The sequence below is a fragment of the Trichosurus vulpecula genome, chromosome 4, assembly GCF_011100635.1.
Source record: "Trichosurus vulpecula isolate mTriVul1 chromosome 4, mTriVul1.pri, whole genome shotgun sequence".
NCBI lineage: Eukaryota > Metazoa > Chordata > Mammalia > Diprotodontia > Phalangeridae > Trichosurus > Trichosurus vulpecula.
Genome location: NC_050576.1, coordinates 237,283,561 through 237,355,649, shown reverse-complemented (window position 1 = coordinate 237,355,649; position 72,089 = coordinate 237,283,561). Strand labels below are relative to the sequence as shown.

Below are 72,089 nucleotides of genomic sequence, written 5' to 3'. Positions count from 1 at the left end.
ATTTTGTCTGTCTGTCGATGTTTGTAATTTGTTTGTATTTGCTCTGAAGTTCAGGGTGCTGGCTTTTCCCCCTGAACTAAGTGAATTGTATTTGTACGCTGAATTAAAGTAAGCCTGTTAACCCCTTAACGTTGTTTTCCTTAGTAAAGCAGATCAAAAGAACCTGGGCTTTTGCAGCGTTCTGTGAGCTGGTTGTTGTTGATTTTACACCCCCCACAGCAGCTGCTAACCAGATTGTTGAAACAGTAGATCATCAGGTGGAACTTTGAACTGAGGTTCACTGAATGCAAATAGGGTCAAGGCTATTTTAGGTAACACAGTAATGTTTTCGAAAGCATGGAAGTGAGAAAATATGAAGCATGTACAAGGAACAGTGCATAGTCCAATGAGGCTATTGTATAGAGCCACCAACACAGTTGGGTGTCAAAAAACAAGGAGTCAAGATTGGGCCCAGATTATTGAAATTTTTTGTGCTAGAATAAGGAAACTACTTATAAAATCTGATCATATAATCAAATATCTGGTGCAGGGAGGAACCTCTGAGCTCACATAGTCTAACCTTTTGCTTTGAGAGATAAAGCAAATGAAACCCAGAAAGTTGGGGGAAAAAAACAACTTGCCCATGGTTTCATAGGTAGTAATTCTCAAAACAGAATCTGAACCTTGGTCTTCTGATTTCAAATATGGCACTGTTTACATGTCAGAGTAAAAATTGGCACTAGATTCTTCTAGCATGAAAACTCAATGACTGGTTATAAAGTTGTGTTGAGATGATTCCAAGAATACAGTTCAGGGAGTCAGAAAATCAAGAAGTTTTGGCTACTGCCCATGAACCAACTTTTTGCTGTTTTTGAGATTATTGATTCAGGCAGGGGTGACAAGATAATGTATATATGACCTATGAAGACCACTGCCTTTCTTGACACCGGTTTTCTAATCTATAAACCAAGTTTGGAATGCTGGAATAATGATCTCTATGTCTCTCCCAACTCTGAAGTTTCATCATTCTCTAAGTACCATTTAGTTTAGTCTAGCGAAGTTAACACAGACTGAATGGAATTCCAGTGTCCTGAAAGAGTGACTGCCACCTTTCAGATTTATTGCCTGGGTGGAGATTATATCCCAGAAGGATCTGGTTCCATGAGTAGAAATTGATGATCGAGCGACAAAGATTCAGCATTTCCAATCTGTTTTCTCAGAGGCAGATTAAATGGTTTGATAAAAGCAATATGGAGACGAAGAAGAGTTTAGGAAATATTTTAAAGCAACTCTTTCACTCATTGCCAAGAATTTTTTTTTCTTTTAAGTTTCCACACTGCTAAAAAAAAAGTTTATACACTATAGTACAAAACATTGGGTATGCATATGTTTTTGTGTAGGGGGGAGGTTGACATATTCCTAGATAAGGGGGAAACATTTACCAAATTTTTTGTAGAAACTTCATTTGGTGGTGTGTATTGTACTTTCCAACATTTAGATCTGTTTGTTCTCATTCATTTTTCACTACATTCAACATTTTTGTCAAAGCCTAAAGTCTAAAGGAATGTTTAATCCAGGTCATGGAAGGGAGTCTTGCCTTTATTTAGAGATTGTTTTATTTTCATGCATGGAGAAGAGACAGATGGTGTGATTAAACTCTAGATGTTAAGAGGCAGGTTGGCAGAATGGAAAGAGCACTAGACATGAAGCCAAGAAGATCTGGGTTCAAATCCAGCTTCTGACTACCTGATTTATCCTTAGCCAAGTCAATTGATGTCTCAGTACTCCAGGCATTTCTATAAGACTCAACGTTGAAGAACAGGAACAGTTTGCCTTGGCAGAGGAAGGACCCTCATCAGACACTCCCTGTTAAACATGTTGCATAAAATGAAAAAAAAAAGATATAAAATCACTTCTTGTTTTTGTTTATGTGTGTATGTATATATATATACGTGTGTGTGTGTGTGTGTGTGTGTGTGTGTGTGTGTGTGTGTGTGAGACACATTTCTGACTAAGTTATAAATGATGGCTCTCAGGGACTCAGTTTCCTGATCCATATAGGAAAAGGGTTGAATTTGATTACCTCTAAGGTTACTTCTGGCTCCAAATCTATGGTGCTATGATCCTCTTCTCTAAAAGTCATCAGCATGTCTTGGGAATTTAAAATCATTACAGGTAATAGGGGACAATGATCTTTCCAGAACATGAAGTTGAGATTGTGTCATCTATGAAATCATAAAGTGGCTAAAGAATTTTCCAATGCATTGTTTTGGTGGTAGTCATTGTGTTGCTATTGCAACGTTGCTTTTGGCCAACTAGGTGGGGCAGTGGATAGAGCACCAGGCCTGAAGTCAAGAAGATCTGAGTTCAAATCCCGTCTCAGATACTTATTAGCTATGTGATGGTGGAGAAATAATTTATTCTCTCTTGGCTCAGTTTTCTATCTTTAAAACGAGTCAGAAAAGGAATTTGAAAACCACTCCAGTATCTTTGCCAAGAAAAGCCCAAATGGCATCATTAAAAGTCAAAAACAACTGAAAAATGACTGAACAACAAATTGGTGCTCTTGTTGTCATTGCGGTTGTTGTTTCATTTGATTTGCTAAGAGACTAAGTTAGGACCCTGCCCAAGTAAAGCAGGACTTGGAAATTCAATCTTATCAATCATAGCAAATCTACAGAATGAGCTGGATAGGGAAGATGAAGTAAAAAATGGGGAATGGAGGTGGGGAAGGTGGTATATGGAGGCTGTCATTAAGAAAAGTGTGATTTGCAAGATGGATAGAGCATTCATCTTAAATTTAGAAAGATTTGAGTCTGAGTCTTGAGTCAGAGGCTTACTACCTATGTGACCCTAGTGACAAGGACTGAGACTTCATTGCGTCATTGGTAAAATCAGAATAGCTTTGTTGCTGTTGTTCAGTCATTTGCAATTTTCTTGGTAAAGATACCAGAGTTGTTTGCCATTTCCTTTCTAGCCTATTTTATAGAAGAGGCAACTGAGGCAGACATGGTTAAGGGAGTTGCTCAGGGTCACACAACTAGTAAGAGTCTGAGGCCAGATTTGAAATCAGGAAGGTAAGTCTTCTTGACTCCAGGTACAGCACTCTGTCTCCTATGCCACCTAACTTCCCCAAAATAAGGAAAATAAAGCAGTGTGTGTGTGTGTGTGTAGATTAGACACAATATATTGTTTAAAGTACATTGCAAATTCAAAAGAAAAATAAAAAGTGCATAGAACTGCCCAGGTATCTGAGGTTGAATTTAAACTCAAGTCTTCCTGACCAAAGTCCTAATCCTCAACACACTATAGCATGCTGCCTCCCAGATGAAAGCTTTCACATCCCTTCCTGCCCTGCTGGCTTTAAAATAAGCGCACAACCTTTCCTTAGGTTTTCTAACAGTTTTATTTCCAATAACTGTAGAGACTTATTATAATAAACCAAAGGGGAAAGGTGCAATAAACTTGAAACTAACTCTGGTTTCAAATAAAAAAAATGAGTTTAGTACTCTTACTTGATTCTATTGTTTTTTACAATTTTTAAAAGATTTTCTTCCCCAAAACAGCTCATTTTAATTCTTTTATGTTTGAATGGCTCCCAACCTGAAGTAAATTTGGTATATCAAAGTCAATGGGGCTATTATTATTGATGGTAGAGGCAATATCATGCAGGAAAGAAAACCAGCTTTACAGAGGATGAGTTCAAATGCTACTTTTGTTGTTAGTTACCTATAAGATCTTAGAAAAATAACTTTTCCTCTCTGGGCTTCTGTCTTCTGATGTAAAATGAGGGGATTTAACCAGATGATCTCTGCAATGCCTTCTTGCTTTAGAAACATCCTAAGAATATAGCTCCTGCAGAATGTGTGTGTCCATATGCATATATGTGTGTGTACACACATACACACACTACAGTCTTTTCTCCCTAACAATTCTGAAATGTAGATAATCGCATTTTCTCAGACTCATAATTTCCTTCCTTGTCTTCACTCTAGGCGACTAGTGGTCTAGTGGGTAGCTAGATTGCATAGTAGATAGAGACCTGAGGTCAGGAAAATCTGAGTTCAAATCTAGGCTCAGATACTCACTAGCTTTGGGAAAGTCACTTAAACTTGTTCAGCCTGTTTCCTCATCGTAAAACTGAGATAACAGCACCTACCCTGTTGTGAAAATAAAAGGAGATAATATTTTTAAAGTGCTTTGCAAGCCTTAAAGGCCTCTAGAAATGCTGGCTATTACTGTTATAATTACAAAATCTCAGATCTAGATGAGTACTCTGAGGTTATCATTTAGTCCAACTTATTACTGAACATTTCCCTTAACACCACCCAAAAGTCCTGATGAGTTTTCACTCAGGCTTTGCCCAGAGACCTTTAGTAAGTTTATGACACTACCACTCCCAAGGCAGCCCCTTTCCTTCAGGAAACCTATGGGATAAACTGCATGCCCCATGACTCTGGCTATAGAGAACTCAGTACCTGTATATTCACAAATGTTGAGGCATGGTATTTTTAATGCAGCTCTGGAATTTCTGAGTACTGCTATACTGATAGCTTCTTCAGCAGGACAACCTCTGGATTGGGTAAAGTGTAGCTAGAGGCCAATATAGCCAGTCCCAGAAGGCCACACTGAAGCTATCAAGTGGAAGTGAATGACTAGAATGAAGAAGAAGGAAAGTTGACCTTGACTGGTTAAGAAGCTTCCTGTTGTCCAGGACTCTGCTCGAGATCTCTGAGGTGATTACCTTCCCTGCATGTTGGAATTTCCATGAGACCAGAGTGTTCAAGTCAGGGAAGGTCAGGAAGAAGATTTTCAAGATCCTTTTCTACCACATCAATGATGACTGCAAAGCTATAATCCATTTCATGAATGAAGTCTAGCAAATCCCAGTTAGTCATCATCATCTTTTTAACAAAGTATCATGAATAAGTGGGATCATCCTCTATTCTGCAACATCAGGAGATCAGAGAATTCTGATAAAACAGTCAATTTCAGCATTCTTCTCCTGTGAGTAGACAGATGAAACTTTTCCCAAAGGACATGAGGATTAAGTTTTCCAGTGTCACCTCCCCCTCCCCATGACGACTTCCTGATATGAATATTAACATGCTTTTTGTGCCTTGCTTTCACTGTCTTAAGATATTAAGGTGATTTGTTAAAAGTAGGTGGATCTAAGCCAAAGGAAGAGATTTCAAATACATGGAGGATGGAGACTACGAACTTAATCAATCTATCAACAAGCATGTATTGAGCACTTACTACGTGCCAGATACTGCATTAAGCATTGTGGATACAAAGAAAAGTCTTTAAATGCTATTTAAATGTGAACTATTCCTGTCACCCTTTAAAGTCAGAATAGGTAAATAAAAGGAGATTATTTCTGCCTTCCTGTGGTCCCACAGTGGACATCCTATTAGTGTTAACCCTTGGGGACAATCTTCATTCTGAACTACTGCTTTATTCTCCCCAAAATGTACAACAGCTTTGTTTCTCTGATACCTATGGTTAGACACACACACCATTTCCCTCACATCCCCACACTCACCACTACTGGTGGAATTAGAAATTTAAAAATTTTGAAATTAGGGATTGCATTCTTTGTATTTGTATCCTCAAAGGCTATTACAATGTTTGGCACATAGTAAGTCCTTAATAAATGTACTGGTTGGTAGATTCCTGAGTGTCTTTGCTATAAACTCTATTCCATGCTATAATCTTATCATATAATCATTTTTCAATAGCCTGATATGTTACCATGATCACTGTACAGGCCTTTCTCCAGGTCCTGTTACAGCCACTTTAAGAAGCACTTGTAGCCAGAGATGTGTACACAGGAAGGCTGAGGTTTGTAGATTGCTTGAGATCCAGGGTTCTAAGCTCCAGGTGGGATTCGTTCTAAGTCAAGTAACACTGCTGGATGAGGAAGAGTAGAAATCAGGTTTCCTAAGGAAGAATGGACTGTCCCAAATTGGAAATGGAGTAGGTCAAAGTTTCTATGCTGATCACTATTAGGATCTGGCCAGTAAGTAGCAATTGTATTTCCCACCTGCTTGAGGAGAGATGCAGTCTTAAAAAAGTGGTAGGTCTAAAATGGTAAAATGTCTCAAGTGTAACAGGTATAATAAAATTTTAACAAGATGTAGGAAAAATTAGGGATGAAGGGAGAAAAAAAATCAGAAAAGATGATAAAATAGGACAGGGGAGGAAGACATGGAGACCAAGAAGAGTATACCCTTTTTGGACAATTCTTCTAGAGTCAACAGGATTAATATAGCATCTACATTTGGGAAGGAGGATAAAAAATGCAGGATGGAATTAGTTGCTCTTCTGACATAGTCAGACTCTTACTTAGCCAAGGATAGTGGGACCTTAAAGGAGTACCACTGGGAGGAACAGAGAGTAGACTGAAGATTCTATCTGCTAATTACAACTGCATTTGGCTCTGATTTTGTATCAGGAACCATTGATTTCCATATCCTTTTATGCCCCTCATAATGATAAAATCATCATTGCTGTATTTTGCCCTAGTATTCATTCTAAACTATATCAGGAGTCTGTCCTCTTATGGCCAATTCAAACACTAATAATGCAGAACACTATACTGACATAGAATACATGCTGTACATTGAAGCTTTCACAAATGGTTCACCAAAAAAAGTGTTTTCTATAATAGGAATTTGGGGTCATGTAATAAATATCTACTAGATTTCATTCTCCATGAGTACAGAGCCAACATTTTATTTAAATATTGTATCTCTCCTCAGTATCAATCACAATGGTTTGCACACAGTAGTCACACACACACACACACACACACACACACAAAGATGTGGATGCATTGAACTTAATATATGATTCGCTGCAAATTGAGTTACATCATTATTATAGGATTAGTGCAAAATGGAAGTTAGAGAAGACATCCTGAAGTATGGTGGGTCTCAAATGGGCTTTGAAGAATGAATAGGATTTCAAAAGTAGGAAAGAAGGGAAAGAATAACCAAGCATAAAAGCACAAAATAAGCAATGGCATTGGGGATGAGTTTGAGTCTTGCATGGTTGTGAGATAAAAATGTAGCTGTCATTTAATTTTATTTAAATAATAGCATTATTTATTTATTATGGAATTTCTATTAAAAATTGAGTTTGGAATTCTCACCCTCCTTGTTGTCCTTCCCTCCCCCATTGTGAAGGTAAGCAATGACATATCAATTATTCATGCTAAATAATGCAAAATTTCCATATTAGCTATTTTGCAAAATAAAAATCAAACAAAAACAACAAAAAATAAAGTAAAAAATGTTTTTTTTTTTTAATTTTCTTTCAGACTTCATCAGTTCTCTCTTGGGAGGTGCATAACATCTTTCATCATGAGTCCATTAGAAATGTCTTGAGTTGTTGTCTTTATAAAAGTAGCTAAGTCTTTCATAGTTGATCAATGTTAAAATATTGCTGTTACTGTGTATGATGTTTTTTTTCTGGTACTGCTCACTTCACTTTACATCAGTTCATATAGTTCTTTTAAGATTTTTCTGAAAACATCCCCGTCATCATTTTCATAGCACATATAAAATACCATAGCTTGTCTCCCTTCAGTTTCTAATTATTTTATGTGACTATCATTGTAAATGACTATCTCCTCTTGTTTTCTTTTTCTGACCTCTGTCATCACCAATCTCTCATGTAGACAACTTTTCTGATATTCTATATGAGAAAAAATAATTAATCAATTCATTTAAATGCCAAATTAGTGGCAAATATTTTATCCTACTATTGATATTTAATGTTGCATGATGAGATAATATGAGATCCATGTTTTAATTTGACTTGCCACAAATTTTCCATAGTAAGTACCTCATGTCTGGTTACCTCACCCTCACCATTCTTCTGATAAGGAAACTGAGTCACTGGTAATTTTAGATATTTTCTCAGCTGCTAAGTATCAGAGTTTTGGTTTTCATACAGAATTCTCTGACCCCAAATCCATTGTCTCTTCCATCTCATGATCTCTTTCTGTAGTCTGTTTTCAAAGTCATTCATCTCATTTTTTCAAGGAGCAAGTGAATTATGCATAGAATTTTTGCATTAAATAAAAAGTTATTAATTAAAGTAAAAAAGGAGATTTCAATATGTTACAGACTTGTGACTTTTTAATGTGAAACCCCACATGTCCATAAAATAATGCAGATCATGGTTTAGTGTATATAGTGTTTGAGTTGGTGCAAGAACACGTGGGCTCAAATTCCTGAGGCAACTACTAGCTATGTGACCATAGGAAAGCCATTGAACCTCATTGAGCCTCAATATCTTCATCTAAGAAATGTGGGTTATGACAACACCTACCTCACGGGAACGTTAGGAATGTTAGAAGACATAATGAAAGTAAAAGCACATTTCAAAATTTAAAGCAATACATTAATATGAGCTATTATCATAATGTACTGTCTTCTAATAGTACCTAAAGTACAAGGCTGTGCAAGGTTCTTGTAAGTTATAGATGTTTTCATATAATTGAACTTTTAAATGAATTCATCCTATTTTATAATTATCTATATTTTTTTTTCCTTTTCTTTTTTTTTTTTAAATGCAATTTATTTCTTTAACATATTTGGTTTTCAGCATTGATTTTCACAACAGTTTGAATTACAAATTTTCTCCCCATTTCCACCCTCCCCCCCCACTCCAAGATGGCGTATATTCTGGTTGCCCTGTTCCCCAGTCAGCCCTCCCCTCTATCACCCCCCTCCCCTCTCATCCCCTTTTCCCTTCCTTTCTTGTAGGGCAAGATAAATTTCTACGCCCCATTGCCTGTGTATCTTATTTTTTAGTTGCATACAAAAACTTTTTTTGTTTTTGAACATCTGATTTTAAAACTTTGAGTTCCAAATTCCCTTCCCTCTTCCCTTCCCACCCACCCTCCCTAAGAAGTTGAGCAATTCAACCTAGGCCACACATGTATTATTATGTATAACCCTTCCACAATACTCATGTTGTGAAAGGCTAACTACATTTTGCTCCTTCCCAACCCATCCCGCTTTATTGAATTTTCTCCCTTGACCCTGTCCCCTTTCCAAAGTGTTTGTTTTGATTACCTCCACCCCCATCTGTCCTCCACTCCATCATCCCCCCACCTTTTATTTTTTTTTTATCTTCCTCCCTCTTCTTTCCTGTGGGGTAAGATACCCAACTGAGTATGTATGGTATTCCCCCTCAGGCCAAATCTGATGAGAGCAAGGTTCACTCATTCCCCCCTCACCTGCCCTCTCCCCTCCTCCCATAGAACTGCTTCCTCTTGCCACCTTTATGCGAGATAATCCACCCCATTCTATCTCTCCCTATCTCCCTCTCTCAGTATGTTACTCTCTCATCCCTTAATTTCATTTTATTTCTTTTAGATATCTTCCCTTCATCCTCAACTCACCCTGTGTCTGCTCTCTCTCTTTTACATATATATATATATACACATACATACACATACATACATATACACATAGATACATACATACATACACATTCACTTATATATATACTTAAACATATATATATATATATGCATATATATATATATGCATATTCCCTTCAACTACCCTAATACTGAGGTCTCATGAATCATACTCATCATCTTTCCATGTAGGAATGTAAACAAAACAGTTCAACTTTAGTAAGTCCCTTGCAATTTCCGTTTCTTGATTACCTTTTCATGCTTCTCTTGATTCTTGTGTTTGAAAGTCAAATTTTCTATTCAGTTCTGGTCTTTTCACTGAGAAAGCTTGAAAGTCCTCTATTTTATTGAAAATCCATATTTTGCCTTGGAACATGATACTCAGTTTTGCTGGGTAGGTGATTCTAGGTTTTAATCCTAGCTCCATTGACCTCCGGAATATCGCATTCCAAGTCCTTCGATCTCTTAATGTAGAAGCTGCCAGATCTTAGGTTATTCTGATTGGGTTTCCACAATACTCAAATTGTTTCTTTCTGGCTGCTTGCAGTATTTTCTCCTTGATCTGGGAGCTCTGGAATTTGGCAACAATATTCCTAGGAGATTTCTTTTTGGGATCTATTTGCAGAGGCGATCGATGGATTCTTTCAATTTCTATTTTGCCCTGTGGCTCTAGAATATCAGGGCAGTTCTCCTTGATAATTTCCTGTAAGATGGTATCTAGGCTCTTTTTTTGATCATGGCTTTCAGGTAGTCCAATAATCTTTAAATTATCTCTCCTGGATCTATTTTCCAGGTCAGTGGTTTTTCCAAGGAGATATTTCACATTGTCTTCCATTTTTTCATTCCTCTGGTTCTGTTTTATAATATCCTGATTTCTCATAAAGTCACTAGCTTCCACTTGCTCCAATCTAATTTTTAAAGTAGTATTTTCTTCAGTGGTCTTTTGGACCTCCTTTTCCATTTGGCTAATTCTGCCTTTCAAGGAATTCTTCTCCTCATTGGCTTTTTGGAGCTCTTTTGCCATTTGAGTTAGTCTATTTTTTAAGGTGTTGTTTTCTTCAGTGTATTTTTCAGTATTTTTTTGGGTCTCCTTTAGCAAGTCATTGACTTGTTTTTCATGGTTTTCTCGCATCCTTCTTATTTCTCTTCCCAATTTTTCCTCTACTTCTCTAACTTGCTTTTCCAAATCCTTTTTGAGTTCTTCTATGGTCTGGGGCCAGTTCATGTTTTTCTTGGAGGCTTTGGTTGTAGGCTCTATGACTTTGTTGTCTTCTTTAGGCTGTATGTTTTGGTCTTCTTTGTCACCAAAGAAAGAATCCAAAGTCTGAGACTGAATCTGGGCGCGTTTTCGCGTCCTGGCCATATTCCCAACTAACTAACTTGACCCTTGAGTTTTTCAGTGGGTTATGACTGCTTGTAGATTACAGAGTTCTATGTTCTACGTTTGGGGGGGAGGTGCCAGCTCTGTCAGAGCCGCACTCCTCCTTCCCCAAGGACCCCCAGTCCAGACTGGGCTCAGATCTTCGGCAGGCTGTGCACCCCTGCTGCGATCCGCCCCTTAATTCCTCCCACCAGGTGGGCCTGGAGCCGGAAGTAACAACAGCTGTAGCTGCCCCACCTCCGCTGCCCCCGGGGCTGGAAGCCGAACCGAGAACTCCTTCCACTCCCGCAGCTTTTCCCACTAACCTTCTCCGCAGTCTTTGGTGTTTGTGGGTCGAGGGGTCTGGTAACTGCCGCAGCTCACATATTCAGGGCGCTAGGGCCCCCTCCGCCCGGCTTCTGGTCTGGATCCTCCACGCTGCTCAGGCTGGGCTCTGCTCCACTCCGTTCCCAGCTCCCAGCTCCGTGTGGAATAGAGCTCACCCAGAGACCATCCGGGCTGTCCTGGGCTGGAGCCCTGCTTCCCTCTGCTGTTCTGTGGGTTCTGCCGTTCTAGAATTGGTTCAGAGCCATTTTTATAGGTTTTTGGAGGGACTTGGGTATGGAGCTCACTCTAGTCCGTGCTTACCAGCCGCCATCTTGGCTCCACCCCCCTAATTATCTATATTTACAATACTACCAATCTACTTTTATAGAATGAATTTCCTATGCTTACTGAGCTATTCATTGTCTGAGTTATAATTTGAATCTAGGTTTTCTGGATTCCAATTTACTTTAGTAGAAAAAGTACTGACCTTGAGATCATAGGGCCTAAGTTCAAATTATTTTTGGTTTGGCTACTTATTGCTTATGTGAATTAAGACAATGCACTTAATGTCTCCAGCCTCAGTTTCATCATCTATAAAATGAAATGGGACTAGATGAATTATGGAGTCCCTTTCTGCTCTATGATCCTTTAGGAGATAAATGAATACCTTCCAGGACAATGGACATACCTCCTTGTGCTCTCTCAATTTTCATCCTTTTCCCACAAAGTTTACCAAACAGCTAAAAACAATGTTTTTGATATATACCACTCAAGTGTGAAAGTAACCTTTTGCTTTTATGCTTGATTCAAGATTTATCCTGGTGTTTTTAATTAGCTAATGCCTTTCTGAAATCTGTGGTTCCCTCAAAGAACATAATAGTTCCATAAAATGGCTCTGTTTTAATTTCTTCGATTTTAATGTAGCTCACGGTATCTACTTCTACATCCCAACTGTAATTAGTGAGGATAATTAGGGGAGTTGTATGGATGGCAGTTGCAGCTGCCAGGATGGGCATATTTAGTAAAGTCTTGAATACATTTCCAATATTACCCCTGAAAAATATATCACCAAAAGACAGCAATGAGATTTGAGTATCACAATAAGCTTACAATAAAAAGTCATTGAATTTCATTTCTACTTATTTCTGAAAAAAACCATTGGTATTTATAAATAGAATAATTAGTACAATATTGTTGTAACAATGACCACAACTTCTACTTTTCTTTCTAGCACAAATAGTATGCTTTAATGTTTGTTAAAGATTTTACAAATAATATATCATTTAATATATCTACTCTGGGCCCATAACTTCCCCTTCCCAATGTTATGCCTTGAATAGCTATATCCCCCAGAATTAAAACAGTAATAGCAAAATCTTTATTCTTTAGGTCCCTTGGGGGAAAACTAACTGATAAAAAATGACCACAGTCAAAGCCACTTTATTTAGAGTTTAAATAGAAAAAAAAATTCCCATTATTTCCTTTAAAAACAAAATACATATAAGAAAAATAAATTGATTTTATAAATTCAATTATATAAAATATTTAGGTTTCAGAAAACATTGTATGGCCTTGCAAACTATTTCCCCAATTACTCAAGAGAGATTGGTTTGTCTAAATAGGAAGCAATTAAGTGAATGAGACCAATAGATATGGTATTCTCTGTCAACTATAATCTATTCATTACCTACAAATGCTAGGCACTATGTTAAGGGCTGATATGTAAGTTTATATCTCTTGGACACACACCATAAAATGATAACAAAGTGTCCTCAATGAAGATAAGTTGGCGGTCCTTTGGTAAATTTCAAAGTGTCTTTTATGACCTGCAAGTTTCTTGAAACAAAGGCCCTTTTTGTTAATACTAACATCCTTCTTGTGAGGCTCTCTGACCATCAATAATGGAACACTCCATGCCCTGAATAACTGAAGGTTATAATTCAAAGGGGAGTAGAAAGTCATGTGATGGAAAAGAGTAGAAGCTACATATCAGAATTTAAAAAAAACTACATAGGGGATGATATAAGTCATGTGATCAAAGAAATGCGCAATTAAATATAATAAGGTGGACAAAAGCCAAGAATAACAAAAAACAATGGAAACCCATGTGCTTCTTCCAACTCTGAGAATTTCAGTAAGGCATGATGGGTAAAATATCAATGATAAACCAATGAGAGGATATGCAAAAAGATCATGTAAGATATGCAGACTTGGATTGGTGGCCATCTGCGTAACTGGAGGTTGTACCCACTTTGAGGAGATAACAGATCCTTGGAAGCTTTGAAATATTAGGAAAAGAGTATGTATAAGGAAGTAGAGAATATGAATAGAGTGAATGTCCCATACAGTAAGAAATAATAGTATAGAACGTCAGTGTATCACTAAGTTCATTTTTTTGAGATCATAAGCAGCTGAGTTGTAGATAATATGCAAGTTATCAGCTAACATCTCTTCCCTTTTAAAGCTGTTCACTGTTCTACATGAAAAAATAATATCTTATTATTTTTATTTTGTGTTAAGGAGCATCCTTTCTAACATCATTTCCAAATATTTTCAGAATAGGTGGTATGATAGAGTACTAGATCTGGATTCAGAAAAAAAAATCTGAGCTCAGACACTAGCTCCATCCTCCTTCCTTCCTTCCTTCCTTCCTTCCTTCCTTTGCCAGTTGCAGATATGTCTCATACGATAAATCACAATTTGAAGAGTTTCTGGTTTGTAAGGGAAAGAAAGAAATTTCCTCTATAGACTATAAAAAGTAACTTTTTACTTCTTGTGATTCATAGGGTCAAAGATCTGATGATGGAAAGGATATCAGAGACCCTTCATCATAGTGCCCCTGTTTTGGAAATGAGAAAATTGAGCCCAAGGAAAATAAAATATTTTCTCAAGGTCACTCGGATATTGAATATCACTCTGAAATGTTTCTTTAATCTGTAATTCTGTGGAAAGTAGCATACAAAACAAAATGATTATCTTTCTGATTCAGGAGAATGATATTTGAAAGGTGCAGAGGGGGCCTGTGAGTCAACTTGGGAAATCAGCTTAATTCTCCAAGTTGTTTTAGTTGTATCTGCATACACAAATACTTTATAATTGTAAACTGATAAGTAAAATGTTGCTTTGAACTATACCTAGTCTCATACTTTAATGACAATTGCAACAAAAGCATCACTGAATATCAGTGGAAGTCCAACCTCATTCGACTTCTAATAATAGCCATATTGTACTCCCATTAGTGTGGGGTGGATTGTGTGTAATGTCTACAACATACAAGCTGTGTGATCACTTGATCTTAATTTATACATAGGTAAGGGGGTAGCCTACTGCTTGACAGGTGGGGCCATCTCCAGTCATCCTGATCTATATCTTGCCCCTAGACCCAGATTAATCTGGAGGAGAGAGTGAGGCTGGTGACTGCAGAGCCCTCCCTCCCTTAAATTCAATTCACTTGCATGTCAAGACATCACTTTCCTGATGTCATTGGTCCTATTCAGAATGAAATACAAACAAAATGAATAGCATTGCCTGACAAATAACCCCTTTCAGTTCTGAGGTAATTCCATTTGATGGAATTTTGTTGTTCTTTGGTTGTTTGGGTGTGTGTGTGTGTGTGTGTGTGTGTGTGTGTGTGTGTGTGTGTGTGTTTCACTACCAGGTTTAAATTTGCATCCTTTCTATTTTCTCCAAGTGTTCCTTATTCAGTCATTTGGGGTCAACTAATTCAATTTATTTTGTATATGACACCCTTCAAATGGTGGAACACAGCTATAGCTCTCATCCTAAAACCTTTGTTGAACCCCAACAAGTCTATCAAATCTGTTCTTCTCTAGGCTAAACTTCACTAATTTCTGCAAAACATTTTCTCTTTTCATGGACTTCAATATCCTGATCACTCTTCTCTGGAAAGTTCCCAGCTTATCAATATTCTTTCCAAAACGTGGCTTCCAAAATTGAATACACTTTCAGAGATGTGATTAGGCAGGACAGAGTAAAGCAGGACAATGGCCTTCCTTGTTCTGCATGCTAGGCTGCTTTAATGCCATCTATCTTCTTTTAAATGGGAACATTCTTTCCAAACTCACATCAAAACATAGACATGCACAGTTGGCAATTTTCAGTATTTTTCTCCGTCACATCTGCTTGAATTTATCATTCTGAATGATTATATGATTTGCATTACTGTTGACACATTTTTGCTCTATATGCAGTTTCAAAAACTAATGACTTTGCGTCATTGTTTTACAAAAGAAATAATAAGTGAAGTAGATGTTGAACATATTGGTTCAGGAGATATATATATTAAAAGACTGAAAAAAGTTGATTAAATTAACCAATCAGGTTTAATTTTTTCTCACATATTCACTCCTGAAAACTAAAATCAAAGATGATACAAACATTAACCAAATTGTGTATCTCATACTCTCAGCAATACATTCACCATATCTGCATATATGTGTATATATAGATGCATATATATATATATATAAATATACATATACATGTATACTTTCATTTGACTACTAAAATATTATATATATACTATATATGATGGATTGATATATATTTTATATATACAGATAAAATTTATGTAATTGCAAAATATACTTGCTATTTTATGTCATTAAAATGAACACAGGCTAATAGAATACCTCTGACTCTGATAACTACCCCCTATTAACCAATCAAGTCAACAATGATTTTATGAAGTATTTAATCTGTGTCAGGCATTGCGGTGAGCACTAGGTGGGGAAAGGCAAAGCATGATCTCTACCCTTCAATATTCTAATCAGGGAAGCACTATGTCAATAATTTTGTGCATAAAAGATACAAAATATATAGCGATCTAAAAGATATAGAAAATGTTAATGTAATGTGACTGTGTGAATGGGTAACTAGGTAGTGAAGTACATAGAGCACCAGGCTTGGAGTCAAGAAGACCTGAGTACAAATCTGGCCTCAGACACTTACTAGCTGTGTGACCTTGGGAAATCACTTAACCCTGATTGCCTCAGTTTTACCATACAGAAAATGATCTGGAGAAGAAAATGGCATCTTTGTCAAGAAAACCCTAAATGGAGTCATGAAGAGTTAGACATGACTGAAACAACTGAACAACAATAACAAATTTAATATTACCTCAGTGGGGAAAACCCTAAGACTCAGGAAAATTAGGTAAGGCCACTTTCAGAAGGTGAGATTTGAGCTATCTAAGATCACTAGGTTTCAGACTAGGAGATAGAGTTGAGGCAAGAAAGCATGCTAGTCAGAGACAACAGACAGGACGAAGTGACAGAGATGAGAGATGAGGTATCAGGTGTGAGGAACCGAAAGAAGGTCACCGTGATTGGAGGACTAAGAGGAAGTCTGAAGCAGTAGGGGAAGGTATAAGATTGTCAAAGCCTTTGAAGGTTAATGAGAAGAATTCATGTCTTCTCCTCTAAGTAACAGAGGGCCACTGGTTTTGAGGGGTGTGTGTGTGTGTGTGTGTTTGAGAGACAGAGAGACAGAGAGAAATACAGAGAGAGACAGAGACAGACAGAGACAGAGAGACAGACACAGAGACAGAAATACAGAGAGAGTATGGAGACTATTGAAATAATCGAGGTAAGAAGTGATATGGACAGGGCAGCTAGATGGCTCCGTGAGTAGAGCACTGGACCTGGAGTCAGGAGGACCTGAGTTCAAATCTGGCCTCAGACCAGAGAGAGATTTGAACCAGAGTTCAAATCTGGCCTCAGACACTTGACACATTTACTAGCTGTGTGGCCTTGGGCAAGTCATTTAACCCCAATTGCCCTGGCTTCCCCTCTCCAAAAAAAAAAAAAAAAAGAAAAGAAATTGGAAGAAAAAAAGAAGTGTTATGCTTATATAGTAGGGTTGTGGTTGTGTAACTATAGAGAAGAGGAATTACATGAGAGTGTTGTGATGGTAGAAATTAAAAGATTACCAACAGAGTGCGTATGTAGGGGTAAATTTCATTTTCTTGTGTTTACATTTTAATGAAGAATCTTATTTTGACTGTATACCCATTTCAGCATGTGTCCTCACTTAACTCTTATTTAATATTCCCTTGTAAAAAAAAGAAATGTTTGTAAACCTAAACAGCAAACATAGCTATAGCATCCAACAATATGTCATATTGTCTTCTTTGAGAACAAAGAACAAACAACAATGACAAAATACTTAATTAAAATAAGGGAGACACGTTTGATCAACAGTTCACCAGGGCTGACACTGGTCATTATGAATAATTGACAGAAGGGAAAAAAAAGAAGACCGATAAGCAGGGCAATTTTAAAATCTATAGGTTAATCTAAATATAGATTAAATTTAAAAAAAAGAACAAAGAAAAACAAGCTGTGCGCAACAGAGGCATTCAGATTCTTGTGCAATCTTTTTTATTCTGTGTCTGTGTGTCCATTTTATTAAGTATGTAATGTTTAGAATTCTTTTAAAGTAATCAAATCAACTTCATTTTAATGTTTCTATGCACATTGTTGTAGTCATTACAAATACTGCTCTCTTCTTTCTCTTTATTTAACTTTGAAACATTTCATATAAATATTATGTCCCTGAATGTATGTATGCATATATTTGTTATTTTTATGGCAAAATATTCAACTAATAGAAATATATCACATTTTTGCAATTATCTAATTGATGAGTATCCACTTTGTTTCCAGTTCTTTATATCATAGGAAGTACTGATATGAATAATATGGTAAATATAGGCTTCCTTGGGGAACATGACCAATAGTTGGCTCCCAAGGTAGAAAAGAAAAGATATGGAAATTTAGTGACTTTCTTTAAATAATTCCAATTTGTTTTCAAAATTGTTAGAAAAATTCATAGTTCCCATCGGAGTTTATTGATGAACCTAACATTTTACAGTTATTCTAATACTGAGGATTTTAATATTACATCATCTTTGTCTTGTGGTTATAAAACCAATCATTTTCCCACTGTGCCATCATGATGCTGTCTCATAAAAATCATAATGGGATATAGATGAAGAGAGAGAGAGAGAGGCAGCGAGGGAGGGAGGGAGAGAGAGAGAGAGAGAGAGAGAGAGAGAGAGAGAGAGAGAGAGAGAGAGAGAGAGAATGTAAAACCCAATCCTTCTATGCCCACTTATTTTTGCAAAAAAAAGTTTAAATAAATGCCTCTTCTATCAAATTGAATTGATTTAAATTTATGCATTGGGCATGTTGGTGGTGTTCATATCTACGTGGATTTTTTGAAGATTAAACTATTTTATTAAGCAAAATAGTAATATAGTAACAAACAGTACAAACTTAAAAGTTTTAACATCTTTTTCACATATATATTTTTTTTCTTTTCTCATTTATTCATTCAACAAACATCTAATAACAATGTCCCATACCGACTGGTTGTGATAAGTGGTGAAGGTAAAAATGATTACAGAAAAACACATGCACAAAATCTCTGAATTTAAGGAGCTTTCATTATAGTTGGACAAACATGAAATTCACAGAGAAAAGTATAATATAAAGCAGAGGGTCATGTAGGCACAGGAAAAACTTATTTAAAAAGGTATTCTGGGACCATTTGAGGAAAAGAACATTTTTAACAGAGGAGGATCAGTGAAGAAAGAAGAGATTAGTTCCAAGCTAACTCTTGAAGACAGAGAAAGATGCAGAAAATGAAAATTGGGGGAGTGCTTTCAAGTGATGGGTTAGGCCTGAATGATTGCATAGAATTTATCATGGCATTTGCAGTTCTAAGAAAATCTAATAGTTGAATGATTCTTCTAATTATATGGTATTGATTTGTTATAATAACAATATTGGTTGTGTATTAAAACAGTGAGATTTCTGGTAAAAAATAATATATCTGAGTCATACTGAGTTATCCACCTGGAGACAACTCCAGGCAGTAAATTACAAAGAGCTGGGTCAGACACAGTGATGCTACATTCCCTTAGTTTTCTTTTAATGAAGTTTATTGATCACTTTTACAGTTCAGGAATATACAGAGTTAATTGTCATCTCTACATTTAAATAAAGTCCAATGTGGGTTGTGAAGGGGAATTGGGTTGCTAGAGGAATTAAAGAATGTTTCACCATTTATCAGTGGAGAAACAGGGAATAGTGGAGCTACTTGGTACAATAGATAGAGCATTGGGCCTAGACTCGAGACTCATCTTCTTGTCACAGACACATCCTAATTGTGGGACCCTGGGCAAGTCACTTATCTCTGTTTGTCTCAATTCCTCATCTGCAAAATGAGCTGGAGAAGGAAATGGCAAACCTTACAGGATCTTTGCCAAGAAAACTCCAAATGGGGTCATGGGGATTTGGACATGAGTGGAAAACAATAAAAAAGGGAAAGAGTTGCCCCCAGAAAAATCATAGAATAGAGAAGTAAAGACAGAGTAGATCACAGGTTGACTGAAATTAGAAAGAAGAAAGAATTAGGTCACTTTCATTGAATAGAGATAATTGAAAGACCATGACCCTTAATAAGAAGTGAAAATATTGTGCATACAATATTTAAATAGTTGGACCTTAAAAGATTATAATATGAGAAGGCCCTGAAGATAAAAATAATAAAAGGGTAAAAAAATTTCTTCATTAGTAGAGTTTTAAGTATAAAAGTTAGAAAAGTAGATATTTTATTTCATTTGGACTTATATTTCAGGTTTCTTTGTTTTGTTTTCTAAGGAATCACAGTACATGAAAGTTAGAAAGGAATTCCAAGGCCATGTAGTAGTACAACTTAAGACTAAACAAACATATGGACCCAAAATCTATTGGAAGCTTCCCAATAATGAAGACATCACATAGTCTAGAGGCAACCTAGTCAACTTTTTAATAGCTCTATTGTTAAGAATTTTTCATGACATCAAACTAAAATGTACCTCCATTTATTTCATCAATTTTCCTTAGTTCTTTCTTAAAAGGCCAAGCAGAATAAGTGTTTTATGCCTTATCCCATTTGCTAATCCTTGAGGAACTTAAATGTAGCTATCAGACTTTCCCAAAGTCTTTTTTCCCTGAAAGATTAAACATTCTAAGTTTCTACACCTGATGCTCATATGACGTTACCTTGAGTGCCTTTAACACACTGTCTGCCTTTTTAGGAATAAGTTTTTCAATGTTCTTTTTGAAATTTGGAAACCAGAATTTAAAAGGTATTTAATTATCTCTGTGTGCATTCACACCCATATCTTCAGATGGCCATTTTCTTCCATAATTGAAATCATGTATTTCTGTCATGAAAATTTTATTCTTGAAAATCTTGTGTAGGTGGTCCACAGTCCAATGATAAAATATTTTCTCCTTTTTCTTACATTATACTTATATAAATGCTTCCACTATACTTATCTCCACCATTTGCACCTTCATTTTTTAATTTCTTGAAGTGAGAATAATTCATTTTGCTACATTATGTAGTTTGAATTTTTTTTAAATTAAGATATTTTATTTCATAGCCACATTTCCTTTCTGAGTAACACACATCAAAGTCTCCATGGTAAATATAAGATGTGATTTAAATCCTTGCATTAATTAACCTTGTACACGACCCACATTCTGCATATTTTTGCATGTATACATATATGCTTGATATACATGCATGTATAGATATATTTTTCTATGTGTGGACACATGCATATACATACATATGTGAATGCATATATACACATACTATGTATGTGTACATACATGCCCCTATATATACATGCATATATACACATACATACATACATACATACATACATATATGTATACATGATGGATGCATCATCTTGGCATGTGTTTTATTGCTGCCTGTATTAGTAGATTTTTTTTTCTAAAAAAATCCTCATCTATCACAATGATATTCTTTTGTTTCCTCTGTTACTTTCCATAGTATGTGAGCTATTATAAACAAATTATTATCATTTTAATATAAACACTTATTAGTATGGAAAGGAATAACTTTGGGAATCTTTTAAATACTTTTATCCCCATTAAGGTTTTTCATGCCTATTTCTATGTTCCAAAGGGAACCAATAATGCCTGGTAACAACCAGAGGTATAACAAACCAACCAAACAAAAAAAAACTAACAAAAACAAAACAAAAGAAAACAAACAAATGAAAATCTAAGGCCCAGGAATAAATAAAGAAATAGCTTTCTTAGGCCAATTCTAAAATCCAAACAAAACAAGCAATAAAATATCCTTCAACTAATGGTTTGAAATTCATTGAAACCATACAACACGGATATGGTTCTTCCTAACTTAATGTGACATCAGAAGAAAATGGGTTTCTAAAAGTACTTCTGAGGGAACTGGCCCTTACTGGCCTTAAGGAAAATAAAAACAAATAAATGAATTTCTGTTTCTTAATCAGACTATTTCCTTGGGAGGTTGTTTAATTTTGATTATGTTGGCAAGGATAAAAAAATATATTTCTACAAGTCATCTTAGAAAATACCAAACAATAAATGGTTTTTGAAAAAGAGTACTGAGTTTAGAGTCCTAGAACTTTGTTTCCAGTACTTACTTTCCCCCCTCAATACTTGTGTGATCTTATTCATGACACGGAGCCTTGGTTTTTCTGCTCTGTAAAAAGAGAATGTTAGCTTTTCTAGATGGACAAGTGACCTCCAAGATTCCTTTCAATTCTAAATTAGTGATCCTATGATCACTTCAAATTTTCTCATTTACAAATTGCTTAAAGCAGTGAATACCCACAGACATCTCTCAAGAAAGCTCATGGATATAGAACCAACATACGTGATGGTTTCCAGACTGGTATGGACTGAAATCATATGAAACAGAAAAAAGGATCCTTGGAGTCCCTTCAAGAATAAGATAAAATGAATAACCAAATAGGACCAGATGTGACTCTTTTATAAGTCCTAATTTGCTCTTCCTACCTATTTGAAAAAAAAGGAAATTTCTGTATGTAACTATACAATGCAAAAGAATTTCATTATAAAGTGTTTTGCATAATGATACATGTGTGGCCTATGTTGAATTGCTTTCCTTCTCAAGGAGTGTGGGTGGGAAGGGAAGAAGAGAGAGAATTTGGAATTCAAAGTTCTAAAAAGAAATGTTTAAAAAAAGTTGTTTTTACATGCAACTGGGAAATAAGATATACAGGCAATGGGGTATAGAAATCTATCTTGCCCTACAAGAAAGTAAGGGAAAAGGGGATGGGGGGGGAGTGGGGTGATAGAAGGGAAGGTAGACTGGGGAATGGGGTAATCAGAATTTATGCCATCTTGGGGTGGGGGAGAGTAGAGATGGGGAGAAAATGTGTAACTCAAAATCTTGTGGAAATCAAAGTTGAAAACGAAAAATAAATAAATAAACGAAGTCCAAATGGGGTGGAATCACAGAATCACAAAATCACTGGACCTCACAGTTGAAAGAGAGAACAGCTAGTTTGACTCCACCTTGAAGAATGAGTTTCCTCCATAACATCCTCAATAAGTTGTCCTTCCCTGAAAAGAACTGGAAGACTATGGGCAAGAAATGAGGCATATATTGTCAGGCATGGCCAATGTATTGCTTTGTTCTGCTTTGTTACAAAAGAGAGCAACATCTGAAAGTGATAGGTGTTTCAGAGAAAAAAAAAAAACATCAAGAAAAGTTTTTCAAGGTGTCAAAACTAAATGCTTGAGAATTGGGAAAAAAATTAATTTAAAAAATAAGGAAGGAACTAAGTCCAGCGAGATGAAAGTTTAATGTTACACATACTGTCAGAGATAGCACTTGAACCCAAGTCTTCTGATGCCAGAGTCAGTGCTCTTTAAACTGTGATATAGTGCCCTAACAAGGGAGGAGGGAAACAAGAAAGTGGCTTGAGTCACTGGACCAGAGAGGACATAAAGGGAAGTAAGAAGAGTGAAAAGGCAGAAAATAGCCAGGTTATAAAAAAGCTTTAAAAGCCAAAGAGAGAATTTTATATTTGACCCTGGAGGTAAAGGGAGACACTGGAGTTTACTGAATGGAGGTGACAAGAGGTAATATGGTTAGACCCATGCTTTAGGAAGATCAAATTTACAGCTGAATGGAGGATAGATTGGAGTGAAGAGAGACTTAAGTCAGGGAGCCCAATAAGCAAGTTATTGCAATAGTCCAGATGACGAAGGCCTGAACCAGAGGGATGGCAATGTCAAAGAAGAGAAGGGTTCATATACAAGAGATGTCAGGAAAGTAGAAGTGGTAGGATTTGTCAAATGATTGGCCATTGCAGGAGTGGGGGAGAAGAGGGAAAGTGAGGAGTCCAGGTTGTGAGCCTTGGGTGACTGGAAAGATAATGGTAGTTTTGATAGTAATAGGGTAATTAAGAAGAGGGGAAGGTTGGGGTGAGGAGAAGTAATGAGTTCTGTCTTGGACATGTTGAATTTAAGTTTGAGTTGTCCAATAGGCAGTTCCCAATGGGAGAGTGGGCATGAAACGGATGACGATCCAGCAAAAAAGACAGAAAAAAAAAGAATTTTATGATAACACAATCCTTTGAGACAATCCAAGAGAATGACTTAGTCAATGGAATGTTCAAAATGACATTGTAAAGAAATTTAAATATGTTTTAAACATATTTGCTTTTATACTATGTTCAGAAAACAAACAAAAACACCCCTTTAAAGGAAAATAAAAAGAAAAAAATGTAACCTCAGTAGGGGACAGGTTGTAAAATGCAGAAACCGTGGAAGTCAACAAAAAAATTCTATGTTAATAGTTTTACTTTGGGACTTCCTATGAAATGGTTGCCAAGGAAACCTCTTTCAGATTGGGGAGGAGGGGACAGCCAAATGAAACAAACCCATGCTTTGTGTGTTTTTCTTCATTCCACCATAATCTGGATCTTTTCTGGTCTTTGTAATATATGTTTCCCTTTGTCCAAACACCTTCAAAGGAAGCAGAGACAGGAAAGCATTATTGTCCCAAAACAGCAGGTTATTGTCTCGTGATTTGGACACATAAGACAACTTTGGCATGAATCTCCTATATTATCACAAATGTATATTTCTTAGGAGAGTCCACATAAGTAAACAGACTTTTAATTCTCAATTTATTTCATGTGTATATACACACATTATACATATATGTTATATACATGCATGCATGCATTGGCATATATGTTCCATATATACTTCTGAAAACTGGGCTTAGAAATATAGTTAAAACTATACATTAAAGCAGACTATTATATATGTGTGTGTGTGTGTGAGTGTGTGTACATGCATATGTATGTATATGGGTGTATAACACATATGGATATATAAATGTATGCATGTATATATATATATATATATATATAAATATGTATATGTATGTGTGTATTTATGTTTGTCTCTTCCAAATCAATTCTACTGTGTTGTAAACTTACTGAAAAGTGGATTTCTCTACTATAAAGGATTGTAAACTGACTTAGAAACAATTACAAGCAACATATCAAGAAATGTAAAGCAATAATTGCTATACTGAGGGTAGAAATACTGAAGACATTTTTAAATATTAGATTGTGTAGTGGAAAGCTAATGCAATTCAACTCAATTCTTTTTTTTTTTGATGAGGCAATCCAGGTTAAGTGACTTGTCTAGGGTCACACAGCTAGTGTCAAGTGTCTGAGACCAAATTTGAACTCAGGTCCTCCTGAATCCAGGACTGGTACTCTATTCACTGCACCACCTAGCTCTCTCCCCGCCCCCACCCCAATTAATTCAATAAGCATTTGTCTAGCTTGATGTTCAAGGCAAAGTGACAGTATTATAGTCTAGTAAGAGTAATGACAAATTCTGGTCCCAGATGGAGCCCTGTTCCCAGACAAATAGCACCCAAGGGATTAAGGCCCTGCCATACGCTGAAGATGTTAGCACCCACGATAAGGCTAGAGGCATCTATTCTCTTCTTCTCTAAATGTACTCTATGCTTTCTAGGATCATACAATTCTCATTCCTATGATCCTATGATCAATGCCTTTTTGTCTGACAAAGACTGGAAAGCTCTGAGATGAATATTTTCTGAGCTCCACATGAAAAATCAACCATCATATTTTTTAGCACTTCAAGATGGAATATTTTTCTTTAATATCACTATTTCAGGTGAATCTCTTAATATATATTACTATATCCATTTTAGAGATAGAGAAAGTGATGAGCAGAGAAGCACAGTGAATTGTCCAGGATAAAATAGCGATTAAGTGCACGGGAGGGAATTCAGACACAGATCTTTCTGAGGCCAAGGCCCCTATTCTATCTACCTAATGACACTATCAATATAAATTAGTGAGCTTGCTGATCAACAGGATACTGACAATGTGGTATGGTAGAAAGGGCACTGTCTTGAGGTAAATGTTTGTGTTCAATTTCATCCCTACCACTTTCTACCTGTATGACATTGGGTACTTTTTCTTTCTGTTCCTCAGTTTCCTCATGTGTAAAATGTTAAGGTTAATCCAGATGACTTTCAGGATCCAGGACAGCTCAGGATGAATGATCCAAAGTCCTCCAAAGCAGACAATAGACCATGGCCAGGTGAATAAACTGCAGTTTGATCTTACCCAACCTCAGTACAAATTCCTTCCTTAGACCGGTCCAGAATAGGATATCTATGTGAAAATTTTCCTAAGCCAATTAGGGGGCTGCCCTAGGCCTGATTCTGCCTGTTTAGAACTTTACCTTTTGATTCTGGACACCTCTAACATGAGGAACCATCTCCAACCCAATCCAGGTCTGACGTTTTCCTGACTCTGCTGTTCACTGAACATGGCTATGGCCAGGCCTAGTTGTAAATAATACATAATTCTGATCAGTGGCCTGGGAAGTAAGGTTGAAACTACATATTTAAAAAGTATGGATCTAAGGTAGGTGAATTCTGAGGAGCAGCTGGGAGACTGTTAGGAGCAGAACTATATCTACCTATTTATCCGTGAGGGAAGCAGAGCAAATTCACTTCACAGAAGCTGTAATATTGAATGTGGAATTTTTATTTTCCCTGCCTCTGGCTTCCCATTCTTTGGCTTTTAACAAAGAGAGAATTGTGGAAAATATCTAAGGTAAGAAGAAAATAAGCATTTTTCCTGATTTGTTTTGAAAAAATTCACATAATCTAACATCATTTCCAACATGAAGAAGGTTTCTTCATTTCCTCATGAAGAAAGCAACACTACTCCATCTATATTTTATGTATCACTTAAATAGAAGGCAATCTATTTTTTTAGCAGGAGCTGCAGTACACTTCTCCATTCTCATTATATTAAGGAGGTTTTGAATGATTCACCTCTCATCATTTAGATAGTATACTAGGATATAAGCAGCATCTGTGGTAATGCTTTCTAGGCTGAAGATGAAAAAGATGTGTAAAGCTGATGATGGATTACAGTCATAACTCTTATGTTAACACTCACTACTGTAGATGTCACTGTTTCCTTTGCTCATTTCCACACAAAAATATTTTTTTCTTGAAATGTGTATCTGTATTTAGTTTGCAGAAAGAAACAAAAGACACCAAAAATCTTCAAACTTTTTATTTTCTGAAACATCTTTGTAAAAGACACCAACATCTATTCTCACCGACAATGCCATTTTCATTTGATCTTGGAATAAGGACAAAGGAATTTAACAATTATGTCTTTTCCCCTTTCTACAAACACATTAGCTGAAAACCTACTTAAAAAATTCTCCCAAGATTGCCTCACATTTGCTTCCTAACTTCCTAACATACATACATATGTGTGTATATATGCATATATGTATATGTATGTGTATGTGTATACGCATATGTATATGCATATGTATATGCATCTATGTATATGTATATGTAAATGTATGTATGTTTGTGTGTGTATTTCAGGGGATAAAGAGGTATTTCTGGTAAATGATGAAATTTAAATGTTTTTTCATAGTAATCATATGGGGTAAGCCCAGAAATGAAGTCCCATTCGGTATTTCTTTCTTCATCCCTCCAGGTCAGCTAAGGCATTGTATTTTCTTTTATGAATAGCCATCCTTTATTTATCTATCTCTGTTTAAAAGCAGTGAAATCACCTTTTATTTAGAGAAATTGATACCTATGCTTTAAAATAATATTGTTGTGCTTTAGAAGATATGTGTGTAGCTATACACACATATATGTGTGTGTGTAAATATACATGTGTATGTATACACACACACACTCATATATTCTGAAATGCCTTATGAGTGAAGATTGGAGTCCTTCAAGTCTTATTTTCCCCATCTGTAAAAAAAGAAACAAAAACTAACAAAGATTTAGGTAAGAAAGCATAGGGAAAAATGATGAATTACAAAACTAACTTTTAAATGAGCGTAACTATGTATAATTTTCAGATTTTGCATTACCTTTTGTGGCTGCAGTTTTATGACAGGTGTTTGTATCATCTTCTTCCAAATATCAATGCTTCAATAATCCAATGATGACATCTTTTGTATTCTCAGTGTCTTCCAGCCATGGCCTTATTTCTATCTTTTTTTTTTAACTTCAGCCTCATCATTACTTAGCCTGCTTAAATGATAATGACCTTTGTATCCACTATCCTTGCTGCAATTTACAATCATGGCCATACTTTGGATATATCATTATGAAGATGTGATCCTTATTTAAGATCTCAGCCTTGAGCTTCTATTTTTTTAAATATAATATTATAGAAACATAGAATCTTTGATTTTGAAGCATTTACAATTACCTAACCCCTTCCTAAATCATAAATCCATTCTAAAATGTCCTTGACAAGTCATCCTACAGCCTCTGAAAATTATGTATTGCTCCAATAGCAAAGAACATTGTAAGGTGGCTTGGTACTATCTTTGGAAGTCCTAATTACTACGAAGTTCTTTCTCTAGATAGAAAAAAAGAAAAGCATAGCTACAGAGCCTATGTATGTGATAACCTTGGTATGAATTACTCCTGGTTAAAGAAACTGCCTCTACCAAATGAGATTGGTGCCTTTTATGCAACTTACAACATTAGAGAGTTTTCTTTAGCACTGAGAGTTTACATGACTTGCTTATATATGTCACATGGTCAATATGCGAACAATTTAGGACAGGAATTTAATTTGGCAACTTTCTCCCCACTACACCATGCTTCCCTTCTTGTAAAGAGATGCAATAATAATCTTTTGACAGAGATGTGAATTGTTCCAGCAAACCTGGAAAGCAAGGTGAAGTTATGCTAAGAAAGTGATTTTGATATCTATGATCTTTGATCCAAAGATCCCACTCCTAATCTTATATGCTTAGATTTAAAAGAGAAAGATCCAATTTATACCAACATATTTATCATAGTTCTTTTTATAATATCAAATAAGTGAGTATAGCATCAAATATTTGGATATCAAATAACCACTTAACATAGTCGTTGATTGGGGAATAGCTAAAGTAATTTTAGCACACCAATGTAATGGCCTATTTTTTAAAAGAAAAAAAACAATGGATTTGAAGAATTCAAAGCTGCATGGAAAGGCATATTACCTGTTGTAGGGTGAGGGGAATGAGAAATAGAATACACTATACACATGATTTATGGCAAGGTAAATTGAAAGAAGTATATAAATGAAACCAAACATTTTGTAATTATGTTGCCAAAGTTTTAGCTCCAGTGGGGAGATGAGTAAACATATCTCTCTCCATTTCTTGCTATAGTTGAGAAATTTCATATCCTGTCAGTTTTAAGTATTGCATGAGTTTTGGTAAACTTTTTTTCTTTGTTGTTCTCTATACTAATAGATAGATATATTTGTAAGGGAGGAATTTTGAAACAAAAATGGTGTAAAAAATTAAATATACCAATCCATGTCTGTTGGTTTTTTGTTGTTTTTTGAAAATATATCTCAAAACAAAATTTGAAGAATGCATGGATAGACTGAAAATATTGTTTGGAAAGGGGATTGAGGGATATACTCCAACTCCAATGTAAATCAACCATGATATAGCAGCCAAGAAAATAATTTTAATATCAGGCTGCAGTTAGAGAGACCCTGATTACAGCAATAAGGAATTAATGATTCTGTTGTTCTCTGTTCTAGTTGAACTATATCTGGGGTATTGTGCTTCTTTCTTGAAACGCAGAGCATTAATAGAACTTGGAGGGAAAATGACATCTCAGAAGGTTGAATGGTCTTCAGTCCATCCCATATAACAATCTGCTGAAGAATTAAAGATACTTGCTTTTATTTGTCTTTTTTTCTGAAAAAGAACAAGATGCTTAAGAAATGATAGCTGTGTATTATCACATTGAAATTGGCTTAGACTTGGTCAGTTTGGGAACAGAGAGTAGAAAAGAATAAAATGGGAAAAAGAGACATTTCAGAGACAACTTTATCTTTCATATAAGAGAAAAGTATATACTTGATACACATAAGTAGCTAAGGATTTAATATTAGAGAAATTATCTGTTATCAAAGTAGACCAATGACATCATAAATGATGTCTTGACACATGTGAATTGTATTTAAGTGAGGCAGAGTTCTGTGGAGTCAGCCTCATTCTTTCAGAGTCATCTTTGACCCAGGAACATCACTACTTGGTCTGTATCACAAAGAAATTTAAAAATTGCTGGGAAGGAACCTATGTATAAAAACTATAGCAGCTCTTTTTGTGGTGGCAGAGAATTTGAAGCTGAGGAGATAATGATCAACTGGGGAAAGGCTGAACAAGTTATGGCATATAATTGTGATGGAAAACTACTGTGCTACAAGAAGTAGCAAAGGGTATGATTTTGGGAAAAAAACCTGGGAAGTCTAATATGAACTCATGCAAAGTGAAGTGAGTAAAATCATGAGAATAATGTATATACTCACAGAAATAATGTAAAAATACTTAGCTGTGGATAACTTAACAACTTAGATCACTACAATGATCTATGAAATTTTCTAAGGATTTATAAATAAAAATGCTATCTAGCTCCAAATAGACAACTGATGGATTCTGAATGCAAATCAAAGCATCTTTTTCCTCTTTATTTTCTTGCTTTTTTCTGTAAGATGGTAAAGGTGAAAATATATCTTAAATGACTTCACATATATAATGTTTAAAATACTTCTCAATGGTGGTGGTGGGGGGGGGGATGAAGGAAGGTAGAAAATGTAGACCTAAAAATAAAAAGAAAGAAAGAAAATGGAAAAGAGTGTTTGGCAGTCCAGAAAGATGCAGAGCATCAAAAAGAATGAAAACTGAATATAGGCTTTTAGATTTGGGTATTAATAGGTCATTGGCAAATTTTGAGATAGTAGTCTCATTTAAACAATGAGGAAAGAATCCATATTGCAGAGAGGTGTAAAAAAAGATGAGAGGAGAGGAAGTAGAGATAGCAATAGAAAGGTGCAAATATGTGAGGTTATGGAGAAATGTAAAGGGAAATATGGAGGATGAGAGGGGGAAAAAGACCAAAGACTGATTTACTGTAGTCTTTTATATTTATATCATGAATATCTTATTTACACAAAATTAGTAAATTTGCTAGTACAGGGTAGTTATCTAATAAAAGTTTATTGAATTGGCTTAAATTTCCAAATGACAGAGATAGATAGTTAGAGAAAGAGAGTAAGAGACAATGAGAGAGAGAGACAGACAGACAGACAGACAGAGACAGAATGAAACAGACATACAGAAAGAGAAAAAGAGACTGAGGAATGCACTGGATATGGAGATCATCAAATATTGAAAAAAAAATGAAATTTATTACCATTTAGCAGACTTGAAAATACTACTTATATACATTAAAACATTTTTTGAGTCAGATGGCTCTGCAGTTAAAATTGTGACTGCAGTTAAAACAACAAATAATTAGATCCTAGTTCAGCAATATTTTTTAAAATGGTAAAAAAAAATAAACAATATTTCTCTATTTCCCTGGAAACATCTTTACTTTTGTAAAGAGAGTTTTGTAGATATAGTTATAGAATGTGTGCCCTGGTAGGTAAAAACCCAAGAATATTATCAATTCTAGCCATTTTTTTGCCTGGCAGACAGACACATTTGTTTCCTTGGCCCCATATCCACCCCCAATCCAGTTCTGAGAAAAGAGTCTCATCTCTCCTCTTAGAGCTAGACTTCCCTCCTCCCCTTCCCAGACACCTAGGCTCCCATCATCCCAAGCCCTGGCTCAGCTAAAACCACTTCAGAGCCGGGGACCCTTGGCCTCCTTGGGATCCTCAGGTGCTACTCCCAGCTGGGGAATCACCCCCAGACTTCACTGAATTCTGCCCAGGGTAAATCCAAACTAGGGGATTGCTCTGGGTCTTCTTGGGATTGGGGGATGGGGTGGAGAATGATCAGACAAGCTAGTTTGTTTCTCTCACCTGGAGGATCAATCTTGGTCTTCTGCAGGCCCAACCCCAGACAGGTTCATGTCAGCTTGTTCTAGGCAGGGAACCTGTGGAGGGAGGTCTGGGCCAGGACCATCATTCTGGTTTTTCTTCCAGATCTTCTGGGGCTGGCCAGGCAGCATCTGAATTCAGGGATTGCTCAGGTTCCTCCTCCAGGTCTCCAGGAGTAGTGTCCAGGCTGGGGGACTACTCTATATCTTCCTCAGTACCCACTTGGGGTGGATCTGGGCTGGGGGACAGCTCTGGGAGCATTGTCTCCAGCCAGGGTGGGTCCATGCCTGGGCCTTCGAGGGAACTGGGAGAATCTGGGGGTGGTGGGTGCTTGCTACAGGCATGTCGCCATAGGGTGTTGCCCTCAGTGAAGCTAAGCCTACAGATGGGGCAATGATAGGGACGATCGCCTCAGGGCACACGGCCATGATGGGCCAGCTCCCTGGCTTCACTGAAATGCTGTGGGCACAGAGTTTAGTGGAAGGGCCTCAGGCTGGCTTGCATGTTCTGGTGCCGCCTTAGGTGGCTAGCCAGCCTGAATGCCTTGCCCCAGTCTGGGCAGGTGTGTGCCATTCCATGTCTGAGAGGTAGGGAAAGGCACGAAGGCAGACAGGGCAGAAATGTGGGGCCTGCCAGGCCAGGATCCCCTACCTCCTCACCTGCCTGGGGCATGATGTATGAGACCCCCTAGGCATTGATCAACAGGAAGCCACCTCCCTCCTCAGCTTCCACCCCTACAGTTCAGAGGCCTCCAGGGGTTGCCCAGACATAGAGTCTAGGCACCCATCACCTGGTTTGTGGGTGGCTGGAGAGAAGTCTGCCTCAAGGAGGAGTCAGCAGAGTAGCCAGCCTTCCCTGAAGCGGGGAAGAGGGGTCAGAGTTGCACTCCAGGTGGAGCAAGTGTCAGGCCAGAGGGCTCTGCCTCCTTGGCTGCTGGCTCTGGGTTGGAAGGGTCCATCCGGTATTGATGATGTGGGGCTAGTCCACAGGACCTAGGCTCAATGATCATTTCCTTTTTCAAAAGGTAGGAGAGGCAAGGAAAAAAGAAAAGAGTTGCCTGAAGAGACGGATGTGGATGCACATGGGACTCACCAACCAAAGTGGATTTTAAGCAGAACCTGTCACAAATGTGTCACAGGATCTCCTGTCACCAGAGATCCTGAAGGAACTGGCAGAAGGGATTACTGAGCCACTGCCAGTGATCTATGAAAGACCATGGAGGACTGGAAAAGAAGCCAAGAATGGAGGACTAATGCCATAGCCCCAAACAGCTTCACTTTGTTTCTCAGAAGTATTGTAGAACTCATCATTAAAGGGATGGCAGAGGAATGTCTAATTTGCATGTCATTTTAGGGGCATGCTGCAGGAAACCTGACCTTATTTTAAATTAAATTGTTCTTTCTATTTCCTTGCTATTTGTGCGAGTTAATTTTATATTCTGCAACTTTGATGATGTTATATTTAAATTAATTTTAATTGACTTTCTAGAGTTTTCTAAGGAAAACATAATATAAACTGCAAAAAAAAAGTTTCTTCTTGTCTAGGATTATTCTATCATTTTTTTTGCCTTATTGCCATAGCCAACATTTCAAACATTATATCGAAGAGAAACCTGATCCCAGTTATGAAAGAAAGGAAGACAGAAAGTTGTATTGCTTTCATGAAATTGCAAAGCATTTTTAAGGACATTAAGTGACCAATAAGAGCACAGGCTTCTCTCTCTCTCTCTCTCTCTCTCTCTCTCTCTCTCTCTCTCTCTCTCTCTGTGTGTGTGTGTGTGTGTGTGTGTGTCTTTCTCTCTGTCTCTTTAAATGCAAGGAACCTGAAATACCATTGCTACTGAAGAACTAAATATGAGCATCACACAGAAGCCAACAGAAAAGAACAACATGGTTAGACCATGTAAGCAAACCTCTTCTTCCCTTCCATATTTGAGGAAGGAGTATCCATCCTGGTTCTCAAGATTAATCCCACTGCTTTTGCTCTTATCCCAATACATGTCTTTTAAACCTATGCTCCATTCATTATCTCCCCTCTCTAATATTTTCAAACTTCTCTTCCTGCTTTATTTCCCTTTTATGTTTTAAGATATTAAAGGGTATACACTATAGCCTAATATAATCAATTTTCAACTTTCATGGGAGTAATGTTCCTAGAAAACATCATAAAAGTAAAAAAAATGCAAATGTTGATACATTGCACCTATAAGAAAAAGGGTGTAAGGTTCCTATGACCACCAAAAACTTTAATCTTTCAGTAGGGATTGCTGAAAATACACTTTTCAATATATAAATTTTTATAACAAAACATTAATTCTGATAATGTGCACTTTTCCTAACATAGTAAACATGAAATAGTCCATAAAATGCAGTGCACAAAATAAAATTAGTAACAAGCAAAACATTTTTCTTGCTAGTAATTCCCTAGAATTCTGCTAACATCTTAATAAAAAAATAGATTTCAGACAGTATTCATTTCTCATATCACATGAAATCTACAGTACAATAAATACTATACAGCAAATAAAATTCTTAAACTAAAACATTTTTAACCTGAATCTTAACTTTTACTGTGTTACATGGTGGTGTGAGGGAATTGTATTGTATATTACACTGCTATAAACCTCTCTAACTTGACTGCCTTCTGAAAATCAAGGGAGAGATTTCTGGGAATTCAGTCCTTCCTGTTAGAAGACACAGAGACTGGTGAGGTCTTGACACCACATCTGACATTCTGTCATAGTTGGTAGATGGTGCTGGAGATCATGAAAGGCACACCAGCTTGACCAGATCAGGAATAGAATAATTGCAAGGCAAAACTCGAGTTTTAAAGGCAAACAATGAACGAGGTGTGCTATACTCTGCAATGTTAGGGAGAACAAGACCAATGAAGGATATTAGTAGCTCTCCAAAGCTGCATTCATCTTGCTTCCCTTGTTTTTTTTTTTTCCTCTGCTGCACGTAATTATAAATGAGTGTTTTTGCCAATGCAAAAGTGGAAGTGAGGTAACTAATAAAGTCACGCAAATGCTTGACATCATAAAGGTAAATGCCAGAACATAGAGGACTGACTTTTTTGTGTTATTCTTAGTGTCTGGTGGCAGGTGTACAGTAAATAGTGATTTAATGTTTGTATGCCCTGATAAAGGAATTTCAAGTGTGAGTTGTTCTTTCTTCAGAAAATCCTACAATTTCTGATTCTAGTCTGGAACTAGCTCACAGTGGAAATGAATGTGACCTTATAGAACAAAATAACAGCCCAGATAAATAAAACATAAAATTCAGTGTTAAAATAGTATTTTTAAAAGCTAATTAGGGATTGGGGAGGAGTATGTGTTAGAGTTGACCAATTGTTCGACCCAAACTTGGAGAACTGAAAAAAACCAATAACAAAAATAACATAAATGAGCAGAGAGTTTGGGGGACACAACACATGTGAGTGAGAAACATTAAGGAGAAGCCCAGATGCCAAGGTCTAGAGAAAACTGTCACCCCCTTGATCACCTTTCCTTGGCCCTGCTGTTTGGTATTCTTTTCCCCTGCCTTAGGTCACTGATAGAGAGCCTTTCACTCAAATTTCAAATCAACTTTTACATTATTATTTTTTTTAATTTTTTTTATTTTGATGAACTTTTTCTCTTTATCATTGAATATAAATTTTTAATGATTTAAAAAAATATTGAGTTCCAAATTCTCTATCTCATTCCTTCCCCTACACCTTCCTTGAGAAGTCAAGCATTTGGGGGCAGATAGGTAGTGCATTGAGTAGAGTACAGGCCCTGGAGTCAGGAAGACCTGAGTTCAAATCCGGCCTCAGACATTTGACACACTAGCTGTGTGACCTTGGACAAGTCACTTAACCCCAATTGCCCTGCCTTCCCCCCTCCAAAAAGAAAGAAGGAGAGAAGTCAAGCATTTAAAACAAGTAATATTTTATCACATTTTCCCAATTACATGTAAAGAAAAAATTTACATTTGCTTCTAATATTTTTTAGTTCACTTTGATATAGAGTGTATTGTTGTTCAGTCATGTCTGACTTTTCATGAATCTATTTGTTGTTTCCTTGGCAGGGATACGTGAGTGGTTTGTCATTCCTTTCTCCAGCTTATTTCACAGGAGGTAATTGAAGTAAACAGGGTTAAGTGACTTGACCAGGTTCACACAGCTAACAAGTGTCTGAGGCTACATTTTAACTCAGATTTTCCTTACTCCAAGCCTGGTGCTCTTTCCTACATGCTATATGTTTATCTACCTATGTATCTATGTATCTATCTATGTATCTATGTATCTAACTATATATGATTTATATGTAGACACACATTTATATATACATATACACATATACACATACACTATGTGTATATGTATGTATATATGTATGTATACACACACATATGTATAATCATGTTGCAAAAGAGAGCACAGATCATTTCTTTTAATTATGTTCAGCCTCTTTCAGATTCCATCAGTTCTTTCATCAGTGGTGGACAGAAATTTTAATCATAAATCCTTTGGAATTGTTTTGTATAATTGCATCATTGAGAATAGCTAAGCTATTCCCAATTGATCATCATAAAATATTGCTGTTACTGTGTACAGTGATCTCCTGGTTCCTTTCATTTCATTTTGCATTAGTTTGTGTTTTAAATCTTCCCATTTTTTTCTTAAAGCATACTGCTTCTCACTTCTTATACCACAAAAATATTCCATCACAATCACATAGCACAACTTGTTCAGATGTTTACCAGTTGATAGAAATTCCCTCAATTTTCAGTTCTTTGCCACCACTAAAAGAAATACTATAAATATTTTTGTACATATAGGTCCTTTTCCCTCTTTCTTTAATTTCTTGGGGAAACAGACCTAGAAGTCGTGTAGCTGGATCAAAGAGTATGCATCATCTTATAGTCCTTTGAGCAAAGTTCCACATTGTTCTCCAGACTGGTTAGATCAGCTTACAACTTCACTAACAGTGCCCCAGTTTTTTTTTTCTATATTACCTCCAACATTTGTTATTTTCCTTTTCTGTCATATTAGCAAATCCAATATTTATGGGTTGGTACCTCAGAGTTGTTTTAATGTTTAATGTACATGTGTATTTTAAAGAACTTTTCATCATTTGATTGTAGATGGTTTTGATTTCTTCTCCTGGAAACTGCTTGTTCATATCCATGGACCATGTATCAATTGGTGAATCACTTAAATTCTTACAAATTTGACTCAGATATTCTTATAAATGAGACATGTATGCATATATACACATACACATATGTTCACACAGATTATATATTATATATATATACATATTCACACGTACACATACACATGCACAAGCATAGAAATATATGTGTGTGTATTTGAGAAATGAGGCCTTTATCAGAGACATATGTTAAATTTTTTTCCTCCCACCTTCCTGCTTTCCTTCTAATATTGGCTGCACTGTTTTTGTTTGTGCAAGTTCTTTTTAATTTGATGTGTGCAAAATTACCTATTTTATTTCCCATCATTCTCTCTATCTCTTGTTTGGTCCTACATTCTTCCCTTATGAATAAATCTGACATATGAAATAATCCATGGTCTTCAAATTTGCTTTCGATATCCTTCTTTATCAATAAATCATGGACACGATTTGACCTTACCTAGGTATCCATTGTGAGATATTGGCCTATACCTAGGTTCTGTCATACTGCTTTCCAGTTTTCCCAGTAGTTTTTGTCAAATAGTGAGTTCTTGCCTTAAAAGCTTGGACCTTTGGTTCTGTAGAACACTAGGTTACAGTGGTCATTTACTACCTTCTATCATGTACCTTTTGTATTACGCTGATCCACCACTCTATTTCTTAGCCAGTATCAGATTGTTTTGATGCTTATCACTCTGTAATATACTTTGAGCTCTGGTACTGTTATGCCACCTTCCTTCCAATTTTTTTCATTGATTACCTTGATGTTGTTGAGATTTGTTTTTTCCAGAAGAATTTTCTTTTTTATTCAGCTTTATAGAATACTTTTGTAATTTGATTGGCATGGCACTAAATGTGTAAATTAACTTAGGTAAAATTGTCATTTTAATTATATTGGTTTGGCCTGCCCTTGAGCAACTGACATTTTTCCAGTTGTTTATATCTGATTTTATTTGCCTGAAAAGTGTTTTGTAATTATGTTCATATAGTTCCTGAGTTTGTCTTAGCAGGAAGACTCCTAACTATTTTCTGTCATCTGCAGTTATTTTAAATGGAATTTCTATTTCTGTCTCTTCCCACTGGACTTTGTTGGCAACGTATAGAAATCTTGATGATTTGTTGGTGTTTATTTTATATCTTGCAACTTTGTTGAAGTTGTGTTATTTTCTTAAGTCTTCTTTTTTTCACTGCTTTCACCAAGCTCTTGATTCTCTTGCCATAATTTTCCTGCATTACTCTTATTTCTTTTCACAATTTCCTCTGCCTTTCATATTTTACGTTGAAAATTCTTTTTGGAGGGCAGAGCCAAGATGGCAGCTGGAAAGCAGGGACGTGCCTAGGGCTCTCCCTGAGGACCCTCCAAACACCAGTAAAAAAAAATGGCTCTGAATGAATTTTAGAAGTGCAGAACCCACAAAATAGCAGAGGGAAGCAGGGCTGCAGCCCAGGACAGCCTGGATGGTCACTGTGTAAGGTCTATTGCCCATGGAACTGGGAGCAAAGTGGAACAGAGCCCAGTGCTGGCTGTGCCCAGAACAACCAGATCTGGAGGCAGGCAGAACAGGCCCTAGTGCCCTGAATCAATGAGCTGTGGCAGTTACCAGACTTCTCAACCCACAAACACCAAAGACAAAAGAGAAGGTTAATGGGAAAAGCTGCGGGGACAGAGGGAAAGAAGTTTGCCTGTCAGCCACTGCCCCAGGGGCAGTGGGGATGGTGCAGATACAGACCTACAGCTGCAGTTGCTTATGGCCCCAGGCCCACCTGGTGGGAGGAATTAAGTGGCAGATCAGAGCAGGACTGCAGAGACAGCTAAGATTTGAGTCCTGCCTGTATTGGTGGTTCTTGGGGGAGGAGGAGTGTTGGTGTGGCAGAGTTTGCTGTGTAGAAAAACCTCTGAAAATAACAGCACAGCCCCTTGAGCTTGGGACAAAGTACTCTCTACTCTACAAGTGGTCATACCCAAACTAAAAACCCAAGGGTCAAGTAGTTGGCTGGGAACATGGCCAGGAAGCTAAAATGGACTCAGATTTAGACTCAGACTCTGGAATCTTTCTTTGGTGACAAAGAAGTCCAAAACATACAGCCAGAAGAATTCAACAAAGTCAAAGAGCCTACATCAAAAGCCTCCAAGAAAACCATGAACTGGTCTCAGGCCATGGAAGAGCACAGAAAGGATTTGGAAAAGCAAGTTAGAGAAGTAGAGGAAAAATTGGGAAGGGAAATGAGAATGATGTGAGAAAACCATGAAAAACAAGTCAATGATTTGCTAAAGGAGACCCAAAAAATACTGAAGAGAACAACATCTTAAAAAACAGACTAACTCAAATGGCAGAAGAGCTCCAAAAGAGCCAATGAGGAGAAGAATGCCTTGAAAGGCAGAATTAGCCCAATGGAAAAGGAGGTCCAAAAGACCACTGAAGAAAATACCACCTTAAAAATTAGATTGGAGCAAGTGGAAGCTAGTGATTTTATGAAAAATCAAGATATTATAAAACAGAACCAAAGGAAGGAAAAAGTGGAAGGCAATGTGAAATATCTCATTGGAAAAACCACTGACCTGGAGAATAGATCCAGGATCCAACTTTGAAAATTATTGGACTACCTGAAAGCCATGATTAAAAACAAGAGCCTAGACATCATCTTTCAAGAAATTATCAAGGAGAACTGCCCTGATATTCTAGAGCCATAGGGCAAAATAGAAATTGAAAGAATCTAGCGTTTACCTCCTGAAAAAGATCCCCAAAAGAAAACTCCTAGGAATATTGTCGCCACATTCCAGTGCTCCCACATCAAGGACAAAATACTGCAAGCAGCCAGAAAGAAACAATTTGAGTATTGTGGAAACACAATCAAAATAACACAAGATACAGCAGCTTCTACGTTAAGGGATCAAAGGGCTTGGAATATGATATTGTGGAGGTCAATGGAGCTAGGATTAAAACCAAGAATCATCTACCCAGCAAAACTGAGTATCAGGCTCAAAGGCAAAATATGGATTTTCAAAAAAAATAGAGGACTTTAATGCTTTCTCAGTGAAAAGACCAGAGCTGAGTAGAAAATTTGACTTTCAAACACAAGAATCAAGAGAAGCATGAAAAGGTAACCAAGAAATATAAGGGAGGAACTACATTTTCATTTTCCCTTCTCTTTGTTTTCTCACTGATTACCACTCTGCCTGACATGTAGTAAATGGTTAAGAAAAGTGTTTCTTTCATTGAATCACTAATCATTCATGAATTATTCTATTTAATAAGATACAAATGCCTATCACATATTCTAAAGGCCTCTGTTGAGAATTCCTCACACTTTTACTATGATTTCCTGTATGCGTATGGGTATGTACAGAGCAATGTATTTCTCTCTCTCTCTCTCTCTCTCTCTCTCTCTCTCCACACACACAGACACAGACACAGACACACAGACACACACACACACACACACACACATATATATATATATATATATATATATATATGTGTGTGTGTGTGTGTGTGTATACACACACACACACAAATTTATACATGTATGTATGGATCTGATTATCTACTTCAGTTCATTTATACATATACAAATACATACACACAATTTCACAGGATTGATTATATATATATATATAATATATATACATACATACATATATATATATATATATACATACATATATATATATATATAATGAGAAACAAACCATCCCCATTTTATTATATTTTGTGATTTTCATGAGAGCAAGGTAACATGAAACAGTATCATTCCTTTCACCAGTCATTAAATAGAACTCATGACCTGACATTTAAAGCTTAGAAATAATAGCAGCTCTAACCTTGATATGTTAAATTTTAGGAAACAAGAGATAAAGAAGTTAGAATGAAAGGCATACTTGCCTAAGAGTGCAAATTATTCACTAACTCCTTTCCTACATGTGAGGTTGTGACTTTTAGACTGACAAGTGATCATCAAAGAGAGATTCATTGCACTATTATTACATTACATTCTGAGGCCTGTGTTCATGTCTTTTTTGAATATTTAATGCAATGTCAGTCTTTTATTGAATTCCTTATATAGATGTCATCTGCAAAATTTGGAAATTAACAATGTGTTTCTCAATTATTCATGCAAATCAGCAAAGCTTTATAATATTTTCACACAAAGACAAAAGCATTGGGCCCATTATAATCAAGAGTATGTGTTTCAAAGTCAGATGGATTAGCACGAAATAGCTATTTTTCCTTTCAATTTCTCTAAAAAATATCTTGGCGCTTTTGTTGTTCATGATTGTTTCCATTTATGAAGAGTTAGCTGAGACTCATAAGAAATTAGAGCTTACAGGGGACTTGTTCATATCCTTCATTTTACAGAGGAGGCAACAGGCCCAGTGAAGTGACCCAGGTTACCTGGCAAATAAAGTAACTGAGATTAGAACCCATTTCTCCTAATATCCTATCCAGGTTTTTTTTGTTTTGTTTTGTTTTTTTCCCTGCCTCACTGGATTTCTTGTGTCACTTTGAACTTCTTGATTGATAGTCAATGTTAATTTACATTCTTATGACAATATTTTGAATCCTGTTGAGTATAAATGTCAGCTCTCATTAGTTATGTGAGAGATGACACAGAATTGAAGTAAAGAGGAAATATACCCTAATTTTCAAAAAAAAGAAATAAAAAAGTTTCTCAATGACAGTTCAGGGAATTTGAATTTGATTCCTGGAAAAGTTTTAGAATGTGCAAAAAGTACATTGTTAAGATTGACCTAGGAAAGGAAATGAAGATCAGAAGCTGCACCATGGCTTTGTCAACAATAGGTTATGGGAAACTAATTTTATTTCCCTTTTTTCTGTATGTGCTTATCTGTTCTTTGTGTGTGTGTGTGTGTGTGTGTGTGTGTGTGTGTGTGTGTGTTCCTGGATTAGTATATTAGGGCATGCTCTGGATAGACTTCACATAGATTTTGGCCAAGTATTCAACCAAGTCTGATAATATTTTTTGGAATAGCTGCAAAAGCATGGGTCAAACTATAGCACCTTTCGCTGGATTCACAAGGGAATAGATGACATAAACCAAAGAATAGCCACTAATAGCTTCATCCCATGAGAGAAAGTCTCTAGTGGAGTGACTCAGGGAGCTTTGCTTGAACCTATAAAAATAAACATATTTTAAATATACATTAATGTATTGGGTAAAGATTGTTTAAGCAGTCGTAATGGGAGATGATAAAAGAGGTGTACCTTACATGTTAGATGACAGATTCAGGAGAGGCCTAGAGGTGGCAGAACTGAGAAAAGAGTAGCTTAACATCAGAAGGAGCTATGTTTCAGCCCTGCCTCAGACATTTAATAGCTGTATGATTCTGGGCAAGGGGCTTTACTTCCATGTACCTCAGTGTCATCTTCCATTAGGGCAATTGGACTTAGTATCCCCTAAGGTCACTTCAAATCCTTAATTTAAGATGATCTAAATCTAGAGCTATTGCTAAAATGAACTCCATTAGGGAAAAATAAGATGGAAATTCCTGCTCTTGGGTTCAAACTTCAACTTCACAAGTCTTATACTCTCAATTATTGAAAAAAAAGAAATAATTGGTTTGATTGCTGAGTCCCTGTCAGGGATCTTTGAAGAAAAACACCTGGAAAATGGATGCAGAGTCACAGCATTGAAGGTGAATAACTCTTAAGAAAAAAAATAAAGCAGAAAGAGAAGGAGAGGAAAGCATAGGAGGAGGTGGAAGAGGAGGATAGAGGATGATTTTTTTTTCATAAATTTAGGCCAAAAGGATTGGATATATAATTAAAGGCATGATTTTTGAGCATCTAGAAAATATAAGGGATGACTATTGCAGATCCATCATGATTTACTTAAGGTAAGATAACATCCAATTAACTACCTTCCTTTGTTTCCTAATAGAATTCCTAAACTTACAGATCAAAGGAATGTCATGCTTTATTTTATCCTGTTCAAATTATATCTGGAGGACTGTGATCAATTATGAGCAAAAATGTTAATCAGCTAAGCGGTGTGCATGGTAAGAAGTGTGGTAAAGGGCCTTTAGTCAGTGCTAATTGAGGATCAAAGAAACTTCTAATGTTTTTACTGGAAAAGGTAAAGCATGGGTGGTATGTGACTGCTTTCTCTATGGATTCGAAGAGTTGTTCTTCAGAAGAGGGATTAGAATTATCACGCTTGGGCCCAGATGACAGAACTAAGACCTATGACTAGAGGTTGTAGGGAATGCATTTTGTCAGCAAAATCCACCCTAATGCAGGATGTGTTCCTTTGAAATATTGCTTGATCCCTTGCTAGACATCTTCAAGGCAAGGGTCTGTTGTAGAAGTGATCTTGATTTAAATACACTTTTGAAAAGGTAGTGCCCAAAATCTTTTCCATCTCTAAGGTTCTGTGATTTTATTTCCTGGCCCTTATGTCTAGAATTGGGCCTAAAATCCTACAGTTACTTAGCAAATACTTGTTGACTGACCAAGCATGTGCCTATGAACTGATTCACCAATTTCAAAGTTAAGTACAAATTCCTAGAACACTTAAAGGGAATGCAGAGGTTTCATGTCTCTTTCAAGTCTTTGGGCATGTGAATTTGTTTGTGAGAGTGCCATTAACTTTACATATGGAAATAGCAGAAACACAAGGGAATAAAAAGAGAAGCAATATGGTTCTTGTGAAACAATGTTAAGGAAACAGAACCTATTAACCTCAGAAGACTCCCTCAGAAAACTAGCAGAGAAAGAAATGAATCTAGCTTAATGACTCTTCCCCTGCAAACTGGGAAGAACAACTTAGTTTGAAAAACCTTGACATCTGCTCCAGAGGAATGAGAAATACTGTCATTGGTTCTAAATTGGGTTCATGCGATTCTTTAAACACTCCTAATGAGTATTAGAGACATAAGTTAAATATACAAACCAAACATTTCTGAAGGTGCTCATACAAAGTATCAGAGATTATTACTGATATTCTTCTTGTAATATTGATTTCTATGTATCCTCATTGACACTCTTATGAAACATCTCTTTAGCACCTTACACTTTGATTAATGAAATAGATATCTAGATTTTGTTATTGTAGTCTCTTATTTGAATATCACATTCTCTGCTGCTCTTGTTTAGCTTTGATCCATGGTGCTTGAGAACTTGGGCTTATATTTTAAACAGATGAGGAAACTGAGAACCAGTGAGTCAAAGTGAATAGCCCAAGGTCATATATGTCCTATAAAAGTTCAGATACAGGCACCATGACTCTAAATTTTTTGCTTTTTCCAATAAACCGTACTCCCTCCAATTTGGTAGATGGACTTTGCTCACTGGGAATTTCCTACATCAATAACATGAAATGTTTAGTCCCTTCCAACCCCCCCAAAAAAACCATATGTATAGAAGTAGAAATATTTTCAACATAAACTTTTATTAAATGTATTAGAATGTAAACTCTCATTTGGATTAGAAGGTCCTTAAGAGCAGAGACTGACATTCTGCTTCTATACACAAAACACAACGCTTCACATATCATAAGTTTAATAAATACTTGTCGTATTGACTTGAAGTAGAAGTACACAGTTTTGCCTTCGGTGAAGATTAAAAAATAAAATATGAAAGGCATTGCCCCTGCCTTCTGGAGTTTTCAGTCTAATATAAGATATGAAACAGTAGCAAATCACTATAATGGGAAATGATGACTGCATAAGGTATGAGCATAAGTAAGGAAGAAACTAAATCATCCAACATGTCTAAAGGAGGAATCATTATTGACTGAACAAGGACCAGGGAAACCCATGAAAGACTTCATGGAACAAGTGATATTTGACCAGTCTTCTAAAAGTTTGGAAGAATTTTGAGAAATGTAAATAGCTTTGGGAGTGAGAGATAATTTTGATTATAGTGTAAAACATTAGGGAAGAAAGAGTGGTAGACCAGGAATTCTAGGAATTCAGAGAAGATAGAAAATTCTTCCACCTGTTAAAGCAAGGAAGGCTTTAAAGAAAAGAGGAAATTTTATCCAGGAATTGGAGAAAAACTAGAACTTTAATAATTCCATTTAGGAATACATAAAATAATTCAATTCAAATATGTATGTGGAATGCCATCATATGAAATTTACTAAGGGATAGCCACAATTATGATGAATTAAGTAGACATTAGTTCATTTAAGTTATACAATTAGAAAAGAGAAAATTCAATAAAGGGGGATGGGTTGGGAAGGAGCAAAATATAGTTAGTCTTTCACAACATGAGTATTGTGGAAGGATTATACATAATGATACACATGTGGCTTATGTTGAATTGCTTGATTTCTTAGGGAGGGTGGGTGGGAAGGGAAGAGGGGAGAGAATTTGGAACTCAAAGTTTTAAAAACAGATGTTCAAAAACAAAAAAAAGTTTTTGCATGCAACTAGAAAATAAGATACGCAGGCAATGGAGCATAGAAATTTATCTTGCCCTACAAGAAAGGAACGGAAAAGGGGATGGGAGGGGAGTGGGGTGACAGAAGGGAGGGCTGAATGGGGAACAGGGCAACCAGAATATACGTCGTCTTGGAGTAGGGGGGAGGGTAGAAATGGGGAGAAAATTTGTAATTCAAATTCTTGTGAAAATCAATGCTGAAAACTATATATGTTAAATAAATAAATTTTTAAAAAAAGAAAATTGACACATAAATATGATTCATATATATGTATGTATATGCATATGCATATGTATGTGTATTTTCCCTAGCAGGTATTCCATGGATATTAAGCCAAGTTCAATTTGGCAGCAAATTAATGGTCACTGTTTGAATAATTCTACTACTATGTTCGCAAAAATTAAAAGTTAAGACTTTTAATTGCCCCACATGCTATAATTATACAAAAAATGCAAATAATTTTATACTAACAATTATCTTTTTAATAATAAGATGATTTAGTAATAAAGCATTTCTCTCCCACGTAAATATCATCTCTACAAAACCATCTTGATGCCTCACAATGATTTTATATTTCCCTATCTATACCTGCAACTTAAAGATTGTAAGTTTGCTTTGTCTGTTGTTTGTCTGTTACTTAATCATCTCTACCTAGAAAGGCTTTCTGCTTAATTAGGTCTTACTGTCAGGAAGAATTCGCTTCATATGCCATCTCTGGCACTTACTAAAACATGGTATTAAAGCACAGTTTCCAGAATCATTGCTTTCCTCATCTATAAATTAGAGATGATAAATATCACGGTATTATTTAGTTCCATGAGTTGCTGAGAAACTCAAATATAATAATGTAAAATCTTTTAACAACTCTAAATACTTCATCAGTGTTTTTTTAAAGAACATCTAGATAAATAAATGTATTTGTTCCAATTCTTGTGATTTTATGAATACGTATACATATATGCAATATACACACATACACACACACACACATATATATATATATATATAAACATATATACATATACACATATACAATCACATTTTAAAGTGGATGCATTACTATATTATGTATTTTTTCTTAAACCTATGTAAAAACCATTCACTGAAGCATTTCAGTAACTCTGTAATGTTGAAGTCTATGCAAAAGATAAAATATATAATTTTGCTACCAAATTAAAAGATATTGGGAATAGGCTGATTAATATACTTGACAGTTGTAATTCAAAGACTAGTTTTTCGTGTTTATAAAGTGATAGAGAAATTCAGACTATTCACTAGTTTCAGAATGGCTTATGACAAGGTTCTCTGTCAAGCAAAACCTATTTGTATGTTTATATAAATATAAATGTATACAAATATGTCCATGTGCATAAATATGTATACATATATAAATACACATATATTTGTGTATGTGCATGCATGGGCCTTTGTGTTCTGTAACTACTATAAATATCAACAGAAGGCATAAAAGGGATGAGATTTCTATTGGTGTGGGTGGCAAACACATTGATAAAATCTCTAAACTTCTGAAGTATTCAAGTTCATCTAATTTTTATGGTCATCATTTACTAGATGCCATGAGACTGACCCCAGCCCCAGGAACATTGTATCACATTATTTTGTTTTTCTTGAATCTTCTCTAACAAGGATTGGTTTTCTGTTTGGTTGGTTAGTTGATTTTTGCTCATGTATTTCTCCAAATACTTCCCTTAGCTCTACCGAGGGATGAAATAAACAAGGGACTCATTCAGACTCAACTAGTAATGAACAAGGAAAAAAAAGTGTAAGTGTAAAAAAATGATGAGGGTTGTGTGTGTGTGTGCACGCGTGCACATGCGTGTGCATGCGCACATGCGTGTGCATGCGCATGCTTACACTTGTTTGTGTAAGTGATCCTATGTTTATTTTCAGAGGAAGATATGCACCAATCTTAAGAATAAGAAACAGAACTGATGACTGGACAGATGACTGTTATAAACACAAAGGAATAAAAGAGCTCACAAGCTAGTTGCCATAATTTTCTTTGTAGAAATTACAAATAGAAAAAAAAAAAAAAACAACTTCACTTTCAAGGTCTAAGTGTAAGAAATTTTTAAAATCTATAGAATTTCCATATTTTAATGCTCATATTCTACAGCTAATGTTGAATTTGAAGTCTGCTGCCAATGCTGTATGACATTGAAACTCTTCTGAGGTCAGTTGTTTTGTCTTGCTACACTCTGTTCCATTAATGATCTTTTATTTTATTTTTCATTTTAAATATGATAATGATGAAGATGCCCATAATTATTGTTGATTGAAATTCATCTTTATAAGATGCTTTAAAGTTTTCTGAATTCTTTGCCTAGAGAATTACTGTAAGTATGGTGAGCATTATTATTTCTAGACTTGACTGACAGTTGTTTCACCATTAGTTATGTATTAGATTTAAGCTTACAAGTCGCCTATGAATTCCGTTTCATAATTATAACCTACTCACTATTGTTTTAAATCACTACCGAATTTCCTTATATTTCTGCTGGCAGATCTGTCTCCCACAAAGCTCTGATAGTTGTCAGATATGTGACTAAGCTTAGGTCCCATAATCACTGTGAAGCCTAGTTTTCTCTAGTGTAAAACAAGGGGAGGGAACAATATACAAAACATGTTTTCTAAACCTTTAAAATGATATATTCATACTGGTTGGTACTGTTACCTTTACCTCTTTTTCATCTTAAATATTATTGTTTTTCTTACTTGAACTTGATATTTTTTTCTATAAAAGATTTGTCAAAATTATAGTCAATGCTTCTCTTCAGCTTTGCATAATATCACCTTGGGGGCTCAATTACACCCTCCATTCACCAAACTATCTAGAACTAACTTCTTTCAGTGAAAAGAATATGAATTTCCTCCTCCAAATTAGGTCTGAGGAAAATACATTAGAGACTAAATGAGTAAAAATAGCATATTTAACCTATGGATGGCTGAACTGTACTTTAACATTATATTATCTAAATTTAATTAGAACAAATTCAGTTATCAGGCTTAAATTTTTAAGTTAGGTATTACTCAAACCCTAATTACCATCATATCTACCCATCACCTCAGAATAATTTCTCTTTTGAAATACAGTTTAGAAGCATGCAAGCAGAAGTCCATTTGTAAGTGTGTATGTGTTGGGGGTGGTGGTGTCTTTCTCAAAATTCTCAAAAAAAGAAAGAATTGTCATATTTCCCTGTTACATCTAATTTAGAAGTTAGGAATATAGTTAATTTTAAATGCAACCACTCTACAAACCATTTTTTACCATATTAGGTGGACTTGAAATAATCTTAATAATATATTGAAAATGCGATAAGCTCAGATGTTACTTTTCCTCTCCGATAGAAGAGAAACATAAGGGCCCTGCAATTTAAACCACTCAAACCCAGAACATTTGTGAGAGTATTGAAAAATAGATGCTTTCGTAGTAATCTGGCCCCCATCCCAAGGAATTAATTGGACTGGCAACGCCAGTTCCTGAAGTTCAAAACCTAGGACTTATCTTTATTCTTCCCTCTCCTCCCCACCTGATGGTCTCCCATATTGAATAGGAAGGCCACTGAAGTTTCTGAGCAGAAAGCTGACATAACTTGTATTTTGGAATAATAATTTGGCAACTGTATTGAGGATGATTTGCTAAGGGGAGAAGATAGAAGCAGAGAGACCAATTAGGAAGCCTCTGCATGATCCAGTTGAGAAGTGATGAGGGCTCAATCTAAGCTAATAGTTATATGAGTGGAAAGAAGGGGACAAATATGGGAAATGCTGTTGACAGACACAAGAACTCATTGCAACTGATTGGATATGGTCAGGGGCATAGCGTGAGGGAAAGGAAAGAGTGAAATATGACTTCTAGATTGTCAAATTTAAAGTACTACATAAAGTTACCAAAATTATTGAAGATATTCTTCTAAATCTTGTTGAGAAATCTTTTTGAGTACATTTAATAATACTAGCTAACCTTTATGTAAGCACTTCAAAGTTTCCAAAATAGTTTGCGTGTATTGTCTCATTAAATCTAAATAACACTGCTGTAAAATAGGGATAGTAATCCCATTTTATAGATGAGGGCAACAAGACTAAGATATATTAAATGACTTTCCCAGCATCATATAGCTATTAAATGTAGAAGGCAGAATTTAGTTATTTTGTAATCCAAATCCACCTGTGTGCTATACCAGCAAGTTGTCCTGTGACTTATTATAATTCCAGTGATGAATCCCTATTGAAAAATGTTTGATGTTAAGATAACATTTTCAGGCTCACAAGCTAGGATGTATCTCCCACACTTCTTTCTCCTTCACCCCATGCCTGTCCCTTTGCCCCTATAATTAACAGTTGCAAGGCTTTATTGACTCCACCTTCACTGCACCAAAGTCATTATGTTCAAATATTCAGAGGTTAGCAGATCTTGAGTTGGGAGTGCTTTTAGATGAGAAATCTAAAATCTATGGATACCAAGTGACTTGTCCAAACTACACAAATTTTATTGGGGTGGGAATTGAACTTGCCACCTCTTATTCCGGAACTAGTTCTGTTGCAAGAAAGATCTTCATTACACGTCGTTTTCTTTTTTGAATGGATCTATTAGAAATTAAGATGACAAAGTGAAAAACAATGGGAAAAGATTGGTTGGTCATGTACAGAAGGCAGAGAAAGGAATGACTGTTGGACAGCTTATATGATCTAAAATTTTGTTTATGATATCAGCCAAAAGTGATGACCCCCCCACCCACACACAGAGTGATTTCTATAAACTTGTCATGGCACATTTATGGGAGGACATGAATAAGAAATGCAGAAGATGAGAAGATAACAATGAGTAGTGCTATTCATGGTTAGAGGAAGCAGTCACATGGATAAAAGGTCTATTATTATCTAATAATAACTGCAAATCAGAATGATGGCATGGTTTTTCAAAAGTGCTTTCCAAATTTATCTACTGTGAAACCTTATGCCAACCCTATATGATAGATGGTTCTTGTTCAGTCATGTCAAACTCTTCCTAATTTCATTTTTTGTGAATTTATTTATTTGTTTTCTTGGGTGGGGGGAGGTTTCTTGGCAAAGATAGTAGAGTGGTTTGCCATTTCCTTCTCCAGTGGATTAAGGCAATCAGACATTAACTGACTTGACCAGAGTCACACAGCTAGTGAGTGACTGAGGCCAGATTCAAACTGAGGTCTTCCCGACTTCAGAAACAACACTTTATCCACTGAACCACCTGGTTGTCACTGTATGATATATAGTACAGTTATTATAACACTCATTTTACAAATGAAGAATTTGAGGCTTAGGTCAGTGACTTTTCTATCACACCACATGTGATATAGCGGCATTAGAAAAGTTATCACCCTAGAGAAAATAAACAATCACGTTCGAAATGTTCTAAAACGAAACTCAAACTTGGGATATTGTGACAGTTTCTTTTCCTTCCTTCCTTCTTTCCATCCCTGCTTCCTTCCTTCTTTCCTTTCTCTATCTCAGTTTCTGCTTCTGTCTCTGTCTCTCTGGTTCTCTGTTTTTGTCTCTCTGTGTTTCTCTCAAGGTCTGTTTCTCTGTCTGACTGTCTGTCTCTCTTTGACCCTGTCTCTGTCTCTGTGTGTCTCTGTGTGTCTCTGTCTCTGTCTCTCTCTCTGTCTCTCTCTGTCTCTCTCTCTGTCTCTCTGTCTGTCTCTCTCTCTCTCTCTCTCTCTCTGTCTCTCTGTCTCTCTCTCTGTCTCTCTCTCTGTCTCTCTCTCTCTCTCTCTCTCTCTCTCTCTCTCTCTCATTCCTAATGACTCCTGCATTCCTGCATAAACATTTAATTTTCTTCCCTTGAAAAGGACCCTGCCCCAGAGGCTGCAGAGGTATGCCATAGTGGGATTATGACTGAATGAAAATTCCTCACATCACTGTATTATTTTAGTTAACTGACTTGCTCCAGGTCGTATAGGTAGAAATCATCAGAAAGCTCATCTTTGGTTGTCTGATTCCAGGGTTGCCATTGCAATTTAGATCATCTCCCTGTCTCCCTGTACTTCAATATTTTCACCTATCAATTAGATGACCTGGATTAGATGTTCTCGAAGTCCCTTTTAGCCATGGCAATCTGTGATTCTATAATTCTGTGTTTTACAAGGCTTGATTTTAGGGAATGAAATCATCTGTCACAACATTATCACTGCATATATTGTGCGCATCATTCATATTTACTTTGTGCTCTTCGGGGATGATGAATGATTCTTAATAATACTCTCTTGATGTAATATGGCAATAAATCTGCCAAATATATCTATCTGGATTACCATGTGAAATTTATACTGTTTGTTATGTTACCAGTTTTTCTTTACACACCTGAAAAGGACAGATGAACCAGACTGCTCTATGAAGTACACAGTTTGCACTCACCTTGCAGGACAGATTCATCACAGTCAAATCCCTTTATATGTTTTTCTGTACCCTTAGTGCTGAACTACTTAATCGATAGGATGAAGACATAGGATTCAATTCTTTAGAGAACTCACACTGAGGAAAGTCCTCTGGGCAATGCACAGCCAAAAGAGAGAAGACAAGGTAACCAAGAAATCCCTGAGTTATGTCACTGACCCACCCAGGTCCTACTCTTGATCTCAAGCAATTGCTCATTTAACAAAAACAGCAGAATACACACATTACTTCATGTCATACTTTTATAAATTTTTCTTTTTAATTGAATATTTATCATACTTTCCTATAGTTTTTGTTGTAAATCTTGTCTGTCCTCAAGCCCTCTTTATCAATCACTATACCCTCTCCCTCACAGTAATGTGCTGGGCCCCTAATTTCATTTAGAATTACAGTGGTTATCTAACATTTGCTTCCTTTGCACCTGTATGAAAGACATGTCTAAATCACCTACATTTTCTACTCTATAGAAGCTAAGCGAATTCTACCAAATATTTAAAGAACAATTCATCCCAATAGAGTACGAAGTATTTGGGAAAAAATGGGACAAGAAATAATGCTACCATCCAGGACCTATATGAACACAATTACAAAACACTTTTCCCACAAATAAAGTCAGATCTAAATAAATGTAAAAACATCAGTTGCTCATGGCGAGGCTGAGCTAATATTAGAAAAATGACAATTTTACCTAAATTAACTTACTTATTCAGTGCTCTACCAATAAGACTACCAAAAATGTATTTTACATAATGGGATAAAATAATAGCAAAATTCATCTGGAAGAACAAAAGGTCCAGAATATCAAGGGAATTAATGAAAAGAAATGCTGGGAAGGTAGCCTAGCCATACCAGATATTAAACTGTTTTATAAAGCAGCAGTCATCAAAACTACTTGGTACTGGCTAAGAAACAGAGTGATGGATCAATGGAATAGGTTAGTGACAAGATGCAGTAGTCAATGACTGTCGCAATCTACACTGACAAACCCAAAGAATCCAGTTTCTGGGTTAAGTATTCGCTATTTCACAAAAACTACTGGGAAAACTGGAAAAAAAGTATGGCAGAAACTGGGCGTAGACCAATATCTTACACCATATAACAAAAGAAGTCAAAATGGGTTCATGATTTAGGCATAAAGGCTGATAACATAAGCAATATGGGAGAGCAAGGAATAGTTTACCTGTCAGATTTATTGGAAAGAGAAGAGTCCATGACTCAACAAGAGACAGAGAGCGTTACTGTATTGGCAATGAAAATGGGCTCAGCACTTAATTCAACCAAGTGCCCTTGAAGAGTTTGGTCTTTATTTCCTTGATTAAATTAGGAGTCTTTGATGCCCTCATTGCCTCAAGGTAAAGCCTAGTTTACATGGGTTTGAGTGACATGTTTGTGACACCAGAGGCTTTTAGACTATGTTGGTTTAAGTTGCATTTTTGTGACGATTTCAGGTCACGTGGGTGAATCGCATGTGTGATTCACCTTTGACCCTGAAAAAGATATAAAACCAGGGGTTGGCTTTCTTTTTTCGGAGCTCTGACCCACAGAAGGAGTATTGCTTGACTCTGGGCAAGCCCCTTATCGAGCTCCCGGCTGAACTCAGATGTTGGTAACTTTGAATTTTATTTGGTCTGTCTGTTGATGTTTGTAATTTGTATTTGCTCTGAAGTTAAGAGGGCTGGCTTTTTCCCCCAAACTAAGTGAATGATATTTGTATGCTGGATTAAAGTAAGATTGTTAACCCCTTAATGTTGCTTTCCTTAGTAAATCAGATCAAAAGAACCTGGGCTTGCAGCATTCTGTGAGCTGGTTGTTGTCGGTTTTTCACCCCCACAGCAGCTGCTAGCCAGATTGTTGCTACAATTACAAAATGCAAAATGATATTTCTCCATTTATTTAGATCTGATTTTATTCGTGTGAAAAGTGTTTCATAGTTATGTTCATATAGGCCCTGGGTTTGTCTTGACAAATAGACTCCCAAATATTTTATAGTGCCTTCAGTAACTTGGAATGGAATTTCTCTTTCTATCTCTTGCTGTTGGGCTTTGTCACTAATGTATAGGAATGCTGAGGATTTATGTGGGTTTATTTTATATCCTGCAACTTTGCTAAAGTTGTTTATTATTTCAAGTAGTTTTTTACTTGATTCTCTAGGATTCTCTAGATAAATCATCATATCTTCTGCAAAAAGTGATAATTTAGTTTCTTCTTTTCCTATTCTAATTCCTTCAATTTCTTTTTCTTCTCTTATTGCTACAGCTAATGATTCTAGTACCAAATTGAATAATAAGGGTGATAATGGACATCCTTGTTTCACCCCTGATCTTATTGGGAATGCATCTAGTTTATCCCCATTACAAATAATGCTTGTCGATGGTTTTAGGTAGATGCTATTTATAATTTTGAGGAAGGTTCCACTTATTCCTATGCTTTCTAGTGTTTTTAATAGGAATGGGTGTTGTACTTTGTCAAAGGCTTTTTCTGCATCTATTGAGATGATCATATGGTTTCTGCTAGCTTTGTTGTTGATACGGTCAATTATACTAATAGTTTTCCTAATAATGAACCAGCCTTGCATTCCTGGAATAAATCCTTCCTGGTCATAGTGTATTATTTTCCTAATGAGTTGCTGTAATCTTTTTGCTAATATTTTATTTAAAATTTTTGCATCAATATTCATTAGAGAAATTGGTCTATAATTTTCTTTCTCTGTTTTAACTCTACCTGGTTTGGGTATTAGTACCATATTTGTGTCATAAAAAGAATTTGGTAGGACTCCTTCTTCCCCTATTTTCCCAAATAGTCTACAAAGTATTGGAATTAGTTGTTCTTTAAATGTTTGATAGAATTCACATGTAAAACCATCTGGCCCTGGAGATTTTTTCCTAGGGAGTTCGTTGATGGCCTGCTCAATTTCTTTTTCTGATATGGGATCATTAAGAAATTTCAGTTCCTTCTCTGTTAGCCTGGGCAGTTTATGTTTCTGTAGATATTTATCCGTATCTCTAAGGTTGTCAAATGTATGGGCACACAGTTGGGCAAAATAATTCCTATCTATTCAGTGCCATACCAATCGAACTACCAAAATTTTTTTTTACTGAGCTGGAGAAAATAATAACAAAATTCATTTGGAAAAACAAGAGGTCTAGAGTATCTAGGATATTAATGAAAAGACATGCTAGAGATGGTGGCTTAGCCACACCAGATATTAAACTGTACTACACAGCAGCAGTCATCAAAACTGCCTGGTACTGGTTAAGAAACAGGGGTGTGGATCAGTGGAATAGGATAGGTACACAAGTAGGTGAAATCAACAAGTTTAGCAATCTACTCTTTGATAAACCCAAAGAGGCCAGCTTCTGGGCTAATAATTCACTATTTCACAAAAACTGTTGGGAAAATTGGAAAATGGTAGGGCAAAAACTGGGCATAGACCAATATCTTACACCATATACCAAAATAAAGTCAAAATGGGTTCATGATTTAGGAGTAAAAGTTGATACTCTAAGTAATTTGGGAAAGCAAGGAATAGTTTACTTATCAAATTTGTGGAAAAGTAAAGAATTCATGACCCAACAAGAGATAGAGAGCATTACAAAATGCAAAATGGATAAGTTTGATTATGTCAAATTGAAATGTTTTTGTACAAAAAAAGCCAATGCAACAAGAATTAGGAGGGAAGAAGAAAATTGGGAGAAAATCTTTGCAACTAGTATCTCTGATAAAGGCGTCAACTCTAACATGTACAGGGAGCTGAGCCAAATATATAGGAATACAAGCCATTCCCCAATTGAGAAATGGTCAAAGGATATGAACAGGCAGTTTTCAGAGGAAGAAATTAAAGCTATCTACAGGCATATGAAAAAATGCTCTGGATCACTACTGATTAGAGAAATGCAAATCAAAACAACTCTTAGATACCACATCTCTCCTGTCAGATTGGCAAAACAGGAAAATGATAAATGCTGGAAAGGATGTGGGGAAATTGGAACATTGTTGCATTGCTGGTGGAGTTGTGAGCTGATTCATCCATTTTGGAGAGCAGTTTGGAACTATGCCCAAAGGGCTATAGAAATGTTCATACCCTTTGACCCAGCAATACCACTTCTAGGATTGTATCCCAAAGAAATCACACAAGCAGGAAAAGGACCCATATGTACAAAAATATTTATAGCAGCTCTTTTTGTGGTAGCTAAGAATTGGAAATCAAAGGGATGCCCATCAATTGGGGAATGGCTGAACAAGCTGTGGTATATGAAGGTGATGGAATACTACTGTGCCATAAGAAATGGGGATGATGCAGACTTCATAACAACCTTGAAAAACCTACATCACATAATGCTGAGTGAGCGGAGCAGAGCCAGGAGAACGTTGTGCACAGCCACAGATATATGGATTCCGTGAGGACCAACCCTGACATACTGTGCTTTTCTCAGCAACCTAAGGGGCAAGGACAACTCCAGGGGACTCACGATGGAGAATGCTATCTTCATCCAGAGAAAGAACTGCGAAGTTTGAATGCAGATCGTGGCACACTACATGCTCACCTTTTTTGCTTCTTTTTTGTTTTTGTTTTTGGGGTTTTTTTTTGGTTCTGTTTCTTCTTTCTCATGATTCATTCCATTGGTCAAAATTCTTCTCCACGACTTGACTAGTGCATAAATTAATTCAATGCGAAGTTATACATGACAGTTATATGAGATTCCATGCCGTTTTGGGGAGGGAGGGGGGAGGGAGGGGAGAAAAACTGGAACTCAAAACTATGTAGAACCGTGTGTGGTAAACTAAAAATAAATAAAGAAATTCAAAAGAAAAAACAAAAAAATGCAAAATGGATAATTTTGATTATGTCAAATTGAAAAGTTTTTGTACAAATATAGGTAATGCAACACAGATTAGGAGGAAAGCAGAAAATTGGGAAATAATCTTTACAACCAATTTCTCTGATAAAGGCCTCATTTCTAAAATTTACAGGGAACTGAGCCAAATTTATAGGAATATAAGACATTCCCCAATTGGGAAATGGACAAAGAATATGAATAGGCAGTTTTCAGAGGAAGAAATTAAAGATATGTATAGTCATATGAAAAGATGCTCTAAATCACTATTGATGAAAAATGCAGATCAAAACAGCTCTTAGGTATCACATTTCTCCTGTCAGATTGGCTAACATGACAAAACAGGAAAATCATAAATGTTAGAGAGGCTATGGGAAAATTGGAACACCGTTACATTGTTGGTGGAGTTGTGAGCTGATTCAGCCATTCTGGAGAGCAATTTGGAACTATGTGCAAAGGGCTATAAAAATGTGCATACTCTTTCACCCAGTAATACTACTTCCAGGGCTGTATCTCAAACAGATCATACAAGTGGGAAATGGATCAGTATGTACAAAAATATTTATAATACCTCTCTCTGTGGTAGCAAAGAACTGGAAACCAAGGAGATGAACATCAATTGGTGAAAGGCAAAACAAACTGTGGTATATGAAGTGCTATAAGAAATGAGGAGCAGACAGACTTCATAATAACCTGGAAAGACTTATATGAAGTGATGCTTAGTGAGGGAGATCATTATACATGATTACAAACACACGGTATCTGAAAGGACTAACTTTGATAGACTTGGCTCCTCTCATCAATGCAAGGTTCAAAGAGATCTCCAAAAGATGCATGATGGATAAAAATGCATATCCAGAGAAAGAATGATGGAGTCTAAATGCAGATTGAGGCAAACTATTTGCTCTCTTTTTTTCCTTCTTTTTTGATTTCGTTTCTCCTTTCTCATGATTCATTCCATTGGTTATAATTCTTCTTTACAACTGGACTATTATGTAAATAAGTTCAATGTGAAGGTATATGTGGATCTTACATTGAATTGCATGCCATCTTGGGGGAGTAGGGGGGAGGAGAGAGAGGGAGAGAAAATTTGGAACCTGAAAACTTGTGGTACTGAGTTTCTTAAACTAAATATTAAAAACAATATTAAAAACAATAAATTTATATTTAAAAAAGAAAGAATCCTACCAAATTCCTTTTATGATACAAATATGGTGCTGAAACCTAAACCAGGAAGAGCAAAAAAAAGAGAAAGAAAATTGCAGACCAATTTCTCTAATGAATATTGATAAAAATATTTTAAATAAAATATTAGCAAAGAGATTACAGCAATATATCACCAGGAAATTACACGATTACCAGTGTGATTTGTACCAGGAATGTAGGAACATTAAGAAAACTATTAGCAGAATTGACCGTATTGATAACAAAACCAACAGATACCACATAATTATGTCAATAGATGGAGAAAAAAGCTATAGACAAAATATAGCACCCATTCCTAGTAAACACTCTAGAGAGAATAGGAATAAATGAAGCTTTCTTTAAAATGATATGTAGTAACTATCTAAAAGCATAAGCAAGCATCATCTGTAACTAATAAGATCAGGGGTGAAACAAGGATGCCCATTATCACCACTGGTATGATATGGTACTAGAAACATTAGTTTTAACATAAAGAGAAGAAAATCTTTAAAAAATAGAATAGGCAATGAGGAGACAAAACTATCAGTCTTTGTAAATGATATGATTGTTTGCTTAAAGAATACTAGAGAATCAACTAAACAAGCTTCCTTAAATAATTAACAACTTTAGCAAAGTTCAGGATATAAGATAAACCCATATAAATCATCAGCATTTCTATATATTACCAACAAAGCCTAGCAGCAACAGACAGAAAGAGAAATTGCAATATATTTTATAGAGCTAGAAAAAAATATAGGAAAAGGTATCGGGAAGAACAAAAGGTCAAGAATATCAAGGGAATTAATGGAAAAAATGCAAAGGAAGGTGTCCTAGCTGTATAAAGCAGCAATCATCAAAACTATTTGGTACTTGCTAAGAAACAGACTGGTGAATCAGTGGAATAGGGTAAGTACACAAGACATAATAGTCAGTGACTATAGTAATCTACTGTTTGATAAACCCAAAGATTCCATCTTCTATGATAAGAACTCACTATTTGAAAAAAAAAGTGCTGGGAAAGCTGTATGGCAGAAACTATGCACAGACCAACATCTCACAGTGTATACCAAGATAAGATCAAAATGTTTATATTTAGACATGAAGAGTGATATCCTCAGCAAATTAGAAGAGCAAGTAATAGTTTACCTATCAGATCTATGGAGACAGGAAGAGTTTACACACAACAAGAACTAGAGAACATTATGAAATGCAAAATGGATAATTTTGATTAGAATGAATTAAAAGATTTTGCACAAAATACCAACACAACAGATTTTAGAAGGAAAGCAAAAACGTGGGAAGCAATTTTTTTACAGTAAGTGTTTCTTATAAATGCCTCCTTTCTCAAATATATTGGGAACTGAGTCAAATTTGTAAGAATACAAGTGATTCCCCAGTGGATAATTGGTGAAAGGATGTGGACAGTTAGTTTTCAGATAGAGAAATTAAAACTACTTATAGTCAAATAAATGTTCTACATCACTATTGATTGGAGACATGCAAATTAAAACAACTATGAGGTGCCATCTCACATCTATCAGATTGGCTAACATGAAAAAAAAGTCAAAATGATAAATATTGGAGAAGATATGGGAATAGTGGGACATAAACACATTGTTGAAATTGTGAACTCATTCAACTATTCTGGAGAGCAATTGGAACTATTGTCCAAAGGGCTACACAACTGTTCATACCCTTTGACCCAGCAATACCATTTCTAGGACTGTATCCTAGAGAGATAAGAAAAAAAATGGAAAGGGATATATATGCAAAAGCATTTATGGCAGGTCTTTTTGTGGTGGCAAAGGATTGGAAATTGAGGACATACCCGTTAGCTGGGGAATGGCTGAATAAATTGTAGTATATGAATGTAATGGAATACATTCATATACTACAATTCATATTCTTATAATTCTATAAGAAGTGATGAGCAGGTAGATTTCAAAAAAACCTGAAAAGTCTTACATCAATTGATGCTGAGTGAAGTATGCAGAACCCGAAGAACATTGTGTATAGAAACAGTAACACTGTGTTATGATCAACTTTATTGACTTAATTTCTTTCGACAATACAATGATCCAAGAGTATTCCAAAAGACTCATGATGGAAAATGCTATCCACATTCAGAGACAGAACCATGGAGTCTGAATGCAAATCAAAGCATATTATTTCACTGGTTTGGTTTTGTTTCGTTGTTTGTAGCTATTCCCTTTGTTCTGTTTCTTCTTTCACAACACGACTAATGTGGAAATATGTTTCCATGATTGCACATGTATAACTATATCAGATTGCTTGCCATCTTGGGGAGGGGAAAGAGAAGGGAAGGAGGGAGAAAAAAAAATTGGAACTCAAAATCTTATGAAAATGAAAATTGAGATTATAAAAAAAGTAAAATGAAATGAAAAGTTAAAAACAAAGAAATACATTCATTTTAGTTAGCATATATCCATGTGGAATATGAAATATGGGTGCATTTACTCTATTTATTTGATTTTGCATGTATATGTTTAAGCTAATATACTACTGCGCATTTGATATACAACATTACAATTTGTGTTTATATAAATATACATGTAGGGGTAGCTAGGGGGTGTAGTAAAGTACCAGTCCTGGAGTCAGGAAGGCTCATTTTTGTGAGTTCAAATGAAGCCTCAGACACTTACTAGCTGTGAGACCCAGGCTAAGTCATTTAACCCTGTTGGCCTCGGTTTCTTCATCTGGAAAATGAAATGGCAAACCACTCTATTATCTTTGCAGAAAAAAAACCCACATGCTGCCACAAAGAGTCAGACATGTCTGAAATGAATGAAGAGCAACAAAATATGTGTGTGTGTTTATAATGTGCCCATCGGTACACACACATATACGTATCTGTGTGTGTGTGTGTGTGTGTATCAATGAGAGGGATATAAATCCATTTATGATAGGATATTTATTATTTATTCTTAGTATTCTATATTTTGAGTAAAAATAGACAATGGTATATTTGAATACCTAAAGATCTCCCAATCACATTGCAAAGTACTTTTCAGATAGTATGCATTTAGAAAGTATCTTCTGATTGAATGATTTTTAAAGACTATTTCAGGAAACCAGCTTGCACTTCAGTTCTTCTCAACTGGAAGAATTCCAGCAAAACTCAAGTAACCTAGGATTCAGATATTTTAGCATCATGGTATCAATACACACTCATCATAATTAGATGAGTTTGAGTTATATGATTTCTTACACTTGCATCCTAAGAAGGTATAATTTGCATGTATAACTTCTGCATTACTGACTCAGAAAAGAAATGCCAAGAAACAATTATGTGACAGAGACTTAATTATTGCTAAAGTTAAAACCCTGGGAATTGGAAACCTGACATTTCCTCAAATTAAAGGGAAGAGAAAATTGCTTTTTCTAAAAAAAAATTAAAACTCAGATGCCAATTACAAAGCAATGAGAGCATCAGAAAAATCATGTTTTGAGAATTAATATTTAAATTTTTGCTAAAGGTTTGCTTTTTTGGCTTTACTTTTACCATTTACTTTCTTTTTCATATATGAATAAATGCATTACCTCAAGCAACTCATATTAAAATGTAATCAAAACATATAATCCCTGCAGGGGAATGTTGTTATATCTATATCTTGCTTTTTATATTATTAGGATCTTCACGGTCCTGACCATTCAGGTATGACACTTTGGTGGAACCTTGGAATTTTCATTGTCTCTGGTGTCTTTTCTTGTCTTACATTTATTATCCTATGAGATTTATTTTCTTTCATTCTCTAAATTCAGGCAGTCACCAAAGTGCATTGTTGCTGGTTTTCAAGTTTTCATTAATGATATCATCATTCCTGCTGAAACTATCCTAATTCAGGTCATCTTCTTCCAATGATTAGATTGCTACACAGATACCCCAGGTAGTCTCCTTGTTTCTAGGATCACCATGCACCAAGAAAAATGAATATGACTGGCAAATGTCCCTAAAATTAAAACCAAGGACATGCACCCTCTTTTCTATAGAATGTACAGCACCTTACTAGAAAAAAGCCCAATACAATGTCCACTTCTTGGTATTTGATGCTTGTATAATCTCTAAACCAATCTGTCCTATTTGAATTTATTGCTCACTACTCCTGAAAATACAATTACAGGTACAATAATCAATTCATTTCACTGACCTCTGCAATTTCATTGTCTTTGATGGGATCACAACATCAGAAAACACGCACATAGGCAGATAGGTGGCTAAGTGGACAGAACCCTGCACCTGGATTCAGTAAGACTTCAGTTCAAATCCTGCCCTAGACACTCACTAGCTGTGTCAGCCTAGGCAAGTCCATTAGCGTCTGTTTGCCTTAATAGAGTTGAGAAGGAAATGGCAAACCACTGCGGTATCTTTGCCAAGCAAACCCCAACTGGGGTCACAAAGACACAGCTGAATGGCTGAATAAATACTAAGCACAGTTCAAAAGGAAAGGCAGCACATGTTCCTTTTATTGGAGTTACATTCTAATTGGATGAAACAACCAGTAAGAAAGTTGTGAGCAGGGAGATTAGATAGATAGATAGATAGATAGATAGATAGATAGATAGATAGACAGATAGAAAATTATATATAGTGTATAGCTTATATATATACATATATATATATATATATATATATATATATATATATATATATATACACACACAGACATGTGTCTGTGTGTTTTAAAAGTATAGGGATGGTACATGGAGTTAGAAGGGGCTAGACTGACACAATATGAGTAACAATGATTTGATTGTGGTTCAGAACCAGATGTTTTATAGGGTTGAAGATCAATTCAGGCCCAAAATGAAGGAAAGCACTGGGAACACCATAATCCATAGCAAGGAGACTGAAAAAAAATACACACACACACACACACACACACACACACATATATATATATATATATATATATATATATATATATATATATATATATATATATATATATATATACATACATACGTATGTGTGTATGTGTATGTATATATATATATATACACACACACATATATACATACATATATATATTCTTGGGAAGAAAAGGCATGATTTAATGACCAAAAAAGTAGCTGTAGCAACCAAGTGCAGAAATTGTTTAGAATATCAAATTATTTGCAAAATCTTCAAAAGAAGGATTGCAGAAGTTCATGAGGAGAATGAAATTAAAAAAAAATAGAGAGAAAGAATGGAAGGTCAAAAATAGTTTGAAGAAAGCTGGGGAAGAAAGCCATTTAAATCAAAGTAGATATCTCTAGATAGAGGGAATTTCAAGATAGATCTGGAAGGAAAATAATTCCAGTCAATTCAACTCAATACACATTTATTTACTAATTATTGCATTCCAGGGAGTATACTAAACACTGAAGATACAGATAGATAGATGGATACATAGATAGATAGATAGATAGATAGATAGATAGATAGATGGATCAATAGGTGAATATATGAATAAATAAATGAATGAATGAATAAATGAAAGAAAGAAACAATAAATGGATGAATGATAGATAGATAGAAAGATAGATAACATTGAAAGTCACTACATTCAAGGGGCTTATGTTCTATAGGAATTTACAACAGATGGAAACAATATGTAAAATTTTGCTAGTAACCTCCTTTCCCCATGAAGAAAAGAAGAGCTGTAATGCATAGAATAAAATATAACAGTTGAGAAGTACATAGAAAGTTGAATTGACACTAATGAGTTTCAGGAAAGTGGGGAACTAGAGGGCAGAGTGAGGATAGTGGGTGGAAACCAGGGACTTGCATGAGCTCCGCCCCAGGTCCCTCCAAAAACTTATAAAAATGGTTATGAACAAATTCTAGAGCTATAGAAACCACAAAATAGCACAGGGAAGCAGGGCTCCAGCCCAGGAAAGCCTGGATGGTCAGGAGGAAGGGTCTATCACCCGGAGCTGGGAGCAGAACAGAGTCGAGCCCAGCATGGGCTGTGCCAGGACCAACCAGACCAGGAGCCAGGTGGAACAGGCCCTAGCTCCCTGAATCAGTGAGCTGTGGCAGTTAGCAGACTTCTCAACCCACAAACACCAAAGACAACATAGAAGGTTAGTGGGAAAAGCTGTGGAGACAGAGTGAAAGGATTTCTCAGTTTGGCCACTGCCCCAGGGGCAGCAGGGGTGGTGCAGCTCTGAGGACAGAACTACAGCTGCAGTGGTTTCCAGCCCCAGGCCCACCTGGTGGGAGGAATTAAGTGGCAGATCAGAGGGGGAGTGCAGAGCCTGCTTAAGATCTGAGTCCCATTCCCAGTTGGGGGTACTTGGGGGAGGAAGAGCGCTGGTGTGGCAGAACTTGCTGTGTAGAAATAGCTCTGAAAATAACAGCACAGCCCCTCAAGCTTGGGACAAAGTACTCTCTACTCTACAAGCAGTCATACCCAAACAAAAAACTCAAGGGTCAATAGTTGGCTTGGAACATGGCCAGGCAGTGAAAATGGACTCAGATTCACTCAGACTTTGGAATCTTTCTTTGGTGACAAAGAAGACCAAAACATACAGCCAGAAGAAGTCAACGTAGTCAAAGAGCCTACATCAAAAGTCTCCAAGAAAAACATGAACTTGTCTCAGGCCATGGAAGAGCTCAAAAAGGATTTGGAAAAGCAAGTTAGAGAAGTAGAAGAAAAACTGTGAAGAGAAATGAGAGTAATGTGAGAAAGCCATGACAAACAAGTCAATGACTTGCTAAAGGAGACCCCCCAAAGAAATACTGAAGAAAATAACACCTTAAAGAATAGACTAACTCATATGGCAAAAGAGCTCCAAAAAGTCAATGAGGAGAAGAATGCCTTGAAATGCAGAATTAGTGGAATGAAAAAGGAAGTCCAAAAGACTACTGAAGAAAATGCTATCTTAAAAATTAGATTGGAGCAAGTAGAAGCTAGGGCCTTTATGAAAAATCAAAATTGTTCTTCCACCATGGCTCTGAGGTCAAAATGAAGTTCAATCCCTTTGTGACCTCAGACCGAAGCAAGAACTGCAAGAGGCATTTCAATTCCCCCTCCCACATATGGAGGAAAATCATGTCTTCCCCTCTGTTGAGGGAGCTGAGACAGAAGTACAACATCTTGCACCATGATCATCCAGAAGGACAATGAGGTCCAGGTTGTTCGAGGACACCACAAAGGTCAGCAAATTGGCAAGGTGGTCCAGGTTTACAGAAAGAAATATGTGATCTACATTGAGCGTGTGCAGCAGGAGAAGGCTAATGGTACAACTGTCCACGTGGGCATTCATCCCAGCAAGGTGGTAATCCCAAGGTTACCTGGACAAAGATCGCAAAAGATCCTTGAGCAGAAAGCCAAATCTCACCAAGTAGGAAAGAAAAAGGGCAAATATAAGGAAGATATTGAGAAAATGCAAGAGTAAAAATTACATGGCTGTAATTAAATTTCTAGAATGAACAAAAAATAAAAGAAAAATCAAAATATTATAAAACCGAACAAAAGGAATGAAAAAATGGAAGACAATATGAAATATCTCATTGGAAAAACCACTGACCTGGAAAATAGATCCAGGAGAGATAATTTAAAAATTATTGTACTACCTGAAAGCCATGATCAAAAAAAAAGAACCTAGATACCATCTTTCAAGAAATTATCAAGGAGAACTGCCCTGATATTCTAGAGCCAGAGGGTAAAATAGAAATTGAAAGAATCCACTGATCACCTCCAGAAAAAATAAATAAATAAATAAAAGATCCCAAAAAGAAAACTCCTAGGAATATTGTCATCAAATTCCAGAGCTCCCAGATCAAGAAGAAAATGCTGCAAGTAACCAGAAATAAACAATTTGAGTATTGTGGAAACACAATCAGAATAATACAAGATCTAGCAGCTTCTACATTAAGGGATCGAAGGGCTTGGAATAGGATATTCCAGAGGTCAATGGAGCTAGGATTAAAACCAAGAATCACCTATCCAGGAAAACTGAGTATCATGCTCCAAGGAAAAATATGGATTTTCAATAAAATAGAGGACTTTCAAGGTTTCTCAGTGAAAAGACCAGAGCTGAATACAAAATTTGACTTTCAAACACAAGAATCAAGAGAAGTATGAAAAGGTAAACAAGAAAGAGAAATTACTAATTATATATTCATAAGTAATTTCCTCAATGACAGTATTAGTAGGAAAAAAAACACAGCGTTCACAGATGATATTGTAAAGTGACCACATTTTTCACATCATACATATAAATAAAAGGTGAATAACACAATGTTCCACCTAATGAATATTTTAAAAAAAAAACAAATTTTGGTCTAACTGAGGGAAACTTGGCTTAATGGCTCTCTTAAAAATAAAGTACCTACAAATATTCATCAAAATTATATATAAGATTCTTTGAAGAATATAATAACATATATAAATGCCTCATGGATATCTCATTTTTATCCTCACAACAAACATAAGTAGATGCTGTCTTTATCCTTATTTCAGAGATGATGAAACTGGGGCAGGCAGAAGTTAACTGATTTACTCAATGTCACTAAGCTACCAAGTAACTGCAACTGAATTTGAACTCAGGTCTTCCAGACCCCACATCCAGCACTCTATTAAATGTGCCAGTTAATTAGCTCTTTTTTCATCAAATAATTTCATTATTTTGCTCTTAATGTAATTATTTTAGATTTCAAAGAGTTGAACAATCTTGTTATAAAGCCAAACTAGTCTTCATGTATAATTTTAAATTATATTGTTTCAGTCTCTTTACTTATGCTTTATTTAGTATATTTTATCAAAATTCATCAGTTGCATCTTTGTATATACACAAGAGATAACTAATGATTTTCATAGATATTTATATAAACATACACATATACAGCTCTTCATACATTTTGCATGTGTGCATATGTGAGTATTCATGCAATATGCACGTATAAGATTATACATAGGCATATGTATTTACACAAGTAAAAGCAGTTAGAGGCCTTTTTTTTAACCTCAGATCTTACAGAGGCATGGAGACCTAGGTCACAGTTCTTGAATCACCATTAATTGCCACAGAGAGAGACAAATAGAGACAGAGAGAGAGAGGGAGGGAGAGGGGAAGGAGGGAGGAAGGAGGGAGGGAGGAGGGGAAATCCTTCTCCCATGCCTCTGAAATACTTTGATGAAAACAAATTCACCATGTTTACTATATGTAAATTCTCAATCTGTGCTATCCCCTCTTCCCTGAAAAAAAAATACCATAAAGTAAAAGATAGTTACAAAGTCCAGGTCAAAGTTTAGTCACCAGCTTTGATTCATCAATGAGAGTAATAGGAACTTAAAGTTTGGAATATTTTCTTAAAACCACTCAACTTCTCTTCAATGACACCTCCTTTCTGCCTGATCAAAGGTGAACCAAAGAGATACCTCCATTAGTTGTATTAAAGATTTCTTCCTTCTTTTATTTTGATTATCTTAATCACTTCAGTGCTTGCCTCATGTTTTTGTTTTTATTCTCAACTAACTCAACTCTTGACTTCATATTACAGGACTTAAACACATGTAAACACATACACATACTATATATGTATGTATGTGTGTATATGTATATCTATCTACACACATACAGATACACATATATAAAGATGGATCGATACTTCCTCAAACAACCTTACCTCCCAATTATTCAACTTACTAATTTGCTATGACCTAATACTTCACTTCACCTCAGCTATCCCTTGAAATGCTCAGATCTTTGACCTCATTACCCCCAAAGGGTTTCAAGTTAATCTTCAAATTTATGTGTTGCAATTCCATGTCCATGAATTCTAATAAACCCTTATCTGATAATCAGGTCATTCTACCCTTCCCTTTACAATGCAACCCCTAAGCCATTTCTTCATTCTCATTGTGACCTTCAATATTTCTACCCCTAAGGATATCAACAATACAGTTCTTACATTTTTCTTCCCCCTCATGACCCACTGATAAACCAAATCAACTAATTCTATAATATCCTTCCCTCTGGCATTTCTTGCTGTTTTATGCAATCACTGATTTTGTTCTGAGAAGCCTAAACCTTGGATTTTCCCACCATCTGATCCCTTCAAACCTGTTCAAAATGAAATCATTAAAAAAAATCATAAAACTATGTGCTCCCTAGGTCCATTAGAAATTTATATAGCATCAACTCAGCTTGGCCCTCACTTAAAGTAAGACAATTATTTTACAATTCCTTAATTCATTTACTATTTTACTCCCCTTAGTGCATTTTCAAAACTTTTTCATCCCTTCATAACCCATTAAATTGCTCCCCTTTCTTCTACCTCTTAGCTCATAGTGTTGCTAGTATTTTACTGAGAAATTTTAGCATGTTTGCTAAACATGTCCTTTTTTTCCCTCCTTATTTAAGATGTGTCCCCTCACTTTTATCCCTGTCTCATATTTACCAAGGCAAATGACCTTCACGTGCTAGTGTCCATTCCATGGCATTGTCCCCAGCAGATTGTCCCTTTGTTATTTCTCTCATTAATCCTCAAACTCTTTCTTGGCTGCTTTACTGATGCCTACAAATACAACCATGTCTCAACTATCCTCAAATTCCCTCACTTGATTGGTGCAACCACCCCCCTAGTTAACATTCTATAGCAATCTTCTCATGACTAAACTCCTTGTGAAGACCATCTGCAATCAATGTTTCCACTTCCTTACTTTTTTTTTTCTCTTCACAACTTTCTGTAGTCTGGCTTTGTTGATTTTTAAATGAGATTCTTATGGAAGGTATCTTTTTTCATGTAGTATGGTATGATTACACAAAAATGATTAAAACATATAAATATAGAAAGACAGGGATTTAACTATGTTCTGTGTAGATCACAATGAAATAAGTTTAAAACAGTATAGGGAGTAAAAATAATGGAAACTTTGAATGGGTATATATTAAATAATATTTTAAATAATGATATATTTCATACATCGTACCCTCCCTCTCTCTTTCTCTCTCTCTAAGCTGGAGAAGAAAATGGCAAACTACTCCAATATATTTGCCAAGAAAACCCTAACTTGGTTCACAAAAAGTTGGACATGACAAAAATGACTGGAAAACTTATATAAGCACAAATCATTAAAATGAACATATATAATATAAATATATGTATGACATATACATAAATGTACATATATGTGGCTAATTAATATATGTATGTGTGTATGTACACACACATATGTGTGTATATATATATATATACGTATATATATATATACTGTAAAAATGAAAAAAAATGTTGAATGAAGTTAGGCAGTCCTCAGGAAAAAAATGTGTATCTCTGAAGAAATGAGCAGAAGAAAGAGAAAAATAATGAAGAATATAACTTTTAAAAAGAATAAAAATTTCAAATTTCTCACTGAAAAAGTAGAAATTTTCAAGATTTTAAATAAAAAGTTATTTGAGTTAATAAACTAAAGATAATTATGTGAAACTCCTAAATTTAAAGCTATATCAACAAAACTTGAATAAATAAAATACACGAATATTGACATACACACACACACACATGCAGATATGGGAAGCTAGGTGGCATAGTAGATCACTGTGTCGAGAATCAGGAAGACCTCCCTTTGTGAGTTCAAAGCTGGGCTCAGACACTCCCTAGCTATTTGATGCTAAGCATATCACTTGACCATATTTGCCTCAATTTCCTCATCTGTAAAAAGAGCTAGAGAAGGAAATGACAAGTCATTCTATTATCTTTATCAAGAAAAGCCCAAATGGGGTCAGGAAGAATCAGACATGACTGAAAAAAATGACTGAATAACAATGCATGTGCGTGTATCCCGATTTAAAAATTGTTGCTGTTTTGCCTTCCTTCTAAAAGAAGAGCATGAATTCAGGAAGGTGACATCATGACTTGCAAGTGAATTGGATTTAAATAAGGGAATGAGCAAAGGTTCACGTTATTTTTTCCAACATTATGTTAAAAACTTTAAATGCTTTCTTTTATTTTTTTCACTAGATTTACTTATGTCCAGAAGAGGCATTTGGAAGTCACCAAACAGTTATTGTTCCTTGACTATTCTGTATCTATGTTTGTTGTTTCCTTGTCTGAGATCATGACGAACACAGCTGCTTTGTGGGGCTTAGATGTAAGGTAATTATTTCTACTCCAATCCTGTTTTGAACTTAATCTTTTCCGTTTCAAGTATGTTCATTTCATATTATGTCCTGTTGGTTTTCCTGATTCTAAATCAATTTTGCCACCCTCTTTTGCTTTAGGGACAAAGATAATCCAATTAGTATTCACAAGCTTTCTTTTAATGGTTAAGTTAGTTTTCTGTGCCATCAAATTCTATTGAAAGAGGAAATCCATACTAAGTTTGTGCATTAGTAATGATTAAAGCAATTGTAGTCTTCATATTCCCTACAACTCAGCAGGAAAAAAGTCAAATTCTTGAATCCTTATTTCCTCTTTTTGTGAGTGCATGTATTTGTGTTTGCATGCATGTGTGCATGTGTCCATGAGAGAGAGAGAGAGAGTGTGTGTGTGTGTGTATTTGTGTGTGTGTGTTTGTGTGTGTGTGTGTGTGTGTGTGTGTATGTCTTGTCTTGTGTATGGCTTCTATACTTCTACGATTAAAATTTTCTTATTTTTGCAAGAACTAGTTCCCATTCAAAGCGTGTGTGTGTGTGTGTGTGTGTGTGTGTACACAGCTTACTGAAAAAGGGAAAGCTTTGTTACAATTCAATTTTCTCCTCTACAAGATTGTTCTCAGCTTTGTGGAATGTTTTCAAAGCTTGGAAGATATTTTCTCACCGCACCTTTCTGTTCGCCTCAAAGCCTTCTTGATCAGTCATAAGGCTACAGGGCAACATTTGTAGGCTTGATTCTATGCTACACTGCCAAGAGTCTGATAGCTTATCACTAAGCTATGCTCTAAAAATCTAAATCCTCTTCCCAGGTGCTATCTTCTCATCTAGCCATTCACTTCTCATATCTGCTCCTTCTTCTGATCTTTCCATTTCCAAAAACATCATTGGTGATGTAACATTTGTGACCTCTGATTTTTCTCCACAATACTTTCCAGGTTGATATAGGAGTCATCTGTCTTCATATGAATCAGTAAAGAGGACAGTAATTTTTAGATGTAGAATTCTCAAAATTTCCCTATCATGATGACCTGGAAAAATTTCCAGAAAGATACCAAACCCTTCTATTGTTTATGCCAGATTGACTAGCTGACTCCAGAGGAAAGAATCACTAAATGCCACCTCTCCTACCTTTTTCTTTTGACCATTACTGGAGAATCTCTCATTTAGAAATACTTAGACAGTGAAATTGTTACTTTTTATTATTTTAAGATTACTTTTAATTAAGTCTTATTCTTACCTCCCCCCTCCCAAGAACCTTTACTGAGAATTATCTTGATTCAGAGGAAAGAAAAATGATTTTGGGGTCCAAGATCTTCAGTTCAAATCCCTCTTGAAACTTTTAGATATTTCTTTTCCAGGGAAAAGTGGCCTGGCATGGGATTCAGGAGCCCTAGGGCCAAAACCCCTTCTTACACCTATTACTTGAAAAATGTTGGACAAGTAATTGAAACTCAATTGGCCTTAGGAATTTCCTCATTTGTAAAATGAATGGGATAGATTAAATGGCCTCTGATTTCCTTCTACAAGATTTTTTGGAAGTTTATAGAATTTTAATTTAAAAAACAGATACTTATTCAGGGCATCCAAAAATAAACTATCTTAGGAGTAATTTATTTTTTGAATTTTATAATTTGTAGTTAATATTTTAGTTTTCAACATTGATTTGCACAAGATTTTGAGTTACAAATTTTCTCCCCATTTCTGCCCTCCCTCCCCATTCCAACATGGAAGATATTGATTGCCTCGTTGCCCAGTCAGCCCTGCTTTCTGTCATCCCACTCCCCCCCATCCCCTTTCCTCTTACTTTCTTGTAGGGCAGGATAGATTTCTATGCCCCATTCCCTATATATCCTGTTTCCCAGGTAGAGGCAGAAACAACTTTTTTGGCATCTGCTTTTAAAACTTTGAGTTCCAAATTCTCTCCCCTCTTCCCTTCACAACCACTGTCCCTAGGGAGGCAAGCAATTCAACATAGGTCACACATATATCATTATGTAAAACACTTCCACAATACTCATGTTGTGTAAGGCTAACAATATTTCCTTCCATCCTATCCTATCCCCTTTATTCAATTTTCTCCCTTGACTCTTCCCTTTTCAAAAGCGTTTACTTTTGATTATCTCCTCCCCCAATCTGCCCTCCGTTCTATCATCCCCCCTTTTTATCCTCTTCCCCTTACTTTCCTGTGGCGTAAGATACCCAATTGAGTGTGTATGTTATTACCTCTTCAAGTTGAATCCAACGAGAGCAAGATTCACTCATTCCCCTCATCGCTTCCCGCAGAACTGCTTTTTCTTGACCCTTTTATGTGAGATAACTTAGCCCATTCTATCTCTCCCTTTCTCCCTCTCTCCGTATATTCCTCTCTCACCCCTTAAATTTATTTTATTATTTAGATATCATCCCTTCATATTTAATTTACCCTGTGCCCTCTGTCTATATATGTATATATATATATACATATATATATACATATATATGTATGTATGTATGTATGTATGTATGTATGTATGTATGTA

At 36.0% G+C, this 72,089-nt stretch overlaps 2 pseudogenes; one reads left to right on the top strand and one right to left on the bottom strand.

Annotated features, from left to right (window-relative positions):
• Positions 1-31,488: 31,488 nt before the first annotated feature.
• Positions 31,489-32,413, bottom strand: LOC118847046 (annotated as a pseudogene).
• Positions 32,414-64,433: 32,020 nt separating this feature from the next.
• Positions 64,434-64,902, top strand: LOC118845920 (annotated as a pseudogene).
• Positions 64,903-72,089: the final 7,187 nt, after the last annotated feature.